Here is a 72089-nt window from a genome sequence, read left to right as displayed (position 1 = left end):
GCCAATAAACTGGCCTCAACTACCTTCTGTGGCAGAAATTCCAGAGATTCACCACTCTCTGTGTGAACATTTTTTTTCTCATCTCAGTCCTAAAAGATTTCCCCTTTATCCTTAAACTGTGACCCCTTGTTCTGGACTTCCCCAACATCGGGAACAATCTTCCTGCATCTAGCCTGTCCAACCCCTTAAGAATTTTGTAAGTTTCTATAAGATCCCCCCTCAATCTTCTAAATTCTAGCGAGTACAAGCCGAGTCTATCCAGTCTTCCTTCATATGAAAGTCCGGACATCCCAGGAATCAGTCTGGTGAACCTTCTCTGTGCTCACTCTATGGCAAGAATGTCCTTCCTCAGATTAGGAGACCAAAACTGTACGCAATACTCCAGGTGTGGTCTCACCAAGACCCCGTCCAATGCATTAGAACCTCCCTGCTCCTATACTCAAATCTTTTTGCTATGAATGCTAACATACCATTCGCTGTCTTTACTGCCTGCTACACCTGCATGCTTACTTTCAATGACTGGTGTACCATGACACCCAGGTCTCGTTGCATCTCCCCTTTTCCTAATCGGCCACCATTTAGATAATAGTCTACTTTCCTGTTTTTGCCACCAAACTGGATAACCTCACATTTATCCACATTATACTGCATCTGCCATGCAGTTGCCCACTCACCAAGCCTATCCAAGTCACCTTGCTGCCTCCTAGCATCCTCCTCACAGCTAACACTGCCCCCCAGCTTTGTGTCATCCGCAAACTTGGAGATGTTGCATTCAATTCCCTCATCCAAATCATTAATATATATTGTAAATAGCTGGGGTCCCAGCACTGAGCCTTGCGGTACCCCACTAGTCACTGCCTGCCATTCTGAAAAGGACCCGTTAACTCCCATTCTTTGCTTCCTGTCTGCCAGCCAGTTCTCTATCCACATCAACACTGAACCCCCAATACCTTGTGCTTTAAGTTTGTATACTAATCTCTTATGTGGGGGCCTTGTCGAAAGCTTTCTGAAAGTACATGGTCCACCTACGCTAATCCCATCAGCCTGCATTTGGCCCATATTCCTCTAAACCTGTTCCACCCATGTATCTGTCCAAATGCTTCTTAAATGTTGTGATAGTACCTGCCACAACTACTTCCTCCAGCAGCTCATTCCATACACACACCACTCTTTGTGTGAATAGACTATAGACAATGGAAAACAGTTAGGGACTCGGGTTCCTATTATGTCTTTCCACCCTCACCTTGAACCTATACCCTCTGGTTCTCGGTTCCCCAACTCTGGGCAAGAGATTCTGTGCATCTACCTGATCTATTCCTCTCATGATTTTGTACACTTCTATAAGGTCACCCCCTCATCCACCTGCGCTCCAAGGAATGGAGTCCTTGCCTGCGCAACTGATCCATATAGCTCAGGCCCTTGAGTCGAAATCGAGAAGCCAGAGAAGGAATGTAGGTGGAAGTAGAGGGGAGAAATGGTTGCAAGTCCAGGTGGGGCAAAGGATAAGGGGTGGGGGGGGGGGGGGGGGGGGGGGGGGGGGGGGGGGGGGGGGGGGGGGGGGGGGGGGGTTAGTTGCATGGAGGGGAGGGAATTTGCTCAGTATCTAAAATTGTCCAATTCAATGTAGGTTGTAAGCTACTAAAATTGTCCAATTCAATGTAGGTTGTAAGCTACCCAAGGGGAATATAGCTACCCAAGCAGATACACGTGTTATCTTTAAAACTAAAACCAAAGCTAAAAGTTACATTCTGGGAGAAGATATAGGAGTCATAAAGTCATTGAGCTGAACAGCACAGAAACAAGCTCTTCAGCTCACATTGTCCATGCTGCAAGTTGGCATACAGCGCAAGGCCCATTTGCCTGCATTTGGCCCAAAGCTTGCACCGCAAAGGCACTGCTGGTAAAGCTGCTGCCTCATCGTGCCAGAGCCCCATGTTCAATCCTGACCTCAGGTGCTGTCTGTGTGGTGTTTGCACGTTCTTCCTGCGACCGCGTGGCGCTCCGGTTCCCTCCCACATCCCGAAGACGTGCAGGTTTGCAGGTTCATTAGCCTCTGTAAATTCCCCCCTAGTAGGGGATGGATGAGAAAGTGGGATAACATAGAACTGGTGTGAACGGGTGATTGATGGTCAGTGTGGAGTCGGAGGGCTGAAGGGCCTGTTTCCTTGCTGTATCTCTGAGTGAAAAGATTGTCCCTGAGCTCCCTCTTAACTATCTCCCCTCTCATCTTAAGCCTGTACCCTCCAGTTTTAGAAGCTTTCACTCTGGGGAAAAAAAACTGTGAGCGTTCATTTAATCCATGCCCCTCATGACCTTGTACACCTTTTGTAGACTCCTCTGAAGAAAATAAGTCTCAAAGTCAGGACACAAAAACTTAAGAAGTTTCTTCCACACTGCACACAGACTCATGAACCAAGACCTCTGCACACTGCACACGGACCTCTTTCACACTCCCTTCCCGAGAGATGGTGCTCATACTCTAAACCCTTACATCCTTCTGTTATTCTGATATTGCACCGTAATACTTTTTTGTACTGTTTCAGATTGCATACAATCTTTGCACCGATCAGTTGTCATATTTATCGTCACTGTATTTATTGTTGAACACATGTATTTAGTGCCCAATGTAGGAAGGAACTGCAGGTGCTGGTTGACACCGAAAATAGACACAAAATGCTAGAGTAACTCAGCGGGACGGGCAGCATCTTTGGATAGAAGGAATGGGTGACGAATCGGGTCGAGACCCTTCTTCAAATTGAGTCTCGACCCGAATTGTCACCAATTCCTTCTCTCCAGAAATGCTGCCCGTCCCGCTGAGCTACTCCAGCATTTTGTGTCTGTATTTATTGTTTACTTTCTAAGCTTTGTGCAGACTAGGAATTACATTGCACCCTGGTGTAAATGACACTAAGTTAATCTGTATCGGGTTATAAAGGGCGGCACGGTGGCGCAGCGGCAGAGCTGATGCCTTAAGGGCCCGTCATACTTGGCCGTCATTTATGTGACAGGCCGGTAGAGACTGACGAGCGACAGTCGCCCGACGGTTGCGCGCATTATCATGCGTTCGCACAGCCGTCTGGAGCACGTGACGTCATTTGAAGATAGACACAAAATGAAGGAGTAATGCAGCGGGATCGGCAGCATCTCTGTAGAGAAGGAATGGATGACGTTTCGGGTTGAGACTCTTCTTCAATCTGAAGAAGGGTCTCGACCAGAAACATCACCCATTGCTTCTCTCCAGAGATGCTGCCGGTCCCGCTGAGTTACTCCAGCATTTTGTGTCTATCTCCAATTGGCTTGGACCCGCTCTGGGAGTAGGAGTGGGGGCAGATCCGGCTCCGCAACGGCCGTGAGCCCCAGGCCGAGCTCGGCGATCGCTTGCCTGCTTCTGCTGCTGTTGGAGGTGAGACGTTGCGACGTGCCAGTGTGTCCCACTTGGCCGTCATTTACGCGACAGGCCGGTGGTGCGCGAAGATTTTGTGCAGAACGAAATCCTGGAGCACTGCGCGATACTGCTCGCAACTCCACACTCCTCCACACCACTCCATGCGCCCATCCTGCACTACCCACACGCTACCAGGTCGTGTAAATGACGCGCAAAAGACAGTCAAGTGGGACGGGTCCTTTATTGAATGTTTTTACTCAATTGAATTATTGAATATTGAATGGCGGTCCAGGCTCGAAGGGCCGAATGGCCTACTCCTGCACCTAATTTCTATGTTTCTATGTTTACAGCACCAGAGACACGAGTTCGATCCTGCTGTGTGTGCTGAGTTTCTACATTGTGTACCCCCGTGTACATGTGGGTCTTCTCCGGGTGCTCTGGTTTCCTCTGACACTCCCAAGACGAACTGGTTTGTAAGTTTCTAAGGCAGTCTGAAGAAGGGTCTTGACCCGAAATGCCACCCATTCCTTCTATCCAGAGATGCTGTCTGTCCCACCGAGTTACTCCAGCATTTTTTGTCTATCTTCGGTGTAAACCAGCATCTGCAGTTCCTTCCAACACAGGTTTGAAGGTTAATTGGCTTTGGTACAAAAATGCCAAAATTATCCCTTGTAAGTGTAGGATTGAGTAAGTGGGCAGGGATCGCTGGTCAGCGCAGACCCAGTGGGCCGACGGGCCTGTTTCCGCGCTGTACCTCTAAATCTAAAATAATCTAAAAATCTGTATCTGTACATGAAGCAGTCCCCGGTGGCGCAGCGGTAGAGTTCCTGCCTTACAGCGCTTGCAGCGCCAGAAACCCGGGTTTGATCCCGATCACGGGTGCTGTCTGTACGGAGTTTGTACGTTCTCCCCTGTGTGGGTTTTCTCCGAGATCTTCACTTTGCTTCCACACTCCAAAGACGCACAGGTTTGTGGGCTAATTGGCTTGGGAAATGTAAAAATTGTCCTTAGTGGGTGTAGGATAGTGTTGATGTGCGGGGATCGCTGGTCGGGGCGGACCCGGTGGGCCGACCGGCCTCTATCTCTAAACTAAAAAATCTAAACTTAATGAAATGGAGCATTGCGCATCCTTTTTTGGTGACGCCTGTCATTGATTGATAACAAGTGTTGTCTACAAGCTGTGAGTTACAACAGTGCTGAGTGTGTGATGAAGCTGGCTCAACGGTAACTTAACACGTTGTTGACAACTGAGTGGAAGGACACATTGCACCAGTTTACTGGGGTTATTTGTGCAGTTGATGGCATATCATTTGAAGGTATATTCCCTGACAATAAGCTCATAAGGTCACAAGTTAGAGGAGCAGAATTAGGCCATTCTCTGCCATTCAATCATGGCTGATCTATCTATCCCTCCTAATCCCATTCTCCTGCCTGCTCCCCATTACACCAGGCACTCATACTAATCAAGAATCTATCTATCACTGCCTTAAAAATATCCATTGACGGCCTCCACAGCACTCTGTGGCAATGAGTTCCACAGATTAACTACCCTCTGACTAAAGAGATTCCTCCTCAACTCCTTTTTAAAAGAGCACCCTTTAATTCTGAGGCTACGACCTCTGTCCCCAGACTCTCCCACCAGTGGAAACATCCTCTCCACATCCACTCTATCCAAGCCTTTTACTATTCTGTACATTTCAATGAGGTCCCCCCTCATTCTTCTAAACTCCAGCGAGTACAGGCCCAGTGCCGTCAAACACTCATCATATGTTAACCTACTCATTCCTGGGATCATTCCTGTAAACCTCCTCTGGACCCTCTCCAGGGACAGCACATCCTTCCTCAGATATGGTGCCCAAAATTGCTCACAATATTCCAAATGCAGCCTGACCAGCGCCTTATAGTGCATCAGCATTACATCCCTGTTTTTGTATACAAGCCTTCTTGAAATAAATGCTAGCTTTGCATTTGCTTTCTTTACATTGTACAAGGTATAAAATCATGAGCGGAATAGATTATATAGATGCACAGTCTCTTGCTCAGAATAGGTGAATCACGGAGCAGAGGGGACAAAGGTTTAAGGTGAAGGGGAAAAGATTTAATTCGAATCTGAAGGGTAATCTTTTCACACAATGGATGGTGGGTGTATGGAACGAGCTGCCAGAGGAGGTAGTAGAGGCAGGGACTATCCCAACATTTAAGTAACAGTTCGACTGGTACATGGATAGCACAGGTTTGGAGGGATAGAAACATAGAAACATAGTTAGGTGCAGGAGTAGGCCATTCGGCCCTTCGATATGAACCAAACATGCCCAGGTGGCACTAGTGTAGCAGGAACATGTTGGCCTGTGTGGGAAAGTTGGGCCGAGTGGCCTGTTTCCACGCTGTATCACTCTATGACTCTATGACTGTGACTGTGCTGGATATAAAGCTGTGAGCATAACATGTCCTTATGTGTAATTGTCTTGCTATTTGTGGCATTCCCCATTCAGGTGTGCCATTGAAACCGAGTCGGGCCCAACACCAAGATTGTTGTAGTGAGAAAAGATGTACGAAAAGTAATCTGTTTAACAATGGGTGTACCGTTCTCACCATAAATACAAGCGATGCATGATGTAAGTGACACAAGGAACAGCAGATGCTACTGACTCCATTTATACCTCACACTCCCTCGGCAAGGCCAGCAGCATAATCCAGGACCAGTCGCACCCTGACCACTCCCTCTTATCCCCTCTCCCACCGGTATAGAAGTGTGAAAATGCACACCTCAAATTTCTTCCCAGCTGTTATCAGGCAACTGAATCATCCTACCACAACCAGAGAGCAGTGCTGAACTACTATCTTCCTCATTGGTGACCATTGGACTAGCCTTGATTGGACTTCCTTGACTTTACCTTGCAGTGAATGTTATTCACTCACCATGTATCTATACACTGGAATGGCTCGATTGGAATCATGTATTGTCTTTCTGCTGACTGGATAGCCCACAACAACAGTTATTCACTGTACCTCGGTATAGGTACAATAAACTAAACTGAACTGAGCACGGTGAGAAAGCTGGAAAAGAGTGGTGGGGCGGCACTGTGGCGTAGCAGTAGAATTGGTAAGAGAGGGGTTGTGGGGGGGTCACAGAGACTGCCTGACCCACTGAATTCCACCAGCACTTAGTGTTTTGCTGAAGTGTTTTGCTCCAGCATCTGCTGTTCTTCACATCACCTCCATCATGCATTGCTTCTGTTTTGGTGGTTCAGCAGCAGAGTTGCTGCCTTGCAGCGTCAGAGACCCAGGTTCGATCCCGACCACGGGTGCTGTCTGTACGGAGTTTGTTCGTTTGTTCTCCCCGTGACCGCGTGGGTTTTCTCCATGATCTTCGGTTTCCTCCCACATTCCAAAGTCGTACAAGTTTGCAAGTTAATTGGCTTGGTATAGTGTAAAAATTGTCCCTAGCGTGTGAGGGGTAGTGTTGCTGTGCGGGGATCGCTGGTCGGTGTGGACTCGGTGGGCCAAAGGGCCTGTTTCCGCGCTCTATCTCTAACGTAAACTAAACTAAACTATAATAGTGCAGGACGGAACTGCAGATGCTGGTTTAAAATAAAAATGGACATTAAAAGCTGGAGCAACTCAGCGGGACAGGCAGCATCTCTGGAGAGAAGGAATCGGTAACGTTTTGTGACGAGACCCTTCTTCAGACTGAAAGTCACGGGAAAGGGAAACGAGAGATGTAGACGATGATGTGGAGAGGTAAAGAAAAATGAATGAAAGAAATGTAAAAATTTAACGATGATATAGGAAACAGGCCATTGTTAACTGTTTGTTGGGTGAAAACGAGAAGCTGGTGGAGCTTGGGTGGGGGTGTGATAGAGAGAGAGAGGGATACCGGGGTTCAAAGGTTTCAAAGGTCTTTTTATTGTAACGTACCATTTAAGGTATAGTGAAACTCAATAGAAACAAAATGCTGGAATAACTTAGTGAGTCAGGCAGCATCTCTGGAGAAAGTAATAGGTGACGTTTTGGGTTGAGACCCTTCTTCAGATGGGACATGTTGGTCAGTGTGGGCAAGTTCTGCCAAGGGCATTTTTCACGTTATATGACTGTGAGTATGCCTGGCATGTGGTAGAATCTGTAGAGGGTGTTGGGGAGGCAGAATGTGGAGGGGGGGGGGGGGGGGGGGGGTGGTGTTGAAACTATAACAGGTTAGAGTAGAATTAGTGGGCAGTAGAGGGCGCAGCGGTGGAGTTGCTGCCTTACAGTGCCAGTGACCCGGGTTCGATCCTGATTACGGGTGCTGTCCGGTCGGAGTTTGTACGTTTCTCCCCGTGACCTGCGTGGGGTTTTCACCCGGAGCTCTGGTTTCCTCCCACACTCCAAAGTGTTACAGGTTTAAAATTAATTGGCTTGTTACAATCACAAATTGTCCCTGGTGTGTGCAGGATAGCGTTAGTGTGCGGACATCGGTGGTCGGCGCGGACAGGGTGCCCGTTTCCGCGCTGCATCTCGAAACTAAACTAAAATTGTCTAAAAATAAACATGGATTCAGAAGGGCTTGATTCTCCACTGTTTCTCTCTCAGACTCTCTGGCTGAAAATGGGGACAATTGGAATCTCCCACATCATAATCTGATTTCTGCACCAGTAAATCAAATCAACTCGCAAGGTCACAGATGTTTCAGGAGAGAGAATGAGCTCCTTTGCTAGTCGAGGCAGAATCTTTTGCAAACAGCCACCAGTGAATAACGCCATGACACAGAATGACTTCACGAGCAGCCACCTGGTGATTACAAAATGAAATTTCGCACTCACCAAAGGGGGAGTTGAATCAAACATGCGTTAAGGCCAAAAGAAAAACAAAGGCTGCTGGAAATACTCAGCAGGTCAGGCCTCATGCGCAGGAAGGAGTAACAGGAGTAACAGAGTCAATGACTCGTGCTGAAGTACCTATGTGCCTGTCCCACTGTACGAGGTCACCCAAGAGCTCTCCCGAGTTGAAAAAAAAGAATCAAACTCGTGGAAGCACATAGAATGTACGTAGCGGGTACGTCGGAGCTCGGGACGTCTCTTGGCGGCTCGTAACGCTAACGGCAGGTACTCGGGAAACGTGGTAAGCTCGGGATGACTCGTGATGATTTTTCAACATGTTGAAAAATGTCCACGAGAGCCCCGAGTACCTACGAGCGGCTATTACCATAATTCTCCGAGTTCGAAGCAGAGGAAACTCTTGAATTAACTCATACAGTGGGACAGCCCCATTGGGCTCTTAGCTCTTCAGGCTAACAGGAACAAGGGAAATGGGGGGTGGGAGGGGGAAAGCAGGAATGGAGTACTGATTTTGGATGATCAGCCATGATTATATTGAATGGCGGTGCTGGCTCGTAGGGCCGAGTGGCCTACTCCTGCACCTATTTTCTGTTTCTATGTTTCATCTGAAATAGGAAGGGGGCAAAATGGCAGCCATCCGCAGGGGTATGAATACACATTATGTCAATGAGTGGTCTGTTTCCTGCTGCTCCGTCGTCCCGCATTGTAGATCTCACGGTAGAGTGGTACAGTGGCACAGTAGACTCAAGTTCAAGCCTGACATCGGGTGCTGTCTGTGTGGAGTTTGCACCTTCTCCCTGTCACCACGTGGCTCCGGTTTCTTCCCACATTCCAAAGACATACGGGTTTGTCGGTTAATTGGCCGTCAGTTTAGTTCAGAGATACAGCACGGAAACAGGCCCTTCGGCCCACCGAGTCCGCGCTGGCCACCAATCCCCGCACACCTACACACTTTTCTGCCCGCACTCGCGACTATTTTACATTTATACCAAGTCAATTAGCTGACAAACCTGTACGTCTTTCGAGTGTGGGAGGAAACCTGAGCACCCAGGGAAACCCATGCAGGTCACAGGGAGAATGTACAAACTCCATACAGACATCACCCGTGGTCGGGCTTGAACCTGGTCCATGGCGCTGTGAGGCAGCACACGTACCGCTGTGCCACCGTCCCGCCTTTGTTGCGCCATTGGAGCCTCTATGTTAAAAAGTGTGTAGTTTGCACGTTCACCCTGCGACCATATGGATTTCCTCCAGGTGCCCCGCTTTCCTCCCACATCCTAAAGACATGCAAGTTTGTAGGTTAATTGGCCTCGTAAAAAATAGTGTCCCTGGTGTGTGGGGGGTGCATGAGAAAGTAGGATAACAGAACCAGTGTGAACAGGCGATCGGTGGTTGGTGTGGACTCAGTCGGGTGAAGGGCCTGTTGGTACTGCCGTGTCTCTGAAACTAGAGAGTTTGTTGGAGAGGTGGGAGGTGGGGGTTTAAAGGAGATGCACAGGAAAAGTGGGTGGTGTCTGGACCGTGCCTGGACCGTGTTCCTGAGGGTGGTGTTGAAGCAGATACATTTGTGGCATCTAAAAGCATTTTGGATAGGCACAGGGATATTCAGGGAATGGAGGGATATGGCTTACGTACAATTAGGTAAGTGATGGTTTTGGCGTCATCTTCAGCATGGACATTGTGGGCCAAACGGCCAGTTTTTGTGCTGCACTCTGTTCTAAAACTAAAAACAAAAGAGGTTTATGAAGGGAGGGTGAGGGTGGGGGGATATATCTTAAAGGATAAAACCAGGGTGACCACAGGGTTAATCTGGACTATGACTGAGTGGAAAAAGTTTTGACAGTCAGACATTGACAAAAGACTATAGGTCTTGTGAAATTTAGAGCAGGAAGGCATGCCTGGCGTCAACATTTGCATGTCCTTCATTGCCAGGGGAAAACAAAATAAAAAAGGCAAACAACACACACGCATGCGCACACGCACACACACGCACATGCACACGTACACACACGCTTGCACACACACGCTCACACACACAATTGCAGATTGATACGGACAACAATCAAGTTATCTGAAGTTGTAGAATTTAATATTGTAGGTATGTTACAAAGCCTACCTGAATCGTGGCTGAGAATCTGTCCCAGCCCGTGTGTGTGATTTTGGCGCTGTTTAGAGGGGGCGGGTTTAAAACGCAATTGTTACTAGGCTGTTGCAATCGAAAAATGTTCAGCCTAGTAAATCATTAACGGAAAATCGCTGAAAGACCCCGTCGCAAAAGGTATTATTAGTTTTTATGGCCTTGTATAATAGTTATAGTAGTTTAAAACCACTCCCTAAACCCGCGACCTCTCGCAGCCCCAGGGTTTTATAAAGCAAACAATTAAAGGTAGGTACCTTATTTTTACATTAAAAGGGGCTTCTTAAGAACCCTGTATATAAAGTTTTCAATAGCGAATAGTTCATTTTGGGCTCTTTATATCCCGCAGTATTTTTCTGGGCATTTGGGGGCACAAATCCACTGCAATGTGAACGTTCTAAACCAGCGCGTTCACAGGATCCCACTAGAAAGCCGATTTAAATTGACTTTAATTTACTGCAATTGAACACTAAATTCCTTCCATTTGGCCTATAAATTTATGTAAATGAGATTTAAAAATCATGTTTTATTGTGAATTATCTGTGAATATTATTTGGACACTTAGGCTATTTAAAAATGTTAATCATTTATTAAGAAATGGATAGATGTTTAGATCTAGTAATTGAAGTTTGAAATTAACTACAATTGGGTAACTAACTAATTATATGCTTTAATTTCAGGTCCTCCAAGTAAGATTTTTTATATTTGTTTCAGAATGGTTCAATCTATGATAACTGAAAATTTCATTCAGTTCTCTTAATTTTTAAGAAGGTTATGGGCTTTTGACTGTCCATGATCACAGCTTTTTTGTTATGTCCATAGAAAATCAATAGGGAACAAGATGCTCATTTCCGAGTATGAAAATGGCCATAACTTTTTTTATTACTTGAGATATGAAAGTGAATTAGGTGTCAAATTAAACTTCTTTTTATGCTTTATCTGATGGGATAAATTGCAGACTTGATTTTTTTTAATCTCAAAATTTTGTAACATTGCTAAATATTGTCCACAGCTTTGATAATGGTATTGATATTGGTTTAGTACCATCACATGTTTATAGATATAGTGAAAAACTGTGTTTTATGGGTTTCCCGGGCAAATCATACCTTACATGGGGACATTAGTGCGTGCAAAAGAGAAAATAAACAGAATGCAGGATATAGTGTTACAGCTACAGAGAAAGTGGCAATATAAAAAAGTACATGGGTGCAACTAGGTTGATTGGAGGATCCCAATTCAGTCCTAGCATGTTAGAAGTCTATGTAATTGTGTAATAACAGTGGAGAAGAAACTACATGGGATAGACATATGGATTATTTTTTTTATTTTAGTTTTAGTTTTAGAGATACAGAGCCTTTTCGGCCCACCGGGTCCGCGCCAACCAGTGATCCACACACATTAACACCATCCTCTACCCACTAGTCAAGTCAAGTCAAGTCAACGTTATTTGTCACATACACATACAAGATGTGCAGTGAAGTGAAAGTGGCAATGCCTACGGATTGTGCAAAAACAACAAAACAACAAAAAAAAAACAGAACAGACCAGAACCAGTATTTACATTTCAGAAAAATAAAAAGACACAACAGTAAATTAGTTCCTGGTGAGATAAGAGTTAACAGTCCTGATAGCCTGTGGGAAGAAACTCTGTCTCATCCACTCTGTTTTCGCAGCATGACAGCGGAGGCGCTTGCCTGACCGTAGCAGCTGGAACCGTCCATTGCTGGTGTGGCTGGGTTCCTTCATTATCTTGCTGGCTCTGGATCTGCACCTCCTGGTGTATAGGTCCTGCAGGGGGGTGAGTGTAGTTCCCATACTGCGTTTGGCCGAATGCACTACTCTCTGCAGAGCCTTCCTGTCCTGAGCAGAGCTGTTTCCCAAACCAGATTGTGATGTTACCGGAACAGGATGCTTTCTACAGCCTGAATAGAGGGATTGAAGGATCTTCAGAGAGACTCTGAATTTCCTCAGCTGCCTGAGGTGGTATAGGCGCTGCCTTGCCTTTCTCACCAGTGCGGCAGTGTGTGTTGTCCATGTCAGATCCCCTGTGATGTGGACTCCCATGTGTTTGATGCTGCTCACCCTAACCACAGTAGTCCCATTTACCCCTAGTGGCGCGTACATCCTTGGTTGTTGAACCCTTCTAAAGTCCACAATCAGCTCCTTAGTTTTTGTGACGTTCGAAAGGAAGCTGTTGACCTGACAGCAGAGTGCCAGGTCAGCCACCTCCTCCAGGTAGGCCTTCTCATCGTTATCGGAGGTCAGGCCCTGCACCACAGTGTCATCAGCAAACCTGATGATGGAGTTGGAGCTGAACCTGGCCACACAGTCATGTGTGTACAGGGAGTACAGTAGGGGGCTAAGGATGCAACCCTGGGGGGAATATTTTGTGGGTGATATTTGCATCTAGAAACTTGATGCTCTTGCCCATCTCCATTCTACCACCATTGAAAGACTGGGGCACGTATGACTTGCTCTTGCATTTGGCTGACATTGAGGGAGAGTTTGCTGTCTTGACACCATGCCACAAAACTCTATCTCCTTCCTCACATCCATTTCGATATTGCTTGAGGCTCATCTCACTACAGTGGTGTAATCTGCAAACTTGTACATGGTGGAGAGCAGACATTGGCGGCACAGTCATGAGTCTACAAGGAGTGTAATTTTTTGTCGAGAGTTGTGAATCTCTGAAGGAACTCTCTGCCACCTATCCTTAGTTGAGTGCCACTTCATTGGCTATAAAGTAAGAGGGAGTTAGATGTGGCCCTTGTGGCTAATGGGATCAGGTTTCCTGTATGGACGAGAAGGCAGGTACGGGATACTGAGTTGGATGATCAGCCATGATCATATTGAATGGCGGTGCCAGGCTGCGAAGAAGGGCCGAATGGCCTACTCCTGCAAAATGTAATTTCTATGTTCCTATGTTTTTATGTAATGAGTGGGGACAATTAGGTGCGGATGATGGATATTCTGGCACCTATTTTCGCACTGTTCTGTAAACTAAACTAAAGTCAGGAACTACCCCGCAGAGGGGGTTCCTTTGATTCAGATCATGACTACAGGTTACTTCAATTTTAATTGTCATTGTACGGAGTTACAGTACAGTTCAACGACTTGCGTTAGCATTCTCTCTGAAATCTTCGGTTTGCAAACGATTTGACTGCATAAGAAGTACAGGTTTGGGGGGGGGGGGGGGGGGGGTGGTCACTGATGGTACATTGTTGAGTAGTGTGACAGCCGCCGTGCCAATGTGCGGTTCCTCACCTGATGGGTCGGCGGACTCCTGTAGGGCCTCCCCCGATGGTAGGAGGGTTTCAGTCCATGGTATCTCTAAAGAGCTAAACTGGCGATGCTGAGGAACCCTCCGCAGACAGGGGGTTCTTTGGGACTTTGACCTATGAGATTGGAGACGGGTTTGGCCAGTGGGGTTACAGTCTCCAAAGAGTGTGTAATCAATTGCGACACACTACATACCATATAACCATATAACAATTACAGCACGGAAAACAGGCCATCTCGGCCCCTCAAGTCCGTTCCGAACACTTATTTTCCCCTAGTCCCATCTACCTGCACTCAGACCATAACCCTCCATTCCTTTCCCGTCCATACAACTATCCAATTTATTTTTAAATTATAAAATCGAACCTGCCTCCACCACTTCCACTGGAAGCTCATTCCACACAGCTACCACTCTCTGAGTAAAGAGGTTCCCCCTCATGTTACCCCTAAACTTCTGTCCCTTAATTCTCAAGTCATGTCCTCTTGTTTGAATCGTCCCTACTCTCAAAGGGAAAAGGTTATCCACGTCAACTCTGTCTATCCCTCTCATCATTTTAAAGACCTCTATCATATAACCATATAACCATATAACCATCTATTATATTATAAAATTATCCCACATCTGCCAGCAATGTACAGTATATTTTTTCTTGAATACCTGCTACTGACTGTAATCATCTTTAATATCAAACATCTATTCCACACATACAAGGCAGCAGGTGAAGTTTACCCACACCATCAAGGTTTACAGATCACACATTTCCTTTTCACACGCAGTGAAACCTTCACAAAAGAAGGTTTAAGCTGGAGCAGAGCAACATTACACCTGTTTCCTGGTCCTCTCAGCATGAGGTAGGAAATTTTCCGACTGGAATTTCATCAGCATTAAAACTAATTTTCAGCGTAAATCTCCCCTGCACTATGTCAACAATGGTATAATGTTCAAAATTAATCTCCGGTCTGATTTTCAACTTCACTGATCTGAAAATGCCAGATCCTATTTATTTACAATATAAACAGGTGTTTACCAACTCTCTTCATCCTGAAGCTGCTATTTAAAGAGCGAGTACTCAAACTGAGTAGACCTTCCGCACGTTCTCCCTGTGACCACATGGGTTTTCTCCGGATGCCCCGGATTTCATGTTCATAAGTGCTAGGAGCAGAATTAGAAACATAGAAACATAGAAAAATAGGTGCAGGAATAGGCCATTCGGCCCTTCGAGCCTGCACCGCCATTCAATATGATCATGGCTGATCATCCAACTCAGTATCCTGTACCTGCCTTTTCTCCATACCCCCTGATTCCTCTAGCCACAAGGGCCACATCTAACTCCCTCTTAAATATAGCCAAGGAGGCAATTAGCTAGGAGAATTAGGCCATTCGGCCCATCAAGACTATTCAATCATGGCTGATCTATCTCTCCCTCCCAACCCCATTCTCCTGCCTTCTCCCCATAATCCTCGACATCCTAACTAATCAAAAATCTGTCAACCTCTGCCTTAAAATATGCATTGACCAGGCCCCCATGGGCGTCTGTGGCTATGAATTCCATAGATTCACCACCCTCTGACTAAATAAATTCTGACATCTCCTTTTGAAAGATACGTCCTTTTATTCTGAAGCCCTGGCCCCTGGTCTTAGACTCTCCCTCATTCAAAAGCCATACAGGTTTGTAGGTTAAATGGCTTCGGAAAAAATTGTAAATTGTCCTTATTGTGTGAGATAGTGCTAGTGAATGGGGGTGATCGCTGGTCAGCACAGGCTCCATGGACTGAAGGACCTGTTTCCACGATATATCTCTAAAGTCTAATGTTAGAACAATGAAATTCATACATGTTGCTGCTTTACAGGTACATTCAATGGAACGACTTACAGACTTACGAACAGATTTGGAGACAGTTTTGGTCTCCAAATCTGAGGAAGGACATTATTGCCATTGAGGGAGTGAGTGCAGAGAAGGTTCATCAGACTGATTCCTGGGATGTTAGGACTTACATATGAAGAAAGACTGGATAGTCTCGGTTTGTACTCGCTAGAATTTAGGAGATTGACGGGGGATCTTTATAGAGACTTACAAAATTCTTAAGGGTTTTGACAGGCTAGATGCAGGAAGATTGTTCCCGATGTTGGGGAAGTCCAGGACAAGGGGTCACAGCTTAAGGATAGAAGGGAAATCTTTTAGGACCAAGATGAGAAAAACATTTTTCACACAGAGAGTGGTGAATCTGTGGAATTCTCTGCCAGTTGAGGCCAGTTATATTGGCTATATTTAAGAGGGAGTTAGATGTGGCCCTTGTGGCTAAAGGGATCAGGGGGGTATGGAGAGAGGTCAGGTATGGGATACTGAGTTGGATGATCACCCATGATCATATTGAATGGTGGTGCAGGCTCGAAGGGCTGATGGCCTACTCCTGCACTTATTTTCTATGTTTCTATGTTAACAAATAGAGATGCAATATATTAAAGTCTTCCTTCTCCCATCACTGCAATTTCCATTCTTGAAGTTACACCATTCTCAGGTCACTAGTAGTCTGTAATGTGTTGAAGTGCCTCAAAGAGGTGGCTGCAGAGATTGCAGCTGTGAGACCAAGTAACGACAGCCAGGGGATCTTGTGATAGATCAATAAATCAGTGTATACCGAAAGTGACACAGCTCAGTGTTATGCAGGGAAATCTGACAACATTGTTCTGGGAACCTCTTACTGGAAATTGACATCCCGAGGTAACTTTGAATAGAAAGCATTAAAAAAATCAGAGCAATTTCTCGGTCACAAAATATTATATTACGAGTATTATATTTTTTCCTCATCCAATGTTTCTGAGCATCACGAAACATCCTACAGTGCAAAATCAAAATTAAAAAAAATGTTGGCATTGTGGCACAGTGGTAGAGTTGCTTCCTTACTGCGCCAGAGACCCGGTACGATCCTGACTACGGGTGCTGACTGCACGGAGTTTGCATGTTATCCCCTGTGACTGTGTGGGATTTCTCCGAGATCTTCGGTTTCCTCCCAGACTCCAAAGGTATACAAGTTTGTAGGTTACTTGACTTGGTATAAGTGTCCCTTGTGCGTGTAGGATAGCGTTAGTGCATTAGTGGATCACTGGTCGGCACGGACTCAGTGGGCTGGAGGGCCTGATTCCGCACTGTATCACTAAACTATAATAAAATGTCCCTAACCGTCAAAAATTCAGCAGACTTGCAGACATCTATAGCTCCACTCCAAGTCTTTATTTACATATCAACATCTTTGACCTCATGCACAGACCTCAAATAGAATTTCCACTTTACTAAAACTGTCAAGAAGTACAGCTTTCTGTGTCATGTCAAACATTTATTTTGCCCTCTAAAGATTATAACTCTCTTTAAAAGCCAGGACTACACAAGACTTTAATGCATTTTCCTATTTAAGAATGGTCTTCTTGCACCCACCAAACCACCCCTTTTTCACGTGTGCACAAACTACCAGGGAACACAATTGATCTCAAATCAAAGATTTTTTTTCTCTTGGCTTCTAACCTGCCACCCTCTGTTGATTGTTATTTTTTAGGACTTTTGACACAATCTTTGACCAATCTTTCAGTTGAACCCCAGCCATACTCTGATTTGGTATAAAAAAACAAAAACTAACAATAAACAGCAAACCAAATTAAAATTTCAAATTCCTCTTGCATGGAAAGCACTTGACAGTCCTTTCACCTCTGATTGGTAATGCATTTATCTGCTGTGAATATGTAATACAATACATAGAACATAGAAACATAGAAATTAGGTGCAGGAGTAGGCCATTCGGCTCTTCGAGCCTGCACCGCCATTCAATATGATTATGGCTGATCATCCAACTCAGTATCCCGAACCTGCCTTCTCTCCATACCTCCTGATCCCCTTCAAGGGCCACATCTAACTCACTCTTAAATATAGCCAATGAACTGGCCTCAACTACCTGTGGCAGAGAGTTCCAGAGATTCACCACTCTCTGTGTGAAAAAAGTTCTTCTCATCTCAGTTTTAAAGGATTTCCCCCTTATCCTTAAGCTGTGACCCCTTGTCCTGGAATACAATCCAATACAATACAATACAATACTGTTTATTGTCATTTGAACCTCAAATGAAGTTCAAACAAAATTTGGTTTCTGCAGTCATACAACAAGAAGAAACAATTAACAAGACACACAATTAACACGATTTACACAAACATCCATCACAGTGAATCTCCACCTCACTGTGATGGAAGGCAAAGTCATTGTTTCTCCCCTTCCATTCTTCTCCCAATGTTAAAGCCCCCGGCGGGCGATGGCAGGCCCCACTCCAGGTCGTTTTCAACCCCGCAATTCGGGCGGGAGAAGTTGCCGTTGCGGGAGCTCCGAAAAGCGGTCTCCCACCAGGGACCCGCGAGCTCCCGACGTCACCGTCCACCGGACCTGCGGCCGGAGCCTCCGAAGCTCCAAAGTCGGGTCGCTGCTACGTGACCACCACAGGCTCTCCACGCTCCAAAGCCGGCCAGCTCCACGATGGCGAGTCCGCGACTGACCCCCCAGGTCATTCCGGTTGGAGGCCGTTCCATGGTGCTAGGCCCCAACCACAACGGAAACCTGACAGGGAAAAGGACTGGTCCCCCGTACAGGGAAGAGATTTAAAAGTTTACCGCCCCCGCCCCCCACACATACACCCATATACACAACTAAAACAATATATAAACTACAACCAAACTATACACTCAACAGTACAAAAATTTAAAAAAGACAGACGGACTACAGAGGCCGCTGCCGCGAGGCGCCGCCATTTTACAATGAGTCATAGAATCAATAGACAGTAGATGATAAGTGCAGGAGTAGGCCATTCTGCCCTTCGAACCACAACCGCCACCCACTGTGATCATGGCTGATGATCCACAATCAGTTTCCCGTTCCTACATTCTCCCCATATCCCTTCACCCCGCTATCTTTAATAGCTCTATCTAACTCTCTTTTTAAAGCATCCACATAATTGGCCTCCACTGCCTTCTGAGGCAAAGAATGCAACAGATTCACAACTCTCTAGGTGAAAAGGTTTGTCCTCATCTCCGTTCTCCGCCTACCCCTTATTCTTAAATTGTGGCCCCTGGTTCTGGACTCCCCCATCATTGGGAACATGTTTCCTGCCTTTAACGTGTCCAATCCCTTCATAATCTTGCGTGTTTTAATAAGATCTTCTCTCATCCATCTAAATTCCAGAGTATACAAGCCCAGTCGCTCCATTCTATCAAGATATGACAGTCCCGCCATCCCAGGAATTAACCTTGTAAACCTACGCTGCACTCCCTTCGGTATTAAAAAAGTTATGACCATTTTCATACGCGGAAGTTAGCATCTTGTTCCCTATTGCTTTTCCATTGACTTAACTCAAAAGCTGTGATCAAGGACAGTCAAAAGCCCATAACTTTCTTAAAATTAAGAGAACTGAATGACATTTTCAGTTATTATAGATTGAAGCATTCTGAAACAAATATGAAACAATCTTACTTGGATGACCTGAAATTAAAGCATATAATTAGTTAGTTACCTCATTGTAGCTAATTACAAAATTCAATTACTAGATCTAAACATCTATCCATTTCTTAGGAAAAGGTTAACATTTTTAAATAGCCTAAGTGTCCAAATAACATTCACACAAGAATTCACAATATAACATGATTTTTAAATCTCATTGTCATGAGTTTATAGGCCAAATGCTAGGAATTTAGTGTTTAATTCCCGTAAATTAATGGCCGTTTAAATCATCTTGCAAGTGAGATTTTGTGGAACACGATTGATTGGAACGTTGCATTTGCGGTGAATTTAAACCCCATATCGGCAGGAAAAACACTGCCGGTTCGTATGGGGCCTAAATCACCTTTTGGCAACATGAAATTTTGATTAAAGGCATCCTAAGAAGCACGTTTCTATGTAAAATAAACGGCATACCTTGCTTTGTCCCTTACGTGAGATCCGTCCTGTTGTCGGCATTGACGGCTTTAGAAGATGATTTTTATTTTACTCCTGCTATTAAATTACCAGCGCTATTTAAAAAAAACTTGATAAAATGGAAGTCAGATCGATTTTTCTTCAGCAACTAAACAGCCTGACAAAGATCGATTTCAACAGGCAGGAGAAAACGGCATTTTAAACCCGCCCCCCTCTCAAAGGCGCGAAAGTCGCGCACACGGCCAGTGACAGAACTGCAGCACCGCAGAAGGTAATTTTTGTACCATACCTACTTCTTCTACTAAATTGCAAGACCAGCGAAACACACTAACCTTTGCTTTCAGTACATTAACAAAGCTAGCAGGCTTGATGTTCCCTTTCCAATAACATAAGCGAATGTCTCCTCTATAACATAAACATAGGAGAAAATTCAGACTAACCCTTGTTCCACAAGATTATGATGTGAGTCAAAAGTAGAAAAAAACAAAATGCTTGTTCTGCAGAAATATAACCTTCTTCCTCTGACAGAAATACCTGTCAATCTTCTTATGCTATCAATCTTTAGAATCTGTAAATCTTAAGAAGCACGAGGCTGTGTTAAGATTTATAGATAACATATTGCTGAATCGTCGATTATTAGAATATATATATATGTAATTCGATCACTGCCCCTTTGTGTGGGGATGAGTACTCTGTATAGTTTGTAATCTGCATACTATTAAGAGTTTTACCACACCCGCCTGGCGAAATAAAGATTGTACTGCTTGATCACTGATTTTATTTGCGCTTCTGTTTGTTTAAGCATTTTTGGGCCACGACAGGGCAGGCACCTACGGATGTCAAACTGGATGGCATCACCCCGCTGCAGCTGAATGTGGTAGGCCTCACAAAGGCGAAGACCACCATCATTGTATATTTGCTACAGACTCACAAAGTCATTGCAATCCTGTTCCAAGAGGCTCACAAAAGTGATAGCTTCCCACCTGAAGATCCCTGGATATACCCTGGCCGCCCTACATCGAGAGCGACACCCACGGGATTGCCGCCTTTGTAAGGAACACAGCAAAATGGAAAGCAATTGCAGCGTCCCCTCCTGACTCCGACGTGGAATGGGCAGCAACGCAAGTCGAAGGTGTCATGGTCATCAATAGATACAAGCCACCTTCTACCACAAAGACTCCATCCCCGCATTTGGTTCGCCCTGCATGTACGCTGGAGACTTTAACTGCCACAGCACCACCTGGGGCTTCCGTTCAACTTAACTCAGATGGCGCTGCACTAGAAGACTGGGCCTCAGCTACTTGCATTCAACTCCTGTACGGCCAAAATCAACCGGACAGCTTCCGCTCCGGCAGGTGGAACACCACTACCAACCCTGACTTGGCTTTTGCAAACCTGAATGGATCATCCCCACACCGTATCATCCCAAAATCACAACATTGCCCATCTCTGATTATCCCAGATAACTCCATCGATCCGGTCTCAACCAACCCTGCGGAGAGTTGGAAATTCCGCAAGACCAGGTGGGACCAGTTCACAAGTCTGGTGAACTTCTATATCGACAGCCTTGTCGCCCCCACCTCCACCAATCTGGACAAAGCTTACTCAGCCTTTTTCAAACTCCTCATCACGGCAGCGAAGAGTTCCATTCCTCATGGTTATCATCGCCGGTACATCCCCACATGGGACAAAGAGCGTGAAGCATGCTACGACGCATTCCTGTACGCTGAATCTGGCGAAGAGGCTGCCTCCAAGGCTACGGAATGGACAAACTCGGCATGAAGCGCAGTGGGGTGGCTTGGAAGATCTTCAATCGCCTCACCGGTCGAAGTAAACAGCCAAAGCATTGCCCTGTCATGCCAACTCCATCGCCCACCAGCTCCTGACCAATGGTCACTTCAAAGACGTGGGCAAGAACCATACTCATTCTGTCAAACTGGAAACCACTAATCTTTGGAAAGTTCCAGGCATGATGGGCTGTCAGCACCCTTTTCCTCTGCAGAACTCTCTTCTGCCATCTCTCAATTGAAATGCGGAAAAGCCCAGGGTCAGAATTCCTGAAAGACTGCCGTCCTAAATGCCAGTTCTACTCCTCTTCCCTCATTGGTCAGTCCATTCCGAAGATCTGGCGGAAAGCCACCATCATTGCGCTACCAAAATGAAACAAGTCTGTGGACGACCCAAGGAACTATCAGCCCATCTCACTCCTCTGTGTCCCGTACAAGCTCCTCGAACGGCTTCTCCTGGCCCAGCTCAATCCAATCGTCAACCCCCGACTTCCTGCTGAACAAAGTGGATTTTGTCGTGGACACTGCACCACCCACCAATTAGTCAAGCTGACCAATGTCATCGATGATAGTTTTGAAAAGGGCCACAAGGCAGGCATCACACTGGTGGACCTCACCGCCGCCTACGATACAGTGTGATACCAGGGCCTGATCATGAATCTTTTCGGCACCATTCCTGACCGCCATTTAGTGCGGTTCCTTGCCAACATCCTTGCCAACCGCAGTTTTGTGCTCAAGACTGGCGACAGACAATCTAGCCGACTGCGGCGCCTAAGAAACGGTGTCCCCCAAGGCTCGGTACTGGCTCCCATGCTCTTCAATCTCTATATCAGCGATCTGCCATGCACGACCTCGCACCAGTATGGATACGCCGATGACCCTACTTCATTCGGACAGGAGTTGGTCAAACGTGGAGGATGTATTCCTGCCGGATATGAAGCTTGTCACAGGCTAGTGGTCTCGCCTGCCAAGCTTACAAACTGTAAACAAGAAAAAGACTGACAAAACCAAAATGGTGAGTCAGATAGTTGTGAGTTAAAAGTTCAAAACCAGACTTTGACCGTGAATCTAGATTAACCCTCTGGTGCTGCATCATCAAAGTTGCTTCATGTATTGTCTTTCCGCTGACTGGGTTTAGTTTAGTTCAATTTAGAGATACAGCGTGGAAACAGGCCTATCGACCCACCTGGTCCGCGCCGACCAGCGATCCCTGGACAATAACACTATCCTACACACACTAGGGACAATTTACATTTATACCAAGCCAATTAACTTACAAACCTGCACGTCTTTGGTTAACACACAACAAAAGCTTTTCACTGTAAAGAGACTCGTGCCCAGAGAAGGGGAATGGAGAACCAGAGGACATATGTTTAAGGAGATGAGTAAAACCTTTTTCAACCAGAGAGTTGTGAATCAGTGGAATTCTTGCCACAGAAGGCCAATTCACTGGATGTTTTCAAGAGAGTGTTAGAGAGGGTCTTGGTAGTATTGCGTACAGTTTTGGTTTCCTAATCTTTGGAAAGGGATTCTTGCCATAGAGGGAGTACAGAGAAGGTTCACCAGACTGATTCCTGGGATGGCAGGACTTTCATATGAAGAAAGACTGGATAGACTCGACTTGTACTCACTAGAATTTAGAAGATTGAGGGGGGATCTTATAGAAACTTACAAAATTCTTAAGGGGTTGGACAGGCTAGATGCAGGAAGATTGTTCCCGATGTTGGGGAAGTCCAGAACAACGGGTCACAGTTTAAGGATAAGGGGGAAATCTTTTAGCACCGAGATGAGAAAAACATTTTTCACACCGAGAGTGGTGAATCTCTGGAATTCTCTGCCACACAAGGTAGTTGAGGCCAGTTCATTGGCTATATTTAAGAGGGAGTTAGATGTGGCCCTTGTGGCTAAAGGGATCATGGGGTATGGAGAGAAGGCAGGTACTGGATACTGAGTTGGATGATCAGCCATGATCATATTGAATGGCGGTGCAGGCTCGAACGGCCGAACGGCCTACTCCTGCACCTATTTTCATGTTTTTATAGCTCTTTGGGCTAACAGAATCAAGGGATATGTGGAGGAAACAGGAACGGTGTACTGATTTTGGATGATCAGTCATGATCATATTGTATGGCGTGGCTGGCTCGAAGGGCTGAATGGCCCACTCCTGCACCTATTTTCTATGTTTCTATGAAAGGTTTAATAGGAAATTGAGGGAAACTTTTTTTACGCAAAAGGTGACAATAAGCTAATCTAAACTAAACTGGTGGCATTGGTAAAACAATGTGGAAATCTCCTGGTGTACATTTACTCTTGAAACATGGAGATGCCATTAATCTCGCTGCTCTGCCATAATTAGTTCTACTCACCCGTACAAAATAAGACTGATTGTGCTTCAAAGTGGCTCAATGACTATGAAGCACTTTAACATGTCCTGTGAATTTCAAAGGCATTAAAAACCGGCATATTTTTATCTATAATCAAGAATAAATTGCAACAAAGACCGGCAGCAAAATAACACAGCTTTTGACCATTTTAGGGTAAATGGGAAGCAAGAACAAATTGCTTGCAGTTCGATGCTTATACGCTCATAAGTCATAGGAGCAGAATTAGACCATTCAGACCATCGGGTCCACTTCACTAAAGATAACTAACAAAAGGTAGACACAAAATGCTGGGGGTAACTCAGCAGGTGAGGCAGCATCTCTGGAGAAAAGGAATAGGTGACGTTTCGGGTCAAGACCCTTCTTCAGACTTAGGGACAGGGGAAAGGGAAACAAGAGATGTAGATGGTAATATGCAAAGATATAGAACACATGAATGAAAGAAATGCAAAAAAGTAACGGTGGTCAAGGAAAGGTGGAACCCACAATGGTCCATTGTTGGCCATGGGCTAGGTGATAACGAGTTATGCAGACAATGAAATTCAACAGAACAACAGTGAAACTAGTACCACGACTAGGGCGGAGGATGGACGGGGAGAGGGGGGATGCAAAGGTAACTTAAAGTTAGAGAAATCAATATTCATACTGCTGTGTTGTAAGCTGCCCTACTAACGAACTACCTAAATATAACTAAAAAAAATGTTTTCTTGCTAGAGATGACCACAAAACCATTCTATTTTGTATCCAACCCTGTCAGCTTCATTATTATCCTTGTGACAGTAAATCTACCATCTTCATCCATTCTGGCCCATGTGTGACCACACATCCTGTGGTTAGTCTTCAATGTCCTCTGCTCCAAAGCAAGTAGGTAACAAGTTCTGGTCTTGTCAGTGATGTTCGTGTCTTGAAGAAAATGATTCATGATTCATCACAGAGTTGATGCACCCAAGGCACCCAAGCCACCATTTGCAGTAAGTAGTGCCTTTCAACTTCAAGCCAAAGCACCCAAACAACCATTTGCAGGCAGTGCCTTTTTACTTCAAACCACGTTAAGGGTACTAACAGTTGTGTAGACATTTATTCAGTTTTATTCAGAGCTCAGAGAGACGTGACCCTTGGCTTCATCCAATCCAATCCAGGCACTGAGTTGGATGATCAGCCATGATCATATTGAATGGTGGTGCAGGCTCGAAGGGCCGAATGGCCTATTCCTGCACCTAATTTCTATGTTTCTATGTTTGATGTGGACAAGCTTTTCCCTTTGAGAATAGGGAAGATTCAAACAAGAGGACATGACTTCAGAATTAAGGGACTGAAGTTTAGGGGTAATATGAGGGGGAACTTCTTTACTCAGAGAGTGGTAGCGGTGTGGAATGAGCTTACAGTGGAAGTGGTGGAGGCAGGTTCATTGGCATCATTTAAAAATAAATTGGATAGGCATATGGATGAGAAGGGAATGGAGGGTTATGGTATGAGTGCAGGCAGGTGGGACTAAGGGGGAAAAAAAAGTTGTTCGGCACGGACTTGTAGTGCCGAGATGGCCTGTTTCCGTGCTGTAATTGTTATATGGTTATATGGTTATGTTAAAGCTCGACAACAAATTGGTTTCGAAAACCCCACACATGGATGAATTAGGTTTCAGGAGATTGTGCAAAAGCATCCATGGAACTTTTCACAGAGACTGTTGATGGAATAAGAAAATGGTAGGTACAACTCGAATTTTGTTGCAGAATGTGTGAATTAGAGATTGCCTGGTGCTTCTGTAAAGTTCTTTACTGAACTGCTTTCAAATGTTCTTGTGAGGCTGTAAACATTTTCAGCCAGTCTGTCAAGATCTCTATAGTGTCAGAGAAACGGGAAATATCGCAGCTTTGATGTTATCTTGCAAATTGTATCATACTATTTAGTTTAGTTCAGTTTAGAGATACAGCGCGGAAACAGGACCTTCGGCCCACCATTCTCCACACACCCACACACACTAGGGGCAATACACATTTATACCAAGCCAATTAAACTACAAACCTGCACGTCCTTGGAGTGTGGGAGGGAACCAAACGTCTTAAAGAAAACCCACACAGGTCATGGGGAGAACGTACAAACTCGTACAGACAAGCACCCACAATCAGCATCGAACCCGGGTCTCTGCTGCTGTAAGGCAGCAACTCTACCGCTGCGCCACTCTGCCACCCCAATTGTTATTCTTGAAATTGTTGGATTATCCATTCCATTGACCTCAAATCTTAAAGCGATTGGGGAAGGAAGAAGATAATTGCTGCTTGGCTTAAGGCTATCAGCTGCAGTATTTATCTTAGTAATTAATGCTAGCGGTCTCTGTGAACCCGAGTACTGCTTGTGTTAGTGCCAAGTGCTAGTTGTTTAGTTCAGCGGGGAGCAACGTAAAAGTTCAAACCTGCAGCATATGGGCATTATCTCTCCTCAAGTTCTTGTCATCAAAACAAACTAGTCCATACGCAAACTGCATCATTAACATTCGAAGAGTTGATTAGCTAAGCCATTACTTCAGGTTCACCAGTCAGTCCTGACAGCTTTTTACAAATGTTTCATTGAATCAGTAATAACCTTCAATACGTCAGCCTGGTTTGGGTCGCCATCCAACATCGCAACCCACTAAACAAAATCATATCAATGAGCAGTAAAATAATCGGACTGGAGCAGGAACCACTGATCAGTATTTACATTAGAAGGACTAAACTAAAAAGAACACAATTAGCCTCAGACACCACTCTCTCACTGCACAGCCAATACAGTCTTCTACCCACAGGCCACTCAGGATTAAGAGAGCCATGTTGAGTTTCATGCCTACATCCATTAGACTCATGAATAGTTGATCTGTTTATTTATTCATTTATTTATACATACATTTTTAACATTCTTTTAATATTTTTTATTGCCTATTCTTCATGTATTGTGCTTGGCAAGGTTTACCTACTGACCACTGTTGGACTGCTGGTATGTGATGTGTGTGGTATATTGTGTAGTGTTGCTGGGTACGTGAAATGTACGCACACTGACGTTCTGCACAAATGAAATTCCTAACGGATAAATAAAGTTCATTGAATTGAATTGAATTGAATTGAATGCACTTTAAGAGTAAATTTAAATGGGAGAAGGTCCAACGTCAAGAATATCCTGCACAATTCCCCATTGTTTGGGAATCATAGAAACATAGAAAATAGGTGCAGGAGTAGGCCATTCGGCCCTTTGAGCCTGGACCGCCATTCAATATGATCATGGCTGATCATCCAACTCAGTATCCTGTACCTGCCTTCTCTCCATACCCCCTGATACATTTAGCCACAAGGGCCACATCTAACTCCCTCTTAAATATAGCCAATGAACTGGCCTCAACTACCTTCTGTGGCAGAGAATGCCACAGATTCACCACTCTGTGTGAAAAATGTTTTTCTCATCTCGGCCCTAAAATATTTCTCCCTTATCCTTAAACTGTGACCCCTTGTTCTGGACTCCCCCAACATCGGGAACAATCTTCCTGCATCTAGCCTGTCCAACCCCTTAAGAATTTTGTAAGTTTCTATAAGATCCCCCCCTCAATCTTCTAAATTCTAGCGTGTACAAGCCGAGTCTATCCAGTCTTTCTTCATATGAAAGTCCTGACATCCCAGGAATCATATAAAAAGGAAAATGACACCACCCAACCACCTCATACTACAATTAGAAAGCAGTCATAAACTGCCATCTACCTCATTGGAGACCCTTTGATTGGACTTTACTGGCTTTATCTTGCACTAAACGTCATTCGCATGATTCCTCCTGAACCTTCTGAATTTGTATTCGGCAGGGCAGTACTCTGCATATCGTCAACTTGGATGTGTTGTGCATGCTAACATGCTGTTAGTGCCCCTTTAAAACTGTCTGGTGAAGATGATTTGACTATATGGTTGTCTATTTATTCCATTCCCTTAAGGTTCTTACAAGGAATGAGTTGTTCTGTCCTGGCGAATGGGATTCCCTTTATTGTGAATCTGTACACTGTAAATGGCTCGATTGTAATCATGCATTGTCTTTATGCTGACTTTAGGCACGCAACAAAAGTTTTTCACTGCACCCCGTTGCACGTGACAATAAACTAAACTCAAACGATAAGACCACTGATACAAGTTTCATCCTTCATATTTTGAACTGTACTCACTCCAACTCATACGGTTATTCCTTGCCCCACTGTCATTCAATCGAGCAAGGACTGAAGATAATTTTGAGTAGAAGGATGAAGGAATTGAAACGTTAATGTTTTATTAATGGAGTCCATTGAACTATCTTTAATTGGACTTGATCGGTTCTGGGAGGTGGGAGGAAACCGGAGCAACTGGAGATTAACCCACATGGTCACAAGGGGACCTTGCAACATTTACACGGACGTCACCCAATGTCAGGATCAAACCTGGGTCTCTGGCCCTGTGAGGCAGCAGCTCTACCACATCATCTATATTACTAATAGTCTAATCTTGACCACTTCCTGTTGTTCTGTATATTGATTTTAGAAAAAACGCTGCCACTTACGGCTGTGATTTTTGGCCATCTTACTCAGAGCCCCCCTCCACTGCGCAGGACAAGAGGATTTTTCCCTTCGATGAAAAATAAAAGTTATTAGTTTTTTTTATGTTGAGGTTCTCTCTCCTGAAGGCCACACCCCTTCCTGAGGGACTATAAAACCCGGAAATTTTGAGTGCCTCAGTCAGTCTCTGCAAGATGGGGGAACGAGAGGGTCACGTCTCTCAGTCTGAGCTGTGAATAACACTGAACACATGTCTACTAAACTGTTAGTGGTTTTACTGACCTGTCATTGCCCTTAATGTGGTTTGATACTATAGTTTGGAAATGCTAAAGCTGTGTTGCCTTTGGTTTGGAAATGCTAAAGCTGTGTTGCCTTTGGCTTGGAAATGCTAAAGCTGTATAGCCTTTGATTTGGAAATGCTAAAGCTGTGATGCCTAATTAAAGTTGCCTTGCCTAATTCAATTTGCCTTGCCCAATTAAAGTTGCCTTGACTAATTAAAGTTGCCCTGCCTAATTAAAGTTGCCCTGCCTAATTAAACTTGCCCTGCCTAATTAAAGTTGCCTTGCATTCTATATAATTAAAAGTCTAATCTTGACCACTCCCTGTTTGCCTTTTATATTGATTTTAGAAAAAAATAAATGCTACAACGTACGACTGTGATTTTTGGCCATCTTACTCAGAGTCCCCCTCAGCTCATCAGGTGATGAGGATTTTTCCCATCGATTAAAAATAAAAGAGTTATTATTGTTTAGAAAATGTTGAGATTTTCTCTCCTGTCAATCACGCCATGAAGGTCACGCCCCTACTGGTGGGAGGGGAGGAGGGACTATAAAACCCTGAAGTGTGGGCGTGGCTCAGATTCTGCAAGATGGAGGAGGGAGAGGTCACGACTCGCTGTCTTTGGTGGCCTTGCACCCTGCTTGAAATGGTATGAAACTGCACTTGAATTTGGTAGCCTTGCAACCTGCTTGAAGTGGTAAGAAACTGTACTTGAATTTGGTGGCCTTGCACCCTGCTTAAAATAGGTACAGTGGAATGTTGAGGTAATTATTCATTATTCATTATTATTCATGAAATAATTATTCATTATTTCATGTTATAGGAACAGAAATGGGCCATTCAGCCCAACAAGTCCACTCCGCCATTCAATCATGGCTGATTTATCTTTCCCTCTCAACCCCACTCTCCTGCCTTCTCCCCATAACCCCTGACACCTGTACTAATCAAGAATCTGCAGGGGTATAACCAAAAGAATATGGGTCAAACGCAGGCAGGTGAGACTGGTATAGATGAGACGTGTTGGCTGGTGTGGGCAAGTTGGGCCGAAGGGCCTGTTTCCACACTGTACCACTCTATAAGCTTTCCAACTTCTGAAATTTCAAGAGTCTTGAAATATTTACTTGTTGCATACAACACTTTATTTGAGAAAAAAAAAGTCTGCCAGGATAGAGCAGCATTGGCTGAATACTAAACTATTGCAAAATAAATGTTGTCTAAAGTAGTATCTTTCACACCAATCTGCACATGCAAGAACGACGATTATCAATGTGATAATCACAACATCATATTTTGTTATAATGCATAAAATGACACATCTCATTTATGCAGAACAGCTTTTGCTGGATTCAATCGAGGGAGATATTTCTCAGTTTCACATTTAGCTTCGAACATCAGGGGTTGCCTTTTCACTTTGTGTGGATATAATATATGTTTTCCATTTAGTATTGGTAGACTGATTCTCTTTGCTTGAGGAGATGCACAATCATTCAAGGCTGAACCCATCTTTGCAGGGAGCTATTTGTCTCTTTTTGCAATATGCAGGTTCTGTCTCTGTTATATGGTGTTCATCATATTAAGGAGGTGCCCTTTGAAGGCCCTTTGTAATGGTCCGTGAGCAGTTCTATGTTCCTTTCATCAGTCAACTTTACGTTCTTATCAACTTTTTGCCTATATTTCTTACAGCCTGAGGCCGCGTGGATGCTGCTGAAAAGATGTTACAATTAAAGACATATGCATACGAATAATATATTTTTTAATAAAACTGGAATGCCAATTATGTATCTTTTGTCCTCGTTTCTGTTAAAAAGGATTTGGTTATACCCCTTGACAGGCCCTTTGTGACCTGCGTGGGTTTTCGCTGAGATTTTCGATTTCCTCCCGCACCCCAAAGACGTACAGTTCTGTATGTTTATTGGCTTGGTATAATGTAAAAATTATCCCCACCATGGGATAGTGCTAATGTGTGGGGATCGCTGATCGGTGCGGACTCAATGGGCCGAAGGGCCTGTTTACTCGCTGCATTTTGTGAAAAAAATACACAACAACATTTGTGCAATTAAATGAGCAAGAGGCAGTGATATCAGAAAATAAAATGTGGCTTAGAGTGAAAATAGGACACAATAAGTGAAGGTGTTGCATTATGTAAGTTAGGTTTAACGAACATGTATTGGACTTCAAATGAAAGCATTGCAGCAGGATGTCCTATTAACTTGGGTTGTTGTTCCATATAGTTCAATTATGCGGGGAGTCAGTGTGAATTGCAACGAGAAAGCAAAGAAGGATTGGACAGAGTAAAATAAGGAATAATAATTTGCCATTCACAGGTTTTCGAGCTCGAGTCTCTTCCAAGTGTTAACGGAACTGCAGGACTTAATTATTAAAAATCATTGTTATTTTGTGAAAAAGTAATTGTTTCTTTCCCTGGCAAACTTCGTTTTTATTTATAGTCCCAGGCCGGAAATGTTGTTGCTTCCATCACAGAGATTGATAGTGAGATTCAGCCTCTGCAAGGCAAATGAGTGATTGTCAAAACTATCCATCAATCTCTGGTAACTTGTGACACATGGGCCACCTCCAGCTCAGTGTAAACTGCTGCATTTTATTCACTATCAATATTGTTGTTATTTCTCCAGTGGATTCCAGTGGGCCATTGTCATCATCCAGCTAATAATGCTAATTTCCCTCCACATGGATATTTTCGGTCTTCAACGGAGATGGTGACAAGCCTTCTCTCCTTTCACCTTAGTTTATGTCATGTGGAGGACAGGCAGCAACTGGGAGCCGAACAAGGTTTTTCTTGGACCGTGTACGAAGGAACTGCAGGTGCTGGTTTAAACCGAAGATAGACAGAAAAAGCTGGAGTTCCATACACTTTAATTCTGTATGGTAATTCGAGTTTCACTGTGCCTTAGTTGGTACATGTGACAATAAACTGACCTTTGAACTTTTGTACCTTTGTACCTTTGAACCTTTGACAAAATAAATTTCTCCTCATCTTTCCGAAATGAACGTCCTTTAATTCTGAGGCTACGACCTCTAGTCCTAGACTCCCCAACTAGTGGAAACATCCGCTCAACATTCACATCTGGCTTGTAGGTTAGAATGGATGCTCTTCCATCCTTGTGGTGAACCAGGAGAAACAAAGAACTACAGATGCTGGAATCTGGAGCAAGGTGCAATGTTCTAGATGAACTCAGTGTGTCTGGCAGCATCTGTGAAAGGAACGGATAGATGGCATTACAGGTCATCCTGTTGTGAATGAATCGTGAATCTGTGGAGTTCTCTGCCACAGAAGGCAGTGGAGGCCAATTCACTGGATGTATTCAGGAGAGATATAGCTCTTGGGGCTAACAAAATAAAGCGATATGGGGGGAAATCAAATGACATGGAGAGAAGGCAGGAACGGGGTACTGATTTTGGATGATCTGCCATGATCATATCGAATGGCGGTGCTGGCTCGGAGGGCCGAATGGCCAACTCCTGCACCTACTTTCTATGTTTCTATGTTAGGTCCGGACATCACCCATCTATTTCCTCCCCAGATGCTGCCTGACCCTGTGGCCGCATGATATTTCTCCGTGAGCTTGGGTTTACCCCCTCATCCCAAAGATGTACGTGTTGTAGGTTAATTGGCTTCTGTAAAATGATCCAGAGCATGTAGGGAGGATGAGAAAATGGGATAATAGAGAACTAATGTTAGTGGGAGATCAGTGGTCAGCAGGGAGGTGTCTCTGTTTTCCAGCTGTACCTCCAAAACTAAAACTAAAACAACTCTGAACAATAACAAAAAATATATATATATCAGTATATATTTGACAATTTTCTTAAAGCTTATTACCTACCTTATACCCAATCGATTTCAACAACAGGTTGTTACAATTTAGACTTGTATCCATCCATTAAAAAGGAAAGGTTATTTTGATATAAACGGAGAAATTTATTGAAAAATTTGACTGAATCCCAGAAAAATTAATACCGAAAGTTATAAATGTTAGATGAGAACTGTGCGATTGTGAGGTCTTTCAGAAGACAACTTCATGGAAGACTCCTGGGATGCGCAGCGGAGCCAAATGACTGGCAGGCATCCGAGAACAACCCGGCAGAGAGGTTATAGTTATAAGTTTGTAGTTATAGTCCCAGTCCCAGTCCTGCTCATCACTTGATTCAGTCACAGTTGGGTGAAGATCGCTCGTTCTTCCTCAGCTGGAGAGACAGCTGTCTAGTGAAATCAGATTGTTTTCTATTTTGGAGATGTTTCTAAACAGGGACGCCATGGGGTCGCTGCTGAGAACAAAGAGGGACCTGGCTGGGGGGCCACCTGCGGGCACCTGCAGCGGCAGGCCTGGCTCACCTGTTACCTGTGGCCACCTGCAGCGGCAGGCCTGGTTCACCTGTCACCTGTGGCTAACTGCAGCAACAGGCCTGGTTCACCTACGGGCACCTGCAGCGGCAGGCCTGGTTCACCTGCCACCTGCGGGCACCTGCAGCAACAGGCCTGGTTCCCTGCCACCTGCGGGCACCTGCAGCGGCAGGCCTGGCTCACCTGTCATCTGTGGCCACCTGCAGCGGCAGGCCTGGTTCACCTGCCACCTGCGGGCACCTGCAGCAACAGGCCTGGTTCCCCCCCTGCAAGAAGATAAATCTCTACTAAGATCTTTTGGAACTTGGTCGGCACCAGAAATGTGGCGAGTCTTTGAGTACTGCCTGGGTGAAGTGTGCTATGTGATTTTTCAGGATTGTGTGTAAGAATTTCAGTGTGCCTAGGTACATGTGGCAATACAGTATCATTGAATCACAGGAAGTCCCCCATTAGGGCAAGCTGGCTGAGTATTTGCAATCACCTCGGAATCGATGTGCCCATGACCTACAACATGGAACTAACCCAGTAAAGCAACTCTCAGCATGCTGACTGTTAACATATGTTCCAGTATATCAAAGACAAAAAACAGTTTCAGTTTCAGTTTATTTCATTGTCACGTGTACCAAGGTACAGTGAAAAGCTTTTGTTGCGTGCTATCCAGTCAGCGGAAATACAACACATGATTACAATCGAGCCATTTACAGCGTACAGATACATGATATGGCAATAGTATTTAAGGGAATAAGGTAAAGCCTGCTATGTCTGATCAAGGATAGTCCGAGGGTCACCAAAGAGATAGATAGTAGTTCAGCACTGCTGTCTGGTTGTGGTATGATGATTCAGTTGCCTGATAACAGCTGGCTGAAGAAGGGTCTCGACCCGAAACTTCACCCATTCCTTCTCTCCAGAGATGCTGCCTGTCACGCTGTCCAGCATTTTGTGTCTAACAGTTGGGAAATAAACTTATCCCTGAATCTGGAGGTTTGCGTTTTCACACTGACAATGGTGACAACTCTAGCTAAGGGAATGAGTGTATTGAAACAATGAAGCAAAAAAAGATTAAATGATAAAACGTACAAGGAATTAGAAAAAAACAAAGGCTGTAAGTATGTGATAGATTGTGGAGACAAGGTTGACAGTGGAGGTGGATGTATAATGGGGCAAAAAGGTTTGTCTTTCAGATTAATCAGAACTGGTGCAGTGGGATACTCTTACAAGAAGACTTGAGCTAAGCTTGGGGTAGGAATTTATAATTACTTTCTTTTACCTTGTATCATTTATTTTGACAAATGCAAATAAGCAAAGTTGGTCTCGATAGGAAAATCCATTTCTCTTGGTAGTTCTATGCAAATTCCCATTGCAGAGGGAGCATGAAATAACAGGTTTTTAATAAGTAGTACAAACCTAATTACTAATTACCTGTGCAGTTAATTTATACGAAGATTTTGCAACACTGTCAGCACCCAAGACAGACTGGGATAAAGAAAATGGTGGAGTTAGTCACAGGTAGATCGGGTGGTCAAAAGAGATTTTGGCACATAGAAACATAGAAAATAGGTGCATGAGTAGGCCATTCGGTCCTTCGAGCCAGCAATGCCGTTCAATATGATCATGGCTGATCATCCAAAATCAGTCGCGATCCTGCTTTTTTCCCCATATCTCATGATTCCTTTAGCCCTAAGAGCTAAATCTAACTCTCTCTTTAAAACATTGGCTTTCATCAGCCAGAGTATTGAGTATAGAAGTTGAGAGGTCATGTTGCAGTTGCATAAGATGTTGGTGAGGCCGCAATCAGAGTAATGTGTTCAGTTCTGGGCATGTGTTATAGGGAGGATGTTCTCAAGCTGGAAAGGGTACAGAGAAGATTTATGAGGATGTTACCAGGACTAGGTCTGAGTAATAGGGAGAGGTTGAAGAGGCTGGGTCTCTATTCCCTGGTGCGCAGGAGGGTGAGTGGTGATCTTATAGAGGTGCATAAGATCATGAGAGGAATAGATCAGGTAGATGCACAGAGAATCATGCCCAGAGTAGGTGAATCGAGGACCAGAGGACAGAGGTTTAAGGTGAATTGGAAAAGATTTAATAGGAATCTGAGGGGTATCTTTTTCACACAAAGGGTGGTGGGTGTATCGAACAAGCTGCCAGAGGAGGAATTGAGGCAGGGACTATCCCAACATTTAAGAAACAGTTAGACGGGTAGGACAGGTGGGCTATGGACCAAAATTCAGGCAGTGTGTCTGGTGTAGCTAGGACATGTTTGCCGGTGTTGGCAAGTTCGGCTGAAGGACATGTTTCCACACTGTATCACTCTACAACCAGTTAAACCAGGATATTGTGTCTATCTCCAGTATAAACCAGCATCTGCAGTAGATAGTAGGTAGATAGGTAGATAGATAGATAGATAGATAGATAGATAGATAGATAGATAGATAGATAGATAATTGTAACTGTGCAATACTGACCAAGATGTCCCATGTAAGCAAGTCCTATTTGCCCGTGTATGGTGTATAGCCTGCCTTTTAAATGCTGTTATAGGACATGCCTCAACTATCTCCTCTGGCAACTCGCTCTTTATGCCCTCCATTCTCTGAATGAGAAAGTTGCCCCTTCGGATTCGTATTCTCTTCCCCCCCCCTCTCACCTTAAACCTCTGTCCCCTGGTTCTAGATTCACCTGCCTTAGGTAAACTATTCTGCGCATTCACCATATCTCCAAACAAGCAACCAGACAAAATGCAGATGGGTTAGCCCTAATCTAAGGTGTTGAATATAAAAATAGAGAGCACTCTAATGAGTCAGTTGGATATCTTGACACTGAGCAGTGCGATTGCTGATAACATTCCTAATTCTTGCTTAGCTTGTGTGCCTTTACACTGCAAGTGCGTGCTCATCTTAATTGGATCCCTACTAAATTATAAGTATATGTTTTAATTAATTTACTCAGGAAACCCATCTCCCATTACACTGACAAGGAAGATGTTATATTACATTACATTTACACTGTTATGGCTTTCCATAGATCAAAGAATTGCCTGCAAATTTTGATGTGTGGAGATAATGTATCTAAAACATCATGTCCAGTATTCCAGCTGTTAAATTAGCCTACAATGCCAGAGTTCTATCCTGACTATGGGTGCTGCCTGTACAGTGTTTGCATGTTCTGCGAGGGTTTTCTCCGAGATCTTCGGTTTCCTCCCACACTCCAAAGACGTACAGGTTTGTATGTTAATTGGCTCGGTATAAATGTAAATTGTCCAGAGTGTAGGATAGAGCTAGCGTATGGGGATTACAGACTTGGTGGGCTGAAGGGCCTGTTTCCGCGCTGAAAATCTCCAAAATAAACTAAACTAAACTAAAAGTACTGAAGAAGATATTGAAAACAGCTTCATGTAAAAATGCTTTGATTCAGCTCTCCTTAGAATTCCTTTGTCATCTTTTCTATGTTGCTCCCAGCAATAAATTATATGAATTAGTTCTCTCAGCACAAGGCTTGGTGAAAAGAAAATGTGTTTTGGGGATTCAGCATAGATTAAGTTTGTGGACTGTAGATGAATGTATCCTGGGAGATTTCATCACATGACCTCCTGCCTAATGCTTCTCCATCATTGGTCCCTCAACATCAGTACCGCACGCTCATATTCACCAGTCATTTAGAATGTGAGATGTCTCTTTGTTACCCAATGAGATAATCCTGGCTTTTTTAGTTTTAGTTAGTTTCAGTTTAGAGACACAGTGCGGAAACAGGCCCTTCAGACACACGGAGTTCAAACCCACTAGCGATACCTGCACATTTACACTATCCTACACACACTAGAGACATTTATTTACAATTATACCAAGCCAATTAACCTACAAACCTGTGTGCCTTTGCAGTGTGGGAAGAAACTGAACATCTCGGAGAAAACCCATGCAGGTTCCGGAGAGGATGCACAAACTCCATTCAGACAGCATCCTTAGTCAGGATCGAACCCGAGCCTCTGGCACTGTAAGTCAGTAAATCTACTGCTCCACCACCTCTGGTCAATAGCACTTGTACTACTTTTTTTTTAAAAACTAGTAAATAAAAGTCTTCTGAACATGAAAAATAAATTCCACATTATGGTTTTTTTTAATTGTTTTATTTTTTTTAATTAGAAGTACAATAATATGGTACCATAGGTACCTAGTATATATTGGTATGTTACAATTCATGTACAGCTTCTTAATATTTTTATTTTGACATTAAAAAGGAGACAGAAAAAGAATTTAAAAGAAATAGAGAAGGCACGTCATTGGTGCAATTATTTCCCCCCCCCCCCACCCAAGGTTGTCTGCAGCAGGTTGTCCTTGAGATTAATCTTCAAAATCTCTGAAATTCAACGCCTTGGGCCCACCGAGTCCACACCAACCAGTGATCACCGCACACCAGTGTCCCTGGGCAATTTACAATTTTTTTACTGAAGCCAATTAACAAACAAACCTGTATGTTTTTGTAGTGTGGGAGGTAACCGCAGCACCCGGAGAAAACCCACACAGATCACAGGTGAAATGTACAAACTCCATACAGACAACACCCCTAGTCGGGATCGAACCCGGTTCTCTGGCGCTGTTAGGCAGTAACTGTGCCATTGTGCAATTACGGTGTCATTTCAACTAGGAGGAATTCCAATGGAAATTTATAACATTTTCTTTTTTTTTAATCATTCATTTTATTTTAAATGTACTAATTTCTCCACTGATATAGGAATGAAGTTCTCAAACCACATTTCTCACCAGAGTAACCATAAAACTAAATGGAAAAGAGCCAATGCCTGGAATTGAAATCAGCAATCCTGCGGTCAACACCACACTTACTTGACTCGGACACAGATATGGCCCAATACACACCAGAGCCCAATAATATGGTCTGAATGACAGTGGAGATTACTTCCACACGCCCTCTCAATCCATTGATCAATAATCTCATCATCGGCGGTCACTTGAAACAATTATGACGGTTCTCTATATGGAGGACGCCTGTGCCTGACTTTATTTAACTGGTTCACAGACAGCCACCACATGATCCTTGACAGATCTGGGTCAGGATCCAATGGCATGGAGTCCAAAGCGACTGGGGACCATTTTCTGCTGCAACCTTCATCCGCCTTCCACGAAAGTCAGCCATCATCCTCCGCCTGTTCCACCGCTGAGGTCTTGGTTGGATTGCTCTTTGTCAGAGACCTCCCCCTCGACCTTACAGCCATGGGTGGCCCTACCAGGAGTATAACTCCTGACTGCATCGCTCTCAGGATCTCAGGACCACACAAGCTTCTCCACCAAGACAAGGCAACAATCCACAATCTAAAGTGGAATTGACAGGGTTTCAGATCATGTCCTTTGAATGGCTGAGTATGATCTGAGATACATCTTTCAATGTAATTCCATAGATAGATAGACAGACAGACAGACAGACAGACAGACAGACAGACAAACAAACACTTTATTGTCATATATAACAAATCATATGCAAATAATCACTACATAAAGGACACCAACTGTGTATTCCATTTTACACAATTCATTTTTAACATATCCCATGCTCTAATGCAGATCTGCATTCGTTTTTAAAAATGAGTTGTAGATTTCTATATTTTGCAGGAAAAGTGTAATTTTAATGCTCTGTATCAGCTATTCTGATTGAAACCATTCACCATAGCTCAGCATGGTCTCGTTCAATGTCACCTCACTGTGGAAAAAGCTCATCACCCCTACTTTTCTCACAGGGATAAGTATTACATGGGGAAGTATATCCTAGGTTGCTTTTGCATTGTGATAAAAGCGGTCAGAGATGTTCAGCAAACCATGACGCATCTGCGGTGACAGATGCAGACACAAAATGTTGAAGTAACTTCACAGGTCAGGCAGTATCTCTGGAGAATGTGGGTAGGTGATGTTTGAGGTCTGGACAATTCTTCAGACTGATTACAGGGTTGGGGGAAAATAAATCTAGAAGAGAGGAGGGGCAGGACAAAGCATGACTGTTCATGATGAATGTGTCGGAAGGAACTGCAGATGTTGGTTTACACTGAAGATAAACACAAAATACTGGAGTAACTCAGCAGGTCAGGAAGTATCTCTGAAGAAAATAAATGTGTGATGTTATGGATCGAGACCCTTGTTCAGACTAAGAGTCAGGGAAGAGCAAAACTAGAGGTATGTAAAGGTACAGCACATAGCCGCACCAATGACCCAGGAAAGGTCGAGCCCCCAATGGTCCATTGATCCGAAACATCACCTATTTCTTTTAGAAAAATAGCAACATAAAATAGGCGCAGGAGTAGGCCATTCGGCCCTTTGAGCCAGCAACGTCATTCAATACGATCATGGCTGAACATCCCAAATCAGTATCTCTTTCCAGCTTTCTCCCCAGATCCCTTGATTGTGTTAGTTCTAAGAGCTATATCTAACTCTTCCTTGAAAACATCAATTTGATTAGCCTCCACTGCCTTCTGTGGAAGAGAATTCCACAGATTCACAACTCTCTGGGTTAAAAAAGTTTTTCCTCATCTCAGTCCTAAATGACCTACACCTTATTCTTAATGAATCGAGGACCAGAGGACATAGGTTTAAGGCGAAGGGGAGAAGATTTAATAGGAATCTGAGGGGTAACTTAATCTACACAAAGGGTCATGGGTGTATGGAACAAGCTGCCAGAGGAGGTAGGTGAGGCAGGGACTATCCCAACATTAAAGAAACAGTTAGACAGATACATGGATAGGACAGGTTTGGAGGGATTTGAACCAAACGCGGGCAGGTGGGACTAGTGTAGCTAGGACACGTTGGCCGGTGGGGGAAGTTGGACCGAATAGCCTGTTTCCACGCTGTATCGCTCTATGACTCTCTGACTCTATGAGAGTACTCCTTTGGAGTGCATTGCAAGCTCACACTATCCTGCTGTGTTACAGTTGTCATTCCATTCATTGGTGTATTTATCATGACTGTCTGTATACTGGTTACTTTATGCACTTCTTGTGAACAAGTAATTTCTGGTGTATATGACAACACATAAATCTGAATCTGAATCAGAATGTGAATCTAAATCACTCCATGACTCCAGAATGCGTGGTTTACTGAATATCTTCAGCTCTCTCTGTTTTCAATTCAGTTTTCCAGCACCTAGCATTTTTTCCATTTTTTTCCAATTAGAATGCATGTTTTGAATACATTTTAATTGTGCTTTCAATTTAAAATGTTTTCAGTCTAAATTCATCCACATAGCTCATCATTTCTTGCCTTCCGATCATCTATTTGAGGGGGAAAAAAAATTGGAGATACTGTATTACTTGTCAAAAATAAGCAATTAACTTGTTTTCTTACCGTCTACTTTAAGGGACAGTACCAAAAGGTCATGAGATAATTCCGATGATGGATAAGAATTCGATTCATTCTCATCTATTAAGGCATGTCTATTTTATATGTTTAAATTGATGGTGAGATGCCCAGGGGCTGGTTTATGTGCATAATCTTAGTTACACAGTTGCAAATGCCTCCGTTTCGGCGTGGTTATAGAACACTATCCACCCAGTTGGAAGGTTGGGAGTTTAAATCGCACTCAGGAAAATGATAGAAGTTCTCTCTTTTTTGCACCTTACCCTTCCATATTTCTGCGTCTCCCTCTCCCTTGACTCTCGGTCTGAGGAAGGGTCTCTCCCCGAAACGTCACCCATTCCTTCACTCCAGAGATGCTGCCCGTCCCGCTGAGTTATTTTTGTGTCTATCTTCGGTGTAAACCAGCATTCGCAGTTCCTTCCCACACTAAGCACTGAATACATGCGTTCAGCAATAAACACTATGATGATAATGGCTGGAAGTTAACATTTGTTGAGAGTTGTAAGTTGTGTTTCGACAGACCCAAAAGAGAGAGAGAGAGAGAGATGCTGAGCTGACTTTCCCCAGTTGATGACATTTTATTACAACTGGACTGGTCTTTATGTTGACAATGCTGACAATCCTCACAGTGACTCAAGCATGAGATGTTTCACCAGACCTCATTGGCTCTCTTAATTGCAGTCCCCACGGTAATGGTAGTAGAACACTGCAGCATGGTGGCGCAGCGATAGAGTTGCTGCCTTAAGGGCCTGTCCCACGAGCGCGACCTAACGTGGTCGCTTGAGCCGTATGGCCTCGCGGGGCCGGTCCCACTTCGATCGCCGGAGCCGTATGGAGTTGTGCGGAGCTGGTCCCGACATCGCGCGGGGCTCCGAAAAACTGACCGTGTTCAAAAATTCCACGCGGCAACGGCTTGCCGGCCCGCAGCAGCCTCGACGCCATACGCACCGCCTCGACGGCCATGCACGGTGTCTCGACGCCGTACTCAGCGTCTTGACGCCGAACGTCACACGCAAACTTCGCTCAAATTTCGCGTCACTCACTCGACCTCCGCGCGGCCCCCGCCTTCCGGTTTGGTCGCGCTTGATGCATGCAGGTCACATGCTCGCGGGACAGGCCCTTTACAGCGCCAGCACCCAGGTGCAATCCTCACTATGGGTGCTGTCTGTACAGAGTTTGTACGTTCTCCCGGTGACCACGTGGGTTTTCTCAGGGTGCTCCGGTTTCTTCTCACACTCCAAAGACATGCAGGTTTGTAAGTTAATTGGCGTCTGTAACATTGTAAATTGTCCCTAGTGTGTAGGATATTGCTACTGTCCGGAGTGATCGTGCTTGGCATGGATTCGAAGAGCCTGTTTCCATGCTGTATCACTAATGTAAACTAAACTTGAACTGGACAATTAACACCAGCATCCTGTCCTATATCTTCTGCCTAATAAGATGAAATAAGATAAAATAAAATAGGTTATGGATTAATTTAGTTAATTGTTTAGTTTAAAGATACAGCGTGGAAACTGGCCCTTTGGCCCAGCAAGTCCGCACCGACCAGCGATCCCCGCACACTAACACTATCCTACACACACTAGCGCCAATTTACATTTATACCAAGGCAATTAACCTACAGACTTGTACATCTTTGGAATGTGGGTGGAAACCGAAGATTTCGGCGAAAACCCATGCAGGGTAGTCGGGATCGAACCCGGGTCGCTGGTGCTGTAAGCGCTGTAAGGCAGCAACTCTATCGCTGCACCACCGTGTTGCTCCTTGTTGGTTAGAGTTAAATTGGTAAAGGCACAGAGTCTTTGATAGACGCACAGTCTTTGGTAAACCCCAACCACACCAAACTCTCACCCCAACCACAGACTGTTTACCCTCCTACCATCCGGGAGGCGCTACAGGTCTCTCTGTTGCCGGACCAGCAGGTCCAGGAACAGCTTCTTCCCTGCGGCTGTTACATTACTCAACACTGTACCTCGGTGATTGCCAATCACCCCCCCGGACACTCCTTCCACCAGGAAAAAAATAATTGCACTACTATGACTGTATGCACGTAAATATATTTATTTAATGCTCATATTCTATGTCGCCCTTCTCGGGAGATGCTAACCGCATTTTGTTGTCTCTGTACTGTACACTGCACAATGACAATGAAGTTTGAATCTGAATCTGACTTTGGCCCAGTCTTTTGCCCAGAGTAGGGAAACCGAGAACCAGAAAACATAGGTTTAAGGTGGGGGGAAATATTTAATGGGAACCTAAGGAGTAACTTTTTTTTAACTCAACAACGTATAGGTATGTCGATTAATTGTTTTTTGTAAAATTGTAAATTGCCCCTAGTATGCAGGATGGCACTAGTAGAAGGGGCAATCGCTGGTTGGTGCACACTTGATGGGCCGAAGCGCCTGATACCATGCTGTATCTATAAATTATTCACAGTTGTATTTTTGATATTTGTGCATTGTTTCCCATTTATAAAACACAGAACATTGTTGGCCATCTTCCTTTTTCTTTCAAAGATCTCGATCTTTAAACAGTTAAGATTTTTCTAACACTTAAATGTTTACATGTTTTTCCTTCTTCGCATTACAGCTCCCTCTTCATGACGCTATCTCTCGTAATGTTTTACAGCCTGCTTCCTATTTTTCGCTAAGCCTGTAATTTTAATGTCATCTGTGATTTCAATGTCATTTTGGCTCTCTAATGGTATCAATTATGTATTGCTTCCAACCTTTCAATCACCAACCCCACTCTTTCCGCAAGGTATTCATGAATCTAGCAATGATCAGTAATTACCTCCATGCAGAATCTTCTATATAACAAAATCCTTTAAGGAAATCTCCATCCAGTGTTACAAAACAAAATCTGTTGCTGTGTTACGTAATGGGCCTGTCCCACTTTGGCGATTTTTTTTTTGGCGACTGCTGGCGACTGTCATAGTCGTAGCAGGTCGCCGAACAAACGGCGACTGGACCCCACCTTACGACAATGTCTACAACGACCTCCCACCTGGTCGACGTCAAGCTACGGCAAGCTACCGACATCCAGCAACCCATTAGGACGTCCACCTACGACCAAACCTACATCCACCCTCAACAAGCTGTGACAAGGTAAGACAATTCAGTCACCGTTACCTGTTGCCGATAGACGTAGGTTGACGTAGGTAGTCACCAATGGAATTCACCAAAGTCAGCACCGGCGACAACCTACGCCATCCTGTCGACAACCTACGACAGCACCTACGTCAGGAGAAGTCAAACTATGCTCATTGTCGTCAAGCCAACTGTCGCCGACTGTCGCCGAAAAGTTTTGAACATTTCAAAATCCAGCGGCGACCAGAAAGACGCTACGATTCTTTGGGCGACAGAGGAGACAACTCACGACCACATAGTTGACACCCTGGCGACCAAATGGCGACAGCTTAGTTGCCTGTAGTCGCCTAAAGAATTGCCAAAGTGGCCAAGGCTTGGTCATTGTTGTGAATCTTGAAATGCTTAAATGTGGAATGAGAACTTCACGTATGAACACAAAGTGGAACCGCAGCTGCAGCACCAGAGACCTGGGTTCGATCCTGACTACGGATGCTGTCTGTACAGAGTTTGCACGTTCTCCCTGTGACATTCTCCCAAGAGGAAGAAGATTGAACTTTATCACCTTGAGGAATGTGGAATCCACTGTGATGGATGTTTATGTGAACTTTTATTTTATGTGGGTGCTTGTGTTGTTGCTTTACACTTAGTATGGCTGGATGGTAACTCAAATGTGAATCTGTGGAATTCTCTGCCTCGGAAGGCGGTGGAGGCCGATTATCTGGATGCTTTCAAGAGAGAGTTAAATAGAGCTCTTAAAGATAGTGGAGTCAAGGGATATGGAGAGAAAGCAGTAACGGGGTACTGATTGTGGATGATCAGCCATGATCACAGTGAATGGCGGTGCTGGCTCGAAGGTCCGACTGGCCTACTCCTGCACCAATTGCCTATTGTCTATTGTACCTTAACTGGTCTTGACCTTGAAACATTGAAACCTAGACCACTTGGGTTTGCCTGGTTTCCTCCCACATTCCCAAGGCGTACAGGTTTGTACGTCAATTAAGCTTCTGTAAATTGTCCCTAGAATGTAGGATAGAACTAGTATATGACCCGCCATTGACTCGATAGGCTGAGAGGCTACTGTGTCAACAGATATTTGGTCAGTGCTGGCTCGATGGGCTGCATGGCATGTTTCTCCACTGTATTTATTAAAAAAACTAAACTAAGTGGTACTAACCTAAACCATGCTAAACCTTTTTAAATAAACACTCCAAGATGGCGTCCAACACAGGCGACTATTTGCGTGCCAGCCACGGAACCAGATCTACAAACACATTACAATCGCTCCACACTCTTAAATCTCTATCTATACACTGTAAATGAATCGATTGTAATCATGTATTGTCTTTCTGCTGACTGGTTAGCACACAACAAAAAGCTTCTCACTGTACCTCGGTACACGTGACAATAAACTAAACTGGACTGATTATTCTTTCATTTATAGGACAGAGGTGTTGGGGATAAAGCCAGAATCTAAAGCTCTAAAGCACCAGAATTGTTTTCTTGGAGGGTCATAAGCTGAGCTGCGACTTGATAAAAAATATATTAGATTATCAGAGGCAAGGAGAGAATCTTTTTCCCCAGAGAGAAAATGAAATGTACCAGAGGATATAGATTTAAGATGAGAGTGATAATGTTTAAAATAGATTTGTGTTTAGTTTAGTTTAGTTTAGTTTAGAGATAAAGCACGGAAACAGGACCTTCAGCCCACCGTGTCTGCACCGACCAGCGATCCCCGCACATTAACACAATCCTACACATACTCAGGACAATTTACACTTATACCAAGTATACCAACCCAAGCCAATTAAACTACAAACTACGTCTTTGGAGTGTGGGAGGAAACCAAAGATCTTGGAGAAAACCCATGCAGGTCACGGGGAGAACGTTCAAACTCTGTACAGACAGCACCCGTAGTTGGGATCGAACCCGGGTCTCCGGCGCTGCAAGCGCTGTAAGGCAACAACTCAACCGCTGCGCCACCGTTACTCTACCGTTACTTGATAGTTCCACCATCATTGTGAAGTTAGAATCCGGTTTTCATCAGCTGCTTGCCACAACAATCACAGTGAGGTGGTACATAGTGAGGTTTTACATAGAGAGTAGTAGGTGCCTGGAACACACTGCCAGGGCAGGTGGTGGAGGCAGGTATGATGTCAATGGTTAAGAAGCATTTGGGAAAACACATGAAGAGACAGGGAATAGAAGGATATAGATCATGTGCAGGTAGATATGTGGTTTAAATTGGCAATATGGTTGATACAGGCATCGCAGACCAGGGGACATTCTACTGCACTGTTCTATGTTCTAGCTTCATTTTTTTTTCTAGGTTCAGGACTGTGAAGAATTTGGTTGACATTCAGAGATTTGATTAGCGGAAGGATGGAGTTGATGCATTCAGAATACAAAGTGTGTTAAGGATTGAACCCAATGGCTTTGTTCTCGCTGGAAAATGCCTCCTCATTATTCCACCTGCATTGGGGTAGAGATTCTCTCTGCTGGTAGAATATATGCTGAATGATATTAGCTCAGTGTACAGATGCTCACTGACTTGTCCTGCAGACCATTGCGTTGGATGTCACGCAAGTCGGAAAGGGGAGGGCTATTTCGCAAGTGCAAATTTACTATTTGACATGGAGACCACAGGGGAGCTCTGATGTGGAGACCAAGAGGGGAGCTCCGATGTGGAGACCAAGAGGGGAGCTCCGACGTGGAGACCAAGGGGGTAGCTCCAACGTGGAGTCGACGGGGGAGTTCCGACGAGGTGACCAAGGGTGGAGCTCTGACGTGGAGACCATGGGGGAGCTCCAACATGGAGACCATTTGGGAGCTCCCAAATTGAGACCACATGGGCGTCAGTGAATTTAAAGAATCGGTTACATAAACACGAGTTTATCCAAGTCATCTATTATGTAAATCGGGCAGTGCCTGTATTCCAGTTTTTCGTAGTGCCAATAATGTACGTTCCCGTATTTACATCTCTGTGCGTGTGTGTGCAGTTGTAATTCATAGGTGTCTGTTGATTGTCAATATTGAGCATCAGGAGGCATTGAACTACACAAGGAAGATCATACAAAAAGTATGCATGGAGGTACAAGAAGACATCTGCCCAAGTTAACACTGTTTCTCTATGCCGTTTTCTGCTGTAACTTAGCTTTACAAAGGATGTGCTGAGTTCCTGCAATTCTACTTGTGCTGGCAGTATACCAGGAGCCATATCTTATTTGACCCAGTTGGGAGATTTCAGAAATCAATGGGTATTCATGGTACATTGCTACTCATAGGTCTCTGTTGATTGTCTTTGCGAGTGGAGTAACACACACACAAACAGTCTAAATCCCTAAGGAAGTGGATGTGTGAAAACATCACCAAATGCAACGCTAGATCGCTCTTCAGAGGCACACCGCTCACCATTTTAAGTAGCACCATACAATAGAAAGTATCATCCCGGTAAAGGACAAGTTGTATAAGGGGTAAGAGTGTTGTAAAACAAGCCCGAAGGCTTTGTGTCTCAATGCAAGGAGCATTCGTAATAAGGTGGATGATTTGAATGTGCAGATAGCTATTAATGACTATGATATAGTTGGGAACATGTAGAGGAACCAACGAGAGATCAGGCTATTCTAGACTGGGTATTGAGTAATGAGGAAGGGTTAGTTAGCATTCTTGTTGTACGTGGCCCCTTGGGCAAGAATGACCATAATATGGTCGAGTTCTTCATTCGGATGGAGAGTGACATGATTAACTCAGAAACAAGGGTTCTGAACTTAAAAAAAGGTAACTTTGAGGGTATGAGACGTGAATTGGCCAAGATAGACTGGCAATTGATTATTAAAGGGTTGACGGTGGATATGCAATGGAAGGCATTTAAAGGCTGCATGGATGAACTACAACAATTGTTCATCCTAGTTTGGCAAAAGAATAAATCAGGGAAGGTAATGCATCCGTGGATAACAAGGGAAATCATGGATAGTATCAAAGCAAAAGATGAAGCATATAAATTAGCCAGAAAAAGCAGCCTACCAGAGGACTGGGATAAATTCAGTCCAGCAGAGGAAGACAAAGGGCTTAATTAGGAAAGGGAAAATAGATTACGAAAGAAAACTGGCAGGGAACATAAAAACTGACTGCAAACGTTTTATAGATATGTGAAGAGAAAAAGATTAGTTAAAACAAATGTAGGTCCCTTGCAGTCAGAAACAGGTGAATTGATCATGGGGAACAAGGACATGGCAGACCAATTGAATAACTGCTTTGGTTCTGTCTTCACTAAGGGCGATTTAATTAATCTGCCGGAAATAGCAGGGGACCAGGGGTCAAATGAGATGGAGGAACTGAGTGAAATCCAGGTTAGCCCGGAAGTGGTGTTAGGTAAATTGAATGGATTAAAGGCCGATAAATCCCCAGGGCCAGATAGGCTGCATCCCAGAGTACTTAAGGAAGTTGCCCCAGAAATAGTGGATGCATTAGTGATAATTTTTCAAAACTCTTTAGATTCTGGAGTAGTTCCTGAGGATTGGAGGGTAGATAATGTAACCCCACTTTTTAAAAAGAGAGGGAGAGCGAAAACGGGGAATTACAGACCAGTTAGTCTAACATCGGCAGTGGGGAAACTGCTAGAGTCAGTTATTAAAAATTGGATATCAGCACATCAGGAAAGTGGTGAAATCAATGGACAAAGTCAGCATGGATTTATGAAAGGTAAATCATGTCTGACGAATCTTATAGAATTTTTTGAGAATGTAACTAGTAGAGTGGATAAGGAAGAACCAGTGGATGTGTTACATCTAGACTTTCAGAAGGCTTTCGACAAGGTCCCACATAAGAGATTAGTATACAAACTTAAAGCACATGGTATTGGGGGTTCAGTATTAATGTGGATAGAGAACTGGCTGGCAAACAGGAAGCAAAGAGTAGGAGTAAACGGGTCCTTTTCACAATGGCAGGCAGTGACTAGTGGGGTACCGCAAGGCTCAGTGCTGGGACCCCAGCTAATCATCTATTTACGATATATATTAATGATTTGGACGAGGGAATTGAATGCAACATCTCCAAGTTTGCAGATGACACGAAGCTGTGGGGCAGTGTTAGCTGTGAGGAGGATGCTAGGAAGCTGCAAGATGACTTGGATATGCTGGGTGAGTGGGCAAATGCATGGCAAATGCAGTATAACGTGGATAAATGTGAGGTTATCCACTTTGGTGGCAAAAACAAGAAAGTAAACTATTACCTGAATGGTGGCCAATTAGGAAAAGAGGAGATGCAACGAGACCTGGGTGTCATGGTACACCAGTCATTGAAAGTAGGCATGAAGGTGCAGCAGGCAGTGAAGAAAGTGAATGGTATGTTAGCATTCGTAGCAAAAGGATTTTAATATAGGAGTAGGGAGGTTCTACTGCAGCTGTACAGGGTCTTGGTGAGACCACACCTGGAGTATTGCGTACAGTTTTGGTCTCCTAATCTGAGGAAGTACATTCTTGCCATAGAGGGAGTACAGAGAAGGTTCACCAAACTGATTCCTGGGATGTCAGGACTTTCATATGAAGAAAGACTGGATAGACTCGGCTTTTACTCGCTAGAATTTAGAAGATTTGAGGGGGGATCTTATAGAAACTTACAAAATTCTTTAGGGGTTGGACAGGCTAGATGCAGGAAGATTATTCCCGATGTTGGGGAAGTCCAGAACAAGTAGTCACAGTTTAAGGATAAGGGGTAAATCTTTTAGGACCGAGATGAGAAAAACATTTTCACACAGAGAGTGGTGAATCTCTGGGTTTCTCTGCCACAGAGAATAGTTGAGGCCAGTTTATTGGCTATATTTAAGATGGAGCTAGATGTGGCCCTTGTGGCTAAAGGTATCAGGGGGTATGGAGAGAAAGCAGGTACAGGATACGGAGTTGGATGATCAGCCATGATCATATTGAATGGCGGTGCAGGCTCGAAGGGCCGAATGGCATACTCCTGCACCTATTTTATATGTTTCTATGTTTCCAATTCATCATATACATCCAGTTCTGTTGCTTCTGTGGAGATACTGACAGCCACACACCGCAAGGCTTGACAATAGCCTTGAGAAGTCTGGAGTCTGGGAGGTGGATAAGGAATTCTCATAAAACTTTCCGCATGACTACCCCGTAAATTTATGGGAAAAAAATGGAAGAAAGAAAGAAGAAAAAAGAGAGAGAGCAAGTCGGAAAGAGGAAGAAAGTAATATAGTAATACTATACCGCACGGTGGCGCAGCGGTTGAGTTGCTGCCTGGCAACTCCAGAGACCCGGGTTCGATCCTGGCTAAGGATGTTTGTCCATATGGAGTTTGTACATTGTCCCATATAGGGTTGGAGCATTGTTGAATGGCTCTGGGCTGTGATACCTGAGATCGCAAACTAGGGGGGCACAGTGGCGCAGAGGAAGAGTTGCTGGCTTATAGCGCCTGAGACCCGGGTTCGATACTGACTATGCGTGCTGGCTGTATGGAGTTTGTACGTTCTCCCCGTGACCTGCTCCGAGATCTTCGGTTTCCTCCCACACTCCAAAGACGTACAGGTTTGTAGGTAATTGGCTCGGTATAAATCAGAATCAGAATCAGAATACCATTTATTGTCATTTGAGCCTAAGTTCAAACGAAATTAAGTCTCTGCAGTCAAACAAACATGAAAAAACCAAGGCACACAATTAACACAAATTACATAAACCTCCATCACAGTGAATCTTGAAACCCCTCCTCACTGTGATGGAAATCAAAGTCTTGCCTCTCCCCTGTTGTTTATTCTTCCCCCGATGTTAAAGCCCCCGGCGGGTGATGGTGAGTCCGTTAAGGCCTCGCCGGGCGATGTAAGGCCCTGCTCCGGGTCCTTGATGTTGGAGCCCCCGGCGGGCGATAGTAAGTCCCGCGGCCATTAAAGCCTCGCCGGGCGATGTCAGGCCCCGCTCCAGGTCTTGATGTTGTAAAACATTGTCCCTATTGTGTATAGGGCAGTGTTAATGTGTGGGGACGCTGGTGGTGCTGACTCGGTGGTGTATGTCTAAACTAATCTAAAAAAGGAAGAAATTAAAGACAGAAAAATGAAGATCCTAAGGGACAGCAGAAGGTAAACCAGGAAATGCTGCAGAATGTGGCTTCCGTTTCAGAAAGAAAGAGAAAGTGTGCAAGAAAGAGGGGAAGGAGGGGAAGGAGGAAAGACGGTCGGGAGGAAAATAGGAGCATCATTGAACATTTTATCATCTCATAATATCACAGATTTAAAACAAATCAAAATCCATTTGGATTTTGGTCGTGATGATGGAAGAATAATGTTTTATAACCAAGCATAGTTTTGCTAGTTAAAACCAAATTAAATATAGATGATACTTATTTTCTAATATTTCTTATATATCTTGGTATTTTAAGATACCCCATCACTCTTTATAGAAGTATTATTAGTTACATTTGACACTGGGTGGCAAGAGGCCTGGTGCATATTCACAGTTACAGACTTTAAAGACTACCATAAGGGGGCAGATTATTGTTGAATGGCTCTTGGATAGACAACCCTTGCTGGAGTAATTCAGCAGGACAGGCAACAGGTAGAAGGAATGGGTGACGTTTTGAGTTGTGACCCTTCTTCAGACTGAATCAGGGGAGAAGGAGATACAGAGATAAGGAAATGTAAGGTGTGAGAACGAGACAAAGGGGATGGAGATCAAGGAAAATGTAGAATAGATCATGTTATTTAGTTAGGAGAAGGTAAAAACAAAGCAAACAGAGATCACATGTACATGAGGACAATCAGACGAGTCGGAGAACTGGTAAGGGGGGAGGAATGGAGAGGGAAGGCAAAGGTTACTTGGTTAGAGAAGTCAATATTCATTCTGCTGGGGTGTAAGCTGCCCAAGCGAAATATGAGGTGTTGTTCCTCCAATTTGCGCTGGGCCTCACTCTGATAGTGGAGGAGGCCCAGGACAGAAAGGTCAGTGTGGGAAAGGGAGGGGCAGTTAAAGTGTTTAGGAAACCGGGAACAGGGCCGGCCTTAGGAGGTGCGGGGCCCAATTGGGAACAATTTTGGTGAGCCCCAGGTTCCCAGCCCTGTCATTTAGTATATATGATGAAATTGTACACTAAGGTGCCATGGATTATATACTGGCTTAATCTCTCCTGCTCTCGTCTAACTGTCGGTACCTCTGCTGGCTTCCAAATATTACCATAGCTGCTAATTACCATTAAACTGCATTATTCCACGTGTTATTTAATGAAGGTTTATTAATATTATGGGCTCTGCGGTTGCAACCAGCTCCTTGCAATCAATGTTTCAGTCAGTGGTCAGGGAGAATGTTGTTCCTGTACAGCTCCCTGTTGCCCACCAGCCTAGCGCGGGGCCCCCTCAGGTGCGGGGCCCAATTGGGAGCAATTGGTCCAATTGGCTTAAGGCCGGCCCTGACCGGGAGATCAGGTAGGTTTAGGCAGACTGAGCGGAGGTGTTCTGCGATACGATCGCCATGCCTGCGTTTGGTCTCACCAATTTTTTGGGTGTGATTCCAGAGATGGCAAACTATGGAGGCACAGTGGCGCAGTGGTAGAGTTGCTGCCTTACGTTGCCAGAGACCTGGGTTTGATCCTGTATGGAGTGCTGTCTGTATGGAGTTTGTATGTTCACCGGAACAGCGTGGGTTTTCTCCGGGTGCTCCGGTTTTCTCCCACACTCCAAAGACGTACAGGTTTATAGGTTAAATGTGTAGGAAGCACCTGCAGATGCTGGTTTACACAGAAGATAGACACAAAAAGATGGAGTAACTCAGCAGGTCAGGAGAAAAGGAATAGGTGACGGTTTGGCTCCAGATAGGAAACATCACCTATTCTTTTATTCCCAAGAGATGCTGCATGATCCACTGAGTTACTCCAGCTTTTTGTGTCCATTTCAGGTTTGTAGGTTAATTGGCTTTGGTCAAAAAAAAATTATAAATTGTCCCTAGTGTAGGATAGTGCTATTATATGGCACGGACCTGATGGGTCGAAGGGCCCATTTCAGCACTCTATCTCGAAAGTCTAAAGTCCAGATAACGTGAGTAAGGTGTTTGGAAATAAGCATTGAAGTAAAAGACTGCAAATGTCTCAGATTGTTGCAGGGGAGGATGATGTCACACTGGTCAAGGGCAATGTCTCCTCTTGTGGGATATTCCAACAGTAAGATGGACTGTTTATGAACAAGCATCACCCATTTGGCACAGGGATGAGATGAAATGCATTCTGCTTAAAGTCTCATTTGTTTTTGGAACTTTCTTCCTCAAAGGGTATGGTACTTTAGGCCGAGGCAGATAAATTCTTGATAAGCAAGAGAATGATATTTTGCCACTCATTAAATAGTTGTACAGGGTCTTGGTGAGACCACACCTGGAGTATTGCGTACAGTTTTGGTCTCCTAATCTGAGGAAAGACATTCTTGCCATAGATGGAGTACAGAGAAGGTTCACCAGACTGATTCCTGGGATGTCAGGACTTTCATATGAAGAAAGACTGGATAGACTTGGTTTGTACTCGCTAGAATTTTGAAGATTGAGGGGGGATCTTATAGAAACTTTCAAAATTCTTAAGGGGTTGGACAGGCTAGATGCAGAAAGATTGTTCCCGATGTTGGGGAAGTCCAGAACAAGGGGTCACCGTTTAAGGATAAGGGGGAAATCTTTTAGGACCGAGATGAGGAAAACATTTTTCACACAGAGAGTGGCAAATCTCTGGAATTCTCTGCCACAGAAGGTAGTTGAGGCCAGTTCATTGGCTATATTTAAGAGGGTGTTAGATGTGGCCATTGTGGCTAAAGGGATCAGGGGGTATGCAGAGAAGGAAGGTACAGGATACTGAGTTGGATGATCAGCCATGATCATATTGAATGACGGTGCAGGCTCGAAGGGCCGAATAGCCTACTCCTGCACCTATTTTCTATGTTTCTATGTTTCTATGAAATGCATTCTGCTTAAAGTCTCATTTGTTTTTGGAACTCTCTTCCTCAAAGGGCATGGTACTTAAGGCCGAGGCAGATAAATTATTGATAAGCAAGAGAATGATATTTTGCCACTCATTGAATAGAATGACGTATTGGCATAAGTCATGTTAAACAAACAGAATGGTCAAGTGTCCTTATCTTGTTCCAAATATGAATGTATATATTCATATGATGATCAGCAATCACAATAATCTCATCTTCCACTTCATTCAGGATTGCTGTGATTCTAAAGCAAGTGAAACATGGACTGAATCCCAGACAAGACTTCTCTTTATCAACTATCTCGTGCCAGCATCACCTACACTTCAGTCGCAAATTAACACAATCACCCACCGCATCATTTTCCTGGGTGTTTGGACCTTCCGTCATGGGCATGACGCCGGTAACAAAGGGGGACATGGCGTGGGGGCGGGGGGGGGGGGGGAGGGGGGTGCTGTGGGGGGGGGGGGGGGGAAAGAACAAAGAGGACCTGCTGTGGGGGGACCGCCATGAGGCAGGGATGGAAAACAAAGAATTACCCGGTGTGGGGAGACTACTGTGAGGGGGGAGGGGGGAGGAGAACAAAGGAGGACCAGGCATGGGATACTTTGTAACTTTGCTGACACCCTTTATGTGGCGACTATTTGCATACCTTGGGTACGCAAAACAAAGAATTTCACTGTGACTTGTCACATGTTTCAATAAAGTATTCATTCATTCAGTCATTCAGTCCATTCATTCATCCATTCATCCATTCGTTCATTCAATCATTCATTCATTCATTCATTCAATCATTCATTCATTCATTCATTCATTCTTTTCCCTTCACTATGCACTACCTTTATTGTCCCTATCGCCTCACATTCCCTGCCATTTCTATTCCTTTAGGTCATCAAGGTCATAAATGATAGGAGCAGAATTAGGCCAATTGGCCCATCAAGTCTACTCCGCCATTCAATCATGGCTGATCTATACCTTCCACCTAACCCCATTCTCCTGCCTTCTTCCCATAACCCTTGGAACCCACACTAATCAAGAATATCTATCTCTGCCTTAAATGTATCAATTGACTTGGCTTCCACAGCCTTTCTTAGCATCTTCCTGCTTAAGAGAAGAAAGACTCGCCAAAGCTTCCAATCCCCTTTTGAACCATTCCATTTCTGATGGTTCCCTTTAAGAGTCCACATCCCTTTAAAATGTTAACAACATAAAGTTTTGCCAGTGCTATAACACTGTGCACAATTAAAAATGCATTCTGATAAATAAATAATGGAGCAGAAAATATGACACCAAGAAATCACATCCTTCTTCCCACAAATCTCTTTCTGGCTGTTTTTTTTCTCAGGCTGTTAATCATTCAAGACTAAATTATGTCGGGAGAAAGTGCTCGGCTCCACTGAGTCCACTCAGCCGATAGAAATAATCAATATTGAAGTATTGATTATTTCTATCTTATACTTCATACGCCAATAAAGAACGCAAGAAGGAAATGGAAACCCTGTTAAAATCCATCTTGACCCTGGATAGGCAATATTCTGAAACACCCACCACCCAATTATACAAAAGCCGTGCTGATTTACAAACGAAATTCAATCTTTTATCTACTAATCAAACAGAACAACTAATTCTCCGGACTCGTGGTCTTTATTATGAACATGGTGATAAGGCGATCCGGCTTATGGCTCACCAACTGAAGCGTCAATCCGCGTCACGGCTTATTCCTCAGATAAGAGACATACACCAAGACATAACAAGCAATCCAAAAGATATAAACAATACTGTCACAGACTTTTATTCTTCTCTTTACACCTCAGAATTCCCCTTGGATGCTATGAATATAGAAACTTTCTTAGACGATTTGGAAATACCCACTCTGGAATTAGAAGACGCAGAAAATCTAGACCAACCCCTTTTTTTTTTTTTTTTTTAAATCAAAAAATGTATTCAATTATTAAAAAATAATATTTACACTACAATAAAACAAGCCAGAACCCACCACCATAAATACAATACAAACATATATCCATAATAAACTATTATACAATTATGATACAATCCTTATTGAGGATACATTCAACACCCTGCGGAGCCCAGCGGTCCCGGAACTCCCTCAGGGTGCCCACAGACCAGGGTGCCCAAAGGGTATTCCCTTTCTAATCCCACCCGGGCACGGACGTAACCCCGGAAAAGGGGCAGGCAGCTGGCTCGGGTAGAGCCCTCCGCCGCCTGGCGCCGTGACTCGCGGATGGCCAGCTTGGTCAGGCCCAGGAGCAACCCAACCAGGACATCTTCAGCCCTACCCTCTCCCCTACGCACAGGGTGTCCAAAGATGAGGATGGTGGGTGAAAAATGCATAGACCAACCCCTTGGGCAGGAAGAGATTAATAATGCCATTATGGCGATGCAGAGTGGTAAAACCCCGCGCCCTGACGGCTACGCATTAGAATTTTATAAGAAATTTAAGGATAAGCTCACACCTGTTCTTTTAGAAATGTTTCAAGAATCTTTGGGAAAAGGTTCATTACCCCCCCACTCTTCCACAGGCTTCTATTTCTCTTCTTCTTAAAAAAGACAAGGATCCGACTCAATGTGGATCATACCGCCCCATCTCACTTTTGAATGTAGATGTAAAAACTTTGGCGAAGGCGCTGGCTTGCCGTTTAGAATGCCAACTTCACAAAATAATCTCAGAAGATCAAACAGGATTCATTAAAAATCGTCATTCCTTTTCTAATATCCGCCGATTGGCCAGTGTGGTCTATTCGCCCAGCGCTTCTCCGCGCCCAGAGGCTGTTATCTCTTTGGACGCGGAGAAGGCATTCGATCGAGTGAAGTGGCCATATTTGTTCAGCGTCTTGGAGAGATTTGGATTTGGCAAAATATTTGTAGCCTGGGTTAAGCTATTATATCATTCACCCTTAGCACGTGTACAGACAAATTATTTGCGATCTGATTATTTTCTCTCTATTACACTTAGGTCAACTACATTATTCCAGGGCATTAGGAGAGGAAACAGGGAACATCGTGTGTCTCTATATGCCGACGATCTTCTTCTTTATGTGAATGACCCTACAGCCAGTGGCCCTGCAATTGTGTCCTTGTTGGATCAGTTTGGGACTTTTTCCGGCTATAAACTAAACCTCCAAAAAACCAAATGCTTTCCCATCAACCTAGCCCTACAGATACAACAGGAAACCCTGCCCTTTCCCATATCTCAAGAAGGTTTTGTATATTTAGGAATACACATCACCCGCTTTTTCACATCCCTGTTTGCAGCTAACTACATGCCTCAAGCTAACCAAATGAAGGCTGACTTTGAGAGATGGCGTAGTCTGCCACTCACTTTGGCTGGGAGAGTGCAGTCAGTGAAGATGACTGTACTTCCCAGATTTCTTTACTTGTTCCAATGTTTGCCGGTTTTCTGACCCAAGTCATTTTTTAACTCAGTTAACCAATCTATAACCACCTTTATATGGGGTAACAAGGTTCCAAGGGTCAATAAGTGCACTCTCCAAAGAGGTCGTGAAGTAGGTGGACTGGGCCTTCCTAGTTTTATTAATTATTACTGGGCATCCAATATCCAAAAGATATTATTCTGGCTCCACCGACCAGATACAGACTGGTGTCTGCTTGAATCACAATCCTGTTACTCCTCGTCTCTCCCAGCTTTAGTATATTCCTCCCTGCCATTGAAACCCTCTAGATTTACATCCAACCCTGTCGTACTATCCACCATCAACATTTTTAATCAATTTCATTGCCATTATAAGCTTACATCAGCTTCAGTTCTGGGTCCCATTCATAGTAACCATTTATTCCCCCCCTCTACACTTGACTCAATCTTTCGACAGTGGGGTTTGAATGGTCTTATGTGCATTAAGGATTTATACACTAACAACATATTTGATAGTTTCGACTACCTACAGAAAAAACATGGCCTCCCACATAATCATTTCTTTAAATATCTTCAGGTTCACCACTTTGTCATGAAAAAATGTCCTTCTTTTCCTGATCTCCCTCCTGTCACAGTGTTGGATAAACTCACTCTTACTTTTGCAAATAAAGGACTGATCTCTGCAGTATATTCTCAATTGATGTATTTAGGAGATCAAAACCTGAACAAAGTTAAAGCTAGGTGGGAGGATGACCTTGGTATGGATCTGTCTGAGGAATGCTGGACAGAAGCGCTGAAAAAAGCCCACTCCTCGTCATCATGTGCTAGATTGGGGCTCATACAATTTAAAGTTTTACACAGGGTTCATTTAAGCAAAGCCAGGCTTGCTAACATATATCCAGGGACGGACGCTGGCTGTGACAGGTGCTCGTCCTCTCCAGCCAATCTAGCTCATGCATTCTGGTCTTGCCCCAAACTTGTTAACTACTGGGCAGTGGTTTTTAAAACCATCAGTGAAGTCCTTGGGATGACAGTGAGACCTTGCCCGCTTGTAGCTGTATTAGGTGTAACAGATAAAACCTTGGGTTTAAATACAACCCAGTCTGATATCATTACATTTACATCACTTTTGGCCCGTAGGAGAATCTTGCTGGTCTGGAAATCTACCACTCCTCCATCTGCTGCTGCTTGGCTGGAAGACGTCATGTTTTTTTTTTAAGGTTAGAAAAGATTAAATTCACATTGAGGGGGTCTGTGAAAAAGTTTTATTTGAAATGGGAACCCTTTTTATCATACTTTGAGGGTCTAAAGGAACTACCTATTGACTGAGGGCACTTGACAGTAAGTGGGGATCCGCCTTTATTCTGTTTTGTTACTTTATTATTGTTAAAAAAGTGCATTTGATTTTGTGATATATTTGGATTGTGAAAACATAAGCTGCCAAGGGGTGTTTAGGGAGGGTGGGTTAGGGTTATTTTGTTTATATTATTGTTATTATTATTATTATTTATAAAAAACAAACAAAATGGAGGAAAATGTAATGCCATACATCAGATGTACTGTGAATTTTTTAATATATTTTTTCCCTCCAATAAAAAACGATTAATTTAAGAAATAATCAATATTGATTGCATTACTCATCATGGGCGGTTTGATGGTAGAGCTACTGCCCCGCAGCACCAAAGACCCGGGTTCGATCCCGACTATGGGTGCTGTCTGTAAGCAGTTTGTACGTTCTCCCCGTGACCTGCGTGGTTTTCTCCGAGATCTTCGGTTTCCTCCCACACTCCAAAGACATACAGGTTTCTAGGTTAATTGGCCTGGTATAAATGTAAATTGGCCCCAGTGTGTGCAGGGTATTGTTAGTGTGCTGGGATCGCTGGTCGGTGCCGACTCGGTGGGCTGAAGAGCCTGTTTACGCGCTGTATCTCTATACTTGATTTAGCGGGGGTTCGGGAGCCTCCCCTCACAGTGGGAAACTTTGATCCCGCTGTGTGGGGATGTCTGTGTTAAAAACTATCGTGTTCTGTGCTCTTTATTATTGGTATGGGTATATGGCGACCACACATTTCACTGTACCAATTGATACATGTGACAAGTAAATGTATCTTGTATCTTGTAACTTAACAAAACTGAATCAAAACTTCCATCTGTTATCTTTGCAACTTTTTAGGGAGGGTTAAGGGGTCAGTCACTTAAAACTGAAGTGTGTCGGAGAGTGTTGTTAATCGTTGGAGTTTTCTTCCCTGGGAGTATGATGGAGGCTGCATCATTGGCCGTATTTAAAGAGGAGGTAGAATTGATCGGGAAATGGAAGTCTAAGGAGTACTCGCACTGAAGTTTTTATCCAGAGTTTGGGAATCAAGAGCCAATCCCTCTCCCCTGGCTCTCAGTCTCTGTCTGAAGAAGGGTCTCGACCCGAAACATCACCTATTGCTTTTCCCCAGAGATGCTGCCTGGGCTAATGAGTTACTCCAACATTTTCTTACCCATCTGCAGCTTCCTACCCAATGAATTGTATTGGTACCATGAAATTATAAGAACTTTCCACTTTTTAGCTGAACATTGTATACAGACCATCAAAGTGGTATACAGACCACCAAACAACAGTAGGGAGAGGTCGAGGATAGCATCAAGCAGGAAATTAGGGATGCATGTATCAAAGGTACAGCGGTTATCATGGGTGACTTTAGTCAACATATAGATTGGGCCAACCAAATTGGTGACAGCGCTGAGGAGGAGGATTTCCTAGAATGTATATGTGATTGTTTTTTAACCAATATAAAGAGGACTAGAGGGCAGGCCATCATCGACTGGGTATTGTGTAATAAGGAAGGATTAGTTATCTTGTTGTGCAAGGTCTCTTGGGCAACAGTGACCATAATATGGTGGGATTCTGCATTAGGATGGAGAGTGAATGTTATGTTATAATAGAGCGATTGTTCCTATTTTCTCTTTCTTTCTTTTCTAGGATCTATTTTCTCACTTTACTTCCTTCTCTAACTTCTTTTCTAAGGGGCTTTCTTTTCCCAACACTCTTGCACTTCACGACTCTCGCGCACTTTCTTTACTTTCCTTACTTCTACCTTTTTCTTAAAGCTCAAAAAAAATGAAGCGGTACAAAAAATGTATTAAGATATATGTGTTGTGTAGTATTGTAATTTACCGTACTTCTAATAAAAATAAAATTAAAAAAAAAAAAAAAAAAAGGATGGAGAGTGAAACGGTTCATTCAGAGACTCGGGTCCTGAACATGAATGAAGGAGACTTTGAAGGTATGAGATGGGAATTGGCTAGGATAGACTGGCAAATTATACTTAAAGGGCTGACAGTGGCGATGCAATAGCAAAGATATAAAGACCGCAAGGATGAACTCAAGTAATTGTTCATCCCTGTCTGGCAAAAAAATAAAACTGGGAAGGCGGCTTAAACGTGGCTGATGAGGGAAGTCAAGGATAGTGTTAAATCCAAGGAAGAGGCATATAAATTGGCCAGAAGAAGCGACAAGCCAGAGGACTCAAATTTGGAACTCAACAGAGGAGGACAAAGGGGTTAATTAAGAGGGGGGGGAAAGAGCATGAGAGAAAGCTTGCGGGAAATATAAAAGCTGACTGTGAAAGTTTCTATAGGTAACTATAGAAACCTATAGAAAAGAATAGTGAAGACGAATGTAGGTCCCTTACAGTCAGAGACAGGTGAATTTATAATGGGGAAAAAAGGAAGTGGCAGAACAGTTAAATGAGTGATTTGGTTCTGCCTTCACTAAGGAAGACACAAACAATCTCCCGGAAATACGAGGGGACCGAGGATCTAGTGGGAGGGAGGAACTGAAGGGAATCCACATTAGTCAGGAAATGGTGTTAGGTAAACTGTTGGGACTGAAGGCAGATACATCCCCTGGGCCAGATGGTCTGCATCCCAGAGTACTCAAGAAGGTGGCCCTTGAAATTGTGGATGCCTTGGTGATCATTTTCCAATATTCTCACGACTCTGGATCAGTTCCTGTGGACTGGAAGGTAGCCAATGTAACTCCACTTTTTTAAGAAAGGAGGGAGAGAGAAAAAGGGGAATTATAGACCAGTTAGTCCTACATCGGTAGTGGGGAAGATGCTTGGGTCAATTATTAAAGATGTTTTAACAGCGCAATTGGAAAACAGTGGACAGGATCGATCAAAGTCAGCATGGATTTATGAAGGGGAAATTTTTTGAGGATGTATGGAAAAGGGAGAGCTAGTGGATGTGGTGGTATCTGGACTTTCAAAAAAACTTTGACATGGTTCCACACAAGAGATTAGTGTGCAAAATTAGAGCACATGGTATTGGGGGGTAGGGTATTGACATGGATAGAGAACTGGTTGGCAGACTGGAAGCAGAGTATGAATTAATGGGTCCTTTTCAGAATGGCAGGGAGTGATTAGTTGTTTATATATTAATGATTTACACGAGGGAATGAAATGTAACATCTCCAAGTTTGCGGATGACACAAAGCTGGGTGGCAGTGTGAGCTGTGAGGAGGATGCTCTGAGGCTGCAGGATGACTTGGATAGGTTGGGTGAGTGGACAGATGCATGGCAGATGCAGTTTAATGTGGATAAATGAAGTTTTCCACCTTGGTGGCAAGAACAGGAAGGCAGATTATTATCTGAATGGAATCAGATTAGGAGAAGGGGAGGTGCAGCGAGACCTGGATGTGCTTGTACACCAGTCACCGAATGTACGCATGCAGATAAGGCAGGCTGTGAAGAAAACCAATGGCATTCCTCCCGACAAATACAAGAAAGCAGCTATGACGAATAATGCACAATAAACTGTATTACAAACACACAATAAACAAGTGCATTCTTGTACTCTTACATGGGTATGATGCCACCCCTACTGGGCAAGCACTCCATCAACCCGTGCACTCAGAGTAAGATTTATAATTTTCAAATATCAGGTATGTTGGCTTTTATTGCGAGAGGTTTTGAGTTTAGGAGCAAGGAGGTCCAAATGCAGTTGTACAGGGCCCTGGTGAGACTACACCTGGTGTATTGCATGCAAATGTGGTCTGCTAATTTGAGGAAGGACATTATTGCTATTGAGGGTGTGCTGCGTAGGTTCACCAGGTTAATTCCCGGGATGACGGGACTGATGCATGATGAAAGAATGGGTCAACTGGGCTTGTATTCGCTGGATTTTAAAAGGATGAGAGGGGATCGTATAGAATCATATACAATTCTTAGAAGATTAGACAGGGTAGATGTTGGAACAATATTCCCGATGTTGGGGGAGTCCAGAACCAGGGGTCACAATTTAAGAATAAGGAGAAGGCCATTTAGGACTGAGATGATGAAAAACGTTTTCACCCAGAGAGTTGTGAATCTGTGGAATTTTCTGCCACATAAGGCAGTGGAGGCCAATTCACTTGATGTTTTCAAGAGAGAGTTATATTCAGCTCTTAGGGCTATGGAAATTAAGGGATATAGGGAAAAAGCCGGAACGGGGTACTGACTTTAGATGATCAGCCATGATCATATTGAATGGCGGTGCTTGCTCAAAGGCCCAAATGGCCTACTCGTGTACCTATTTTCTATGTTTCAATGTGTCTATGTTTCTATCACAAACCATTTATACAACCCACTGAGTATTGACTGTCTTTCCAGGCCTCACTGTTCAAGGAAGTCATCCAGAACTTGAAGAGTGCCATCGAGCTTATGTTGTTGGAAAATCACAGCTTCTCATTGACATTGGCTTTCATCTTATCTTGCTAATCAAACTGGTCTACATCCTGTGTCTGGGAATAAATGAACATACCGTATAAAAGAAAACTCATGTTAATCTCTTGATGTAGTTTAAAGCAATTATCTGTTTCACTACAGGAGCCTTCAATTATTTAAAATACCCCCAGGTTGTGGATTACAAAATGACGCAAAGTGCTGGAGTACCTTTGTGGGTCAGGCAACATCTCTGGAGAACATGGATAGGTGGTGTTTTGGGTCGAGACCTTTCTTCAGAATTCACCAGAGATGCTGCCTGACCTGCTGAGTTACTCCAGCACTTTGTGTCCTTTTATGTACTAACCAGTATTCTGTGGTTCATTGTTTATACACCTTGGATTGTGGATTAATGTGACCCAGCCTTTTCATAAGTTAATAAGTTCTAACAGCAGAATTAGACCATTCAGCCCATCAAGTCTACTCTGCCATTCAATCATGGTTGATCTATCTTTCCATCTCAACCCCAGTCTCCTGCCTTCACCCCATAACTCCTGACACCTATACTAATCAAGAATATGTCAATCTCCACTTTAAAACATCCATTGGCTTGGCCTCCACACTGAATTATATGAAATCATTGTGGAGTCAATTATAAACAATGAGGTTATGCAGTAATTGGAAGTTCACGATAAAATAGGCCTAAGTCATCATGGCTTTGTGATGGGAAGATCTTGCCTGACAAATCTGCTAGAGTTCTTTGAGGAAATTAATAGCAAGACAGACAGAAGGGAGGCTGCAGATGTTGTTTGCCTCAATGTCCAGAAGGTCTTCTATAAGGTGCCACATGTCAGGCTACAATGGAAGTTGAGTGTCCATGGTATTAATACGAAGATACTAGCATGGATAGCAGGTTGGCTGGATGGCAGAAGGCAAAGAGTTGCAATAATAGGTGTTTATTTTCTAAATGGAGAGAGAGTCCAGAAATCAGAGTTGCAAAGGGACTTGAGAGTGCTAATGCAGGACTCTCAAAAAGTTAAATTGAAAGACAAATCGGTAGTAAGGAAGGAAAATTCAATGGTAGCATTTATATCAAGAAACAGAGATATAATGCTGAGGCTTTATAAGGTGCTGGTCAGGCTGAATTTGGAGTACTGTGAGCAAATTTGGGCCCCATATTTGTGGAGGGATGTGCTGGCTCAGGAGAGGGTCCAGAGGAAGTTATGATGAGCGTTTAACGGCACTGGGCCTGTATTCGTTGGCGTTTAGAGAGTTGAGGGGGAACTCATTGAAACTTACAGAATAATGAAAGTCAAGATGGAGTGGATGAGGAAAGGATGTTTCCACTGGTGGGAGAGTCTAGGACCAGAGGCCATAACCTCAGAATTAAAGGGCCCTCTTTTACAAAGGATGCGGGGAGGAATTTATTTAGTCAGAGGGTAATTAATTTGTGGAACTCATTGGCACAGAGGGCTTTGGAGGCCAAGCCAGTGGATATTTTTAAGGCGGAGATAGACAAGTTATTGATTAGAACTGGTGTCATGGGGAGAAGACAGGAAAATAGAATTAGGATGCAGAGATCAGCCATGATTGAATGGGGGAATAGGCTTGATGAGTAGAATGGCCCAAATCTATGATAACATGAACTTGGGAACTTGGGAATTTTGCAGATTCACCACCCTCTGACTTAAAGATATTCCTTCTGATCTCCTTTCTAAAGGTACGTCCTTTTATTCTGAGGCTACAGTATGGCCTTGTTTTAGAAAATGATCCTGAATCATATTAACAATCTGAGCTTCTTCTGTACTTTTTCCACTTCGAAGAATGAGGAGAACAATTCAGCAAATCTACAATGATAAACAAACCTGAATAATAAATGTAATCACCACAGAGAGTCAATGACGCAAATGCAGGTATTTAGCTATTAAAATAATTTATTTCACAGGGGGATAAACAAAACTGATTAAAACTGTGCATGAAACCTATTGTCCATTTGAATTAAAAATGGCTGACTGCAAACAGATAGCCCATGTACCCCTGGTGAACCCAAGTCTGACAACAGCAGGGTTGCCAACTTTCTCACTCCCAAATAATGAACAAAGGTTAAAATAGGGAACAAATTCCCGACGGCAATTCATTGATCGGCTCGGCCGTGGCTGGGTGAATGATGAGTTGGCCCAGGTATTGGACTGCACACAAAGCCCAGCCGGCGGGCTGCACAAAGTCCGGCGCCCCATCCAACTCATGAACTGATGATCGGTTTTCTCCAAGAACTTCGATGTGAACTTCAGTGGGTCGAGGGGCCTGTTTCCGTCCTGTACCTCTAAAACCCAAAAAACCAAGAACTAAATTCTGAGGCTATGACCTCTAGTCGTAGTCTCTTCCACCAGCGGAAACATCCTTTCCACATCCACTCTATCTATGCCTTTCATTGTTCTGTATGCCTCCCATAGCAACTTGGGACAAATGTCATCAGGCCCTATAGATCTGTCTACCTTTATTCCCACTCAGCTCACTAATACGTCATCCTTTTTAATTTTAGCATGGTCTAGATAATCCTTTACCGCTCTCGTTAAAATCTTGAAATATCATCATTGTTTTCAAATTTATTTGTGACATGTGCTATTTCTGAATCTTCCTCCTTTCCGTATCTAGAATGGTACAGTATAAAGAAAACTAACTCAATTGGCAAAGGCAGTATTTATTATCTGTATTTTACAAATCCATTAACTTAATCCTTAAACGAATAGTGAAAGGCTTGGATAGAGTGGATGTGGACAGGATGTTTCCACTAGTGGGAGAGTCTAGGACCAGAGACCATAGCCTCAGAATTAAAGGATGTTTGCTTTAGGAAGGAGATTTGGGGGAATTTCTTTGGTCAGAGGGCAGTGAATCTGTGGAATTCATTGCCACAGAAAGCTGTGCAGGCCTTACCTATTTTTGCCTTGAGAAAGATAAGATTATAAGGTTATAAGGAATAGGAATAGAATTAGGCCATTTGGCCCATCAAGTCTTCTCCACCATTCAATCATATCTGATCTATCTCTCCTTCCTAACCCCATTCTCCTGCCTTCTCCACATAACCTCTGACATCCGTACTAATCAAGTACTAAATCTACTAATCAAGAATCTGTCTATCTCTTCCTTAAAAATATCCACTGACGGACTCTACAGCCTTCTGAGGAGAAGAATACCACAGATTCACCACCCTCTGACTAAATACATTTCTCCTCATCTCCATCTTAAAAGAACTATTTTTAAATCTGAGACAATGACCTCTAGTTCTAGACTCTCCCACTAGATAGATTCTTGATTAGTACAAGTTTCAGAGGTTGTGGGGAAAAGGCAAGAGAATGGGTTAAGGAGGGGGAGATAGCTCGGCCATGATTGAATGTCGGAGTAGACTTGATGGGCCGAATGGCCTAATTCTGCTTCTCTCACTTATGAATTTATGAACTGTTTGCTGCACTGGTCTATTAAAGAAAGCAACTAAGACTCAAGCACTTCGGTGGGACTGGGATCATACTGTATATAAACCAAATAACCATATAACCATATAACCATATAACAATTACAGCACGGAAACAGGCCATCTCGACCCTTCTAGTCCGTGCCGAACACATAATCTCCCCTAGTCCCATATACCTGCGCTCAGACCATAACCCTCCATTCCCTTCCCATCCATATAACTATCCAATTTATTTTTAAATGATAAAAACGAACCTGCCTCCACCACCTTCACTGGAAGCTCATTCCACACAGCTACCACTCTCTGAGTAAAGAAGTTCCCCCTCATGTTACTCCTAAACTTCAGTCCCTTAATTCAAATGGAAATAAAATGAGCAGATTTCCTTTCCTGAAAGGTGTTAATGAACCAGGTTCATTTTATGACTATCCAATGGTTTTACAGATTTTTTTTATGATATTAGATTTTATTTTCCATTCCTGATTTATGAAAGTAGTTGAAATTGAATTCCTTAGTTGCTGTGTTGGGACTCAATGATATATTTCAAGATTAATTTTCTAGGTGATTGGTGCAGCAACTTTACTATGTAACTGTAGCCTCATGCACATGGCATCATTAGATAGCGATTGATGTAGTCTGTGCTAATCATTGCTAATATGCTGTTAGTCACACCAAAATGATCCAGTCACTTTTAAACGGAAGTTGATAGTGCTTTTGAATTTTGAGTAAGACTTAAAAAACGTCAGGAAATATGTCTGCAATCCATTCAGGATCTTTCACAACATTGCCGAGAGATTTTAAGTAGGCGTGAAGCACAAAGTGATTAGGGTAACTCAGTGGATCAGGCAGCTCAGTGGATTACTCTAGCACTTGATGTTCCATGCAAGGTTCCAGCATTTGCAGTTCCTTGTGTCTCAAGTGGATTTAGTTAAGTTTAGTTTAGAGATAGAGCGCGGAAACAAGCCCTTCGGCCCACAGAATCCGCGCAGACCAGCGATAGTAATGCCCCTGTCCCACTTAGGAAACCTGAACGGAAACCTCTAGAGACTTTGCGCCCCACCCAAGGTTTCCGTGCGGTTCCCGGAGGGTTTTGTCAGTCTTCCTACTTGCTTCCATTACCTGCAACCTCCGGCAAACCACCTGCAACCTCCGGGAACCACACGGAAACTTTGGGTGGGGCGCAAAGTCTCCAGAGGTTTCAGTTCATGTTTCCTAAGTGGGACAGGGGAATAACAATATCCTGCACACACGAGGGACAATTTACATTTATACCAAACCAATTAACCTACAAATCTGTAGGTCTTTGGAGTGTGGGAGGAAACCAAAGAATTCTGAGAATATCCACGCAGTCACGGGGAGAATGTACAAACTCCGCACAGACAGCACCCGTAGTCGGGATCGAAACCGGGTCTCTGGCGCTGTAACAGCTGTAAGGCAGCAACTCTACCGCTGCACCACCGCGATGTGAATTGTATTCACAGGAGAGCGAGGACCTGCCAACCTACGTTACTAATGCACCCTTGCCTGGACTTGGTTACACAAAGGGGGTGGATTTAGGGTGAAGGTATTTCACAGTGATCTGGCTGGAAAATTAATCTTACCGCAGAGAAAGATGTGGCGTAAATGGAATAAATAACAGGGAGGCACCATTTTAAATGGCATCAATTAAGGAGACCTCAAAATGCTCTGCGAGTCTTCAAACAGGAGATCGGTGCCTCAAACAGGCAACTTTCAGTTTGTGGGTTATAGTTTGAGTCCCAGTCCTGCTCATCACTTGAATGTATCAGTCATGGTTGGGCGAAAATAGCGCATTCTTACTCAGTTGGTGAGACAGCTGTCTTGTGAAATGAGATTTTCCTGCTTTGGGGATGTTTCCGAGGCACCGCCAAGTTCACCCTAAGCCAGCTTTGCTTCAGATGGCACGTCAATACATTTTGGTGGGTTTATTGACCCTTCCAAGCCAAACATTGTGCTTGAAAAAAACATGTTGCGCAAGTCAGCTGATAAAATCAGGATCCTAACTTCACTATAAAGTGACATTTATAGAACATTTCTCCCACTCCGTTGCTCAACTATACCGAATGTGATTTGTTATTTGAGAACAAGGGTGGCACAAGATACAAGATACAAGATACAAGATAGATTTATTCATCACATGTGCCAGATGGCACAGTGAAATGAAATGCCCATACAGCCATACAATAAAAAAAGGGACACAACACACTATAGGGTCTGACATAAAACATCCCCACACAGCAGAATCAAAGTTTCCCACTGTGTGGGAAGGCACCAAAGTCAGTCTCTTCCTCCACTGTTCCCCGTGGTCAGGGCCTCCCCGTGCCCTCCGCAGTTGCCGCTACGGGCGGCCCGATGTTCAGGACCGTTCGCCATGGTGTTGTAAGTCCGACGTCGGGGCTGCGGGACGTCCTCAGCAGCGTGGACACCAGAGTCGGTACCCCTCCTACCGGAATCGGCGGCTTCCAAAGTCCGTAGGCCGTGCCGGGTGGAGGCTGCTGCTGGAGACCCTCTGCAAGGCGCCCCAGGTCTCCACGATGCCGTTCAGCACCGCCTGCGTTGGAAGCTCTCCACACCAGAGCTCCACGATGTTGGAGCAGTGGCCCAACGCTCCGGAGCTCCAAACGGCGACCCGGGTAAGCATCGCCCGCTCCGCGGTGACTCCAGCGCTGCGCCGCCGCTGTAGCAGCCCTGGTCTGGTTCCCGGTCCCCGGCAGGAAAGGCCGCTCCGATCCAGCTGGTAGGCCGCGAGGTGGGGGGCGAGGACGCGACTCGGAGAAATAATCACGTCCCCACCAGGAAGAGACTGGGAAACGGTTTCCCCCTTACCCTGCCCCCCTCCCCCACATAGAAAAGTAAAAGTTTCCCCCAACACAAGACTTTAGACTAACTAAAAATAATAAAAAAGATAGAAATAACAGACAGGCTGTAGGTAGAGGCTGCTGCCAGTGCAGTGCCCCTACGGTGGTACAGCGGTAGAGTTGCTGCCTTACAGCACTCACAGCGCCTGAGACCCGGGTTCGTTCCCGACTACGGGAGCTGTTTGTACACAGGTCGTACGTTCCCCCTCCCGTGACCACGTTGGTTTACTCCAAGGTCTTCGGTTTCCTCCCACTCACTAAAGACGTACAGGCTTGTTGGTTAATTGGCTTGGTACAAGTGTAAATTGTCCCTAGTTGTGTGTAGGGTAGTGTTAACCATATAACCATATAACAATTACAGCACGGAAACAGGCCATCTCGGCCCTACAAGTCCGTGCCGAACAACTTTTTTCCTTTAGTCCCACCTGCCTGCACTCATACCATAACCCTTCATTCCCTTCTCATCCATATGCCTATCCAATTTATATTTAAATGATACCAACGAACCTGCCTCCACCACTTCCACTGGAAGCTCATTCCACACCGCTACCACTCTCTGAGTAAAGAAGTTCCCCCTCATGTTACCCCTAAACTTCTGTCCCTTAATTCTGAAGTCATGTCCTCTTGTTTGAATCTTCCCTATTCTCAAAGGGAAAAGCTGATCCACATCAACTCTGTCTATCCCTCTCATCATTTTAAAGACCTCTATCAAGTCCCCCCTTAACCTTCTGCGCTCCAGAGAATAAAGACATAACTTATTCAACCTTTCTCTGTAACTTAGTTGCTGAAACCCAGGCAACATTCTAGTAAATCTCCTCTGTACTCTCTCTATTTTGTTGACATCCTTCCTATAATTGGGTGACCAAAATTGTACACCATACTCCAGATTTGGTCTCACCAATGCCTTGTACAATTTTAACATTACATCCCAGCTTCTATACTCAATGCTCTGATTTATAAAGGCTATCATACCAAAAGCTTTCTTTACCACCCTATCTATATGAGATTCCACCTTCAAGGAACTATGCATGGTTATTCCTAGATCCCTCTGTTCAACTGTAATCTTCAATTCCCTACCATTTACCATGTGCGTCCTATTTTGATTTGTCCTGCCAAAGTGTAGCACCTCACATTTATCAGCATTAAACTCCATCTGCCATCTTTCAGCCCATTCTTCCAAATGGCCTAAATCACTCTGTAGACTTTGGAAATCCTCTTCAGTATCCACAACACCCCCTATCTTGGTATCATCTGCATACTTACTAATCCAATTTACCACACCTTCATCCAGATCATTGATGTACATTACAAACAACAAAGGACCCAACACCGATCCCTGAGGCACCCCACTAGTCACCTGCCTCCAACCCGACAAACAACCATCCACCATTACCCTCTGGCTTCTCCCATTCAGCCACTGTTGAATCCATCTTGCTACTCCTGCATTTATACCCAACAGTTGAACCTTCTTAACCAACCTTTCATGAGGAACCTTGTCAAAGGCCTTACTAAAGTCCATATAGACAACATCCACTGCTTTACCCTCGTCAATTTCCCTAGTAACCTCTTGTGCAGGGATCGCAGGTGGATGTGGACCCGGTGGGCTGAGGGGCCAGATTACCCGCTGTATCTCAAACCAAACTAAACTAAACAGAGAGGTTTCTCTTCACTTTGCTCATAATGTGCCATGCAGTTTACAGATTATTTTCTTTCGTGTCTTAAGTACGCAGTTCAAGTATCTAATAGCTAGCGGGAAAATATACAGTTGAATGTTGCACAAAAAGTGGTATTAAGCAATCAAAAGCTTAAATTTCCTTTTATGCATTGTGTTTATACATTGATGCTGCAAGGTGTTTAATATTAAAGCACTCTCTTGGATATGCAACTTATTCATTTTCAATTTTATTCCATCAAGTGTACTGATATTTTTAAAACAAAGAATGACCATTCCTTATATTGAAATACAATAAAAATGGTGATAATCTGTCCATGATGTTGTTCAGTAGAGGTTGGTGGGGTGTTCAACTATTAAATGATGAAGGCCCAGTGAGATAAGTTCAGCTATTAAATGCTGAAGGCCGAGTGAGAAATATCCCACCGGTGAATCTGTGGAATTCATTGCCGCAGACGGCTGTGGAGGCCAAGGCTTTAGGTATTTCTAAAATGGGGATACAACAGGTTTGTTTATGCAGGAAGGAACTGCAGATGTGCAGGAAAGAACTGTAGATGCTGGTTTAAATCAAAGGTAGACACAAAATGCTGGAGTAACTCAGCAGGACAGGCAGCATCTCTGGAGAGAAGGAATGGGTGACATTTCGGGTTGAGACACTTCTTCAGACTGAGTAACTGAGAGGGGCAGACATCGTTACTTCACTGAGATGAGATTCCACAGATGCTGCCTGGCCCGCTGAGTTACTCCAGCATTTTGTCTCTATTGACAGATTCTTGGTTAGTAAGGGTGTCAAATGTTACTGGAACTCTCTGGAACTCTCTGCCACAGAGGGTAGTTGAGGCCAGTTCATTGGCTATATTTAAGAGGGAGTTAGATGTGGCCCTTGTGGCTAAGGGGATCAGGGGGTATGGAGAGAAGGCAGGTACGGGATACTGAGTTGGATGATCAGCCATGATCATATTGAATGGCGGTGCAGGCTCGAAGGGCCAAATGGCCTACTCCTGCACCTAATTTCTATGTTACATGGAGAGGGCGGGAGAAGCTAGATCTGTCATGATTCAATAGCAAAGAAGACTTGATGGATCGAATGGCTAGGTTCTGCTCCTATGACTATGAGTTATTAAGTTATACAGCATGGAAACAGGCCTTTCAGCCCAACTTGCCCCACGCTGACCAACATGCCCCATCTACACAACACCCATCTCCATGTAGTGCGTTAAACAAGCCAATGTTATGTGCAGGTAGATTGAAAGAAAAGACAGAAACCACTCATTAAACTTATCCAGAGTATGTACGTGACCTGCGAGGGTTCTCTCCAGGTGCTCTGGTTTCCTCTCACACTCCAAAGATGTACAACTGTGTGGGATAATTAGCATGGTAAAATTGTAAATAGTCCCTAATGTGTGCAGAATAGTGCTGGTGTGCAGGGATCGCTGGTTGACACGGACTCGGTGGGGCAAAGGGCCTGTTTCCGCGCTATATCTCGAAACTAAACTAAACTAATTAAATAACGTGCTCCCAACCTTCTTTCTTCCAGCACAAACAGTACAAATTGCAATTGGCATGGCCAATGTTGTACATTTATCTGCAAAAAATTGGTTAGACGTTTGCAGTTAATGGATGTCGTATATTTATATCTTGCATATTTATCATCTGTACATTTAACCTGATACCATCATCAAATTTTATATCATTATTGTT

The sequence above is a fragment of the Leucoraja erinacea genome, chromosome 7, assembly GCF_028641065.1.
Source record: "Leucoraja erinacea ecotype New England chromosome 7, Leri_hhj_1, whole genome shotgun sequence".
Classification (NCBI taxonomy): domain Eukaryota; kingdom Metazoa; phylum Chordata; class Chondrichthyes; order Rajiformes; family Rajidae; genus Leucoraja; species Leucoraja erinaceus.
This window is presented reverse-complemented; position numbering follows the sequence as displayed.